Source organism: Nycticebus coucang, chromosome 8, assembly GCF_027406575.1.
Source record: "Nycticebus coucang isolate mNycCou1 chromosome 8, mNycCou1.pri, whole genome shotgun sequence".
Taxonomy (NCBI): domain Eukaryota; kingdom Metazoa; phylum Chordata; class Mammalia; order Primates; family Lorisidae; genus Nycticebus; species Nycticebus coucang.
The window spans coordinates 134,937,248-134,998,195 of NC_069787.1; the positions used below are offsets into that span (position 1 = coordinate 134,937,248).

Sequence of the window (60,948 nt, forward strand, 5' to 3'; positions counted from 1 at the left end):
TTGTCAAAATGTCCATACTACCCAAAGCAATATATAATTTCAACGCACTCCCTATTAAAGTTCCACTGTCATATTTTAAAGATCTTGAAAAAACAATACTTCATTTTATATGGAATCAGAAAAAACCTTGAATAGCCAAGACATTACTCAGAAATAAAAACAAAACAGGACGAATCACACTACCAGACCTCAGACTTTACTACAAATCGATAGTGATCAAAACAGCATGGTATTGGCACAAAAACAGAGAAGTAGATATCTGGAACAGAATAGAGAACCAAGAGATGAATCCAACTACTTACCGCTATTTGATTTTTGACAAGCCAATTAAAAACGTTCAGTGGGGAAAAGATTCCCTATTTAACAAATGGTGCTGGCTGAACTGGCTGGCAACCTGCAGAAGACTGAAATTGAACCCACACCTTTCACCATTAACTAAGATAGACTCTCATTGGATTAAAGATTTAAACTTAAGACATGAAACTATAAAAATACTAGAGGAGAATGCAGGGAAAACCCTTGAAGAAATTGGTCTGGGTGAGTATTTCATGAGGAGAACCCCCCAGGCAATTGAAGCAGCTTCAAAAATACACTACTGGGACTTGATCAAACTAAAAAGCTTCTGCACAGCTAAGAACACTGTAAGTAAAGCAAACAAACAGCCCTCAGAATAGGAGAAGATATTTGCAGGGTATATTTCTGACAAAGGTTTAATAACCAGAATCCACAGAGAACTCAAACTCATCAGCAAGAAAAAAACAAGGGATCCCATCGCAGGCTGGGCAAGGGATTTGAAGAGAAACTTCTCTGAAGAAGACAGGCGTGCGGCCTTCAGACATATGAAAAAATGCTCATCATCTTTAATCATCAGAGAAATGCAAATCAAAACTACTTTGAGATATCATCTAACTCCACTGAGACTAGCTTATATCACAAAATCTCAAGACCAGAGATGTTGGCGTGGATGCGGAGAAAAGGGAACACTTCTGCACTGCTGGTGGGAATGCAAATTAATACATTCCTTTTGGAAAGATATATGGAGAACACTCAGAGATCTAAAAATCGATCTGCCATTCAATCCTGTAATCCCTCTGCTGGGCATATACCCAGAAGACCAAAAATCACAACATAACAAAGATATTTGTACCAGAATGTTTATTGCAGCCCAATTCATAATTGCTAAGTCATGGAAAAAGCCCAAGTGCCCATCGATCCACGAATGGATTAATAAATTGTGGTATATGTACACCATGGAATACTATGCAACCTTAAAGAAAGATGGAGACTTTACCTCTTTCATGTTTACATGGATGGAGCTGGAACATCTTCTTCTTAGTAAAGTATCTCAAGAATGGAAGAAAAGTACCCAATGTACTCAGCTTTACTATGAAACTAATTTGGGGCTCTCACATGAAAGCTATAACCCAGTTACAACCTAACAATAGGGGGAAGTGGGAAGGGGGGGTGGGTAGAGGGAGGGGGATCAGTGGGATCACACCTGTGGTGCATCTCACAGGGGTATTTGTGAAACTTGGTAAATATAGAATGTAAATGTTTTGGCACAGTAACTGAGATAACGCCGGAAAGGCTATGTTAACCATTGTGATAAAAATGTGTAAAAAAAAAAAAAAGAATCCCAGAAGGGGAAGAAAAATGCCCCAGAGAAATGGAAGCCATACTATAATATTATAAATGAAAATTTATAAATGAATATTATAAATGAAAATTTTCCAAATATCATCAAAGATTCTGACACACTGCTTTCAGAGGGATATTGGACCCCAGGTCCCCTCAACTCTAACCAAGCTTCTCCAAGACACATTGTGATGAACCTGTCCAAAGTCAAGACAAAAGAAAAGATTCTGCAAGCTGCCAGGAGTAAGCGCCAGTTGACCTACAGGGGCAAATCCATCAGAGTGACTGCAGACTTCTGTAATGAAATTTTCCAAGCAAAAAGACAATGCTCATCTACCTTTAATCTATTTAAACAGAACAATTTCCAGCCCAGAATTCTGTAGCCTGCTAAGCTAAGCTTTAAAATTGATGGAGAAATCAAACAATTTACAGATATACAAACATTGAGGAAATTCACCACAAGACCAGCTGTACAGGAAATACTTCAACCTGTTCTACACACAGACCACCACAGTAGATCAGCAGTGAAGTAAGAACTCAGAAATTAAGGGACAGAACCTAACCTCCACACTGATGCAAAAGATAAAACTAAGCAATGGACTCTCACAAAATAAGATGAATAGAACACTACCACACTTATTAATTAGCTCAATAAATGTTAATGGCTTGTATTCCCCACTGCAGAGACATAGATTCGCTGACTGGATTAAAAAACACAAGTCATCCATTTGCTGTCTGCAAGAAACACACCTGCCTTCAAAAGACAAATTAAAACTCCAAGTCAAGGGTTGGAAGACAATTTTTCAGGGAAATGGAATTCAGAAGAAAAGAGGAGTTTCAATCTTATTTTCAGATACATGTGGATTTAAAGCAACTAAAGTCAAAAAAGACAAAGATGGTCACTTTATATTGGTCAAGGGAAAAATACAACAAGAAGACGTTTCAATTCTAAATATTTGTGCACCCAATTTAAATGCTCCCTGATTCTTGAAACAGACCTTACTCATTCTGAGCAATATGATATCCAATAATACCATAATAACAGGGGACTTTGACACTCCTCTTACAGAGCTGGACAGATCCTCTAAACAGAAATTAAACAAAATATAAGAGATTTAAATGAGACCCTAGAACAACTGTGCTTGATACACGCATATAGAACACTCCACCCCAAAGATAAAGAATATACATTCTTCTCATCACCCCATGGAACATTCTCCAAAATTGATCATATCCTGGGACACAAAACAAATATCAACAGAATCGAAAGAATTGAAATTTTACCTTGTATCTTCTCAGACCATAAGGCACTAAAGGTGGAGCTCAACTCTAACAAAAACTTTCGACTCCACACAAAGGCATGGAAATTAAACAACCTTCTGTTGAATAACAGATAGGTGCAGGAAGAAATAAAACAGGAAATCATTAACTTCCTTGAGCATAACAACAATGAAGACACAAGCTACCAAAATCTGTAGGATACTGCAAAAGCAGTTTTGAGAGGAAAATTTGTCGCTTTAGATGCCTACATTCGAAAAAAGAAACAGAGCGCATCAACAAACTCACAAGCCATCTAATGGAATTGGAAAAAGAAGAACAATCTAAGCCTAAACCCAGTAGAAGAAAGGCGGCTGAGGCAAGAGAATCACGTAAGCCCAAGAGTTAGAGGTTGCTGTGAGCCGTGTGATACCACGGCATTCTACCCAAGGGCGGTACAGTGAGACTCTGTCTCTACAAAAAAAAAAAAAGAAATATCCAACATCAAATCAGAGATCAATGAAATGGAAAACAAAAGATTCATTCAGAAAATTAATGAAACAAGGAGTTGGTTTTTTGAAAAAATAAATAAAATAGATAAACCATTGGCCAGACTAACGAGAAATAGAAAAGTAAAATCTCTAGTAACCTTAATCAGAAATGATAAAGGGGAAATAACAACTCATCCCACAGAGATACAAGAGATCATCTCTGAATACTACCAGAAACTCTATGCCCAGAAATTTGACAATGTGAAGGAAATGGATCAATATTTGGAATCACACCCTCTCCCTAGACTTAGCCAGGAAGAAATAGAGATCCTGAACAGACCAATTTCAAGCACTGAGATTAAAGAAACAATAAAAAAGCTTCCAACGAAAAAAATGCCCTGGTCCAGATGTCTTCACACCAGAATTCTATCAAACCTTCAAGGAAGAGCTTATTCCTGTACTGCAGAAATTAAAAATCAAGGAAGAAGGAATCTTCCCCAACACATTCTATAAAGCAAACATCACCCTGATACCAAAACCAGGAAAATACCCAACCAAAAAGGAGAATTTCAGACGAATATTACTCATGAATATAGATGCAAAAATTCTCAACAAAATCCTAGCCACTAGATTACAGTGTATCATCAAAAAAGTCATTCATCATGATCAACTAGTTTCATCCCAGGGATGCAAGGCTGGTTTAACATGCACAAGTCCATAAACATTATCCACCATATTAACAGAGGCAAAAATAAAGATCATATGATCCTCTCAATAGATGCAGAAAAAGCATTCAATAAAATCCAGCATCCTTTTCTAATTATAACACTGACAAGTATAGGCATAGGTGGCACATTTCTAAAACTGATTGAAGCTATCTATGACAAACCCACAGCCAATATTTTACTGAATGGAGTAAAACTGAATGCTTTTCCTCATAGATCTGGAACCAGACAAGGTTTTCCTCTGTCACCTTTACTATTCAACAGAGTGCTAGAAGTTCTAGCCAATACAATTAGGCAAGACAAGGAAATAAGGGGAATCCAAATGGGAGCAGAGGAGGTCAAACTCTTCCTTTTTGCTGACGACATGATCTTATACTTAGAAAATTCCAAAGACTAAACCACAAGACTCCTAGAAGTCATCAAAAAATACAGTAATGTTTCAGGATATAAAATCAATGTCCACAAGTCAGTAGCCTTTCTATACACCAATAACAGTCAAGATGAGAAGCTAATTAAGGACACAACTCCCTTCACCATAGTTTCAAAGAAAATGAAATACCTAGGAATATACCTAACGAAGGAGGTAAAGGACCTACCTCTACAAAGAAAATTATGAAATCTTCAGAAAGGAAATATCAGAGGATATTAACAAATGGAAGAACATACCATGCTCATGGATGGGAAGAATCAACATTGTTAAAATGTCTATACTTCCCAAAGCAATCTACCTATACAATGCCATTCCTATTAAAATACCAACATCATACTTTCAAGATTTGGAAAAAATGATTCTGCATTTTGTATGGAACCAGAAAAAAACCCGTATAGCTAAGGCAGTTCTTAGTAATAAAAATAAAGCTAGGGGCATCACCATACCAGATTTTAGGCTGTACTACAAAGCCATAGTGGTCAAGACAGCATGGTACTAGCACAAAAATAGAGACATAGACACTTGGAATCGAATAGAAAACCAAGAAATGAAACTAACATCTTACAAGCACCTAATCTTGGATAAACCAAACAAGAACATACCTTGGTGGAAAGACTCCCTATTCAATAAATGGTGTTGGGAGAACTAGACATCCACATGTAAAAGACTGAAACTGGACCCACACCTTTCCCCACTCACAAAAATTGATTCAAGATGGATAAAGGACTTAAATTTAAGGCATGAAACAATAAAAATCCTCAAAGAAAGATAGGAAAAACACTGGAAGATATTGGCCTGGGGAAAGACTTCATGAAGAAGACTGCTATGGCAATTAAACTGAAAAGCTTCTGTACAGCTAAGGAGACAACAGCCAAAGCAAATAGAGAACTTACACAATGGGAAAGGATATTTGCATATTTTGAATCAGACAAAAGCTTGATAACTAGGATCTATAGAGAACTCAAATTAATCCACATAAAAAAAAAGCCAACAATCCCATATATCAATGGGCAAGAGACATGAATAGAACCTTCTCTAAAGAAGACAGATGAATGGATAATAAACATATGAAAAAATGTTCATCATCCCTATATATTAGAGAAATGCAAATCAAAACCACCCTGAGATACCATCTAACCCCAGCGAGAATGGCCCACATCACAAAATCTCAAAACTGCAGATGCTGGTGTGGATGTGGAGAGAAGGGAACACTTTTACAGTGCTGGTGGGACTGCAAACTAGTACAACCTTCCTAGAAGGAAGTATGGAGAAACCTCAAAGCACTCAAGCTAGACCTCCCATTTGATCCTGCAATCCCATTACTGGGCATCTACCCAGAAGGAAAAAAATCCTTTTATCATAAGGACACTTGTACTAGACTGTTTATTGCAGCTCAATTTACAATCGCCAAAATGTGGAAACAGCCTAAATGCCCACCAACCCAGGAATGGATTAACAAGCTGTGGTATATGTATACCATGGAATACTATTCAGCCATTAAAAAAAATGGAGACTTTACATCCTTCATATTAACCTGGATGGAAGTGGAAGACATTATTCTTAGTAAAGCATCACAAGAATGGAGAAGCATGAATCCTATGTACTCAATTTTGATATGAGGACAATTAACAACAATTAAGGTCACGGTGGGGGTGGGGGAAGGGGAGAGCAGAGAGAGAAAGAAGGAGGGAGAGGTGGGGAAAAGAAGAGCAGAGAGAGGGAAGGAGGGAGGGGGGTGGGGCCTTGGTGTGTGCCACACCTTCTGGGGGCAAGACACGATTGCAAGAGAGACTTTACCAAAAAAAAAAAAAAAAAAAAAAAAAAAAGAGAGACTTTACCTAAAAAATGCAATCAGTGTAACCTGGCTTATTGTACCCTCAATGAATCCCCAACAATAAAAAAATAAATAAATAAATAAAAATTATTTAACCTTTGTTCAGGTATAAAATGTGGACAATGGCTATGTTCAATGCAGCAGGTTAGATATTAGGATACAGTAGATACTCAATTGTTAGGTGAATATGAATCCAAAATTAGTAAAACTTCTGGAAGAGAATGTATGCATCAGTCTGAAAATGCTAGGAAGAATTTATGCCAGCCATTTGTATATTGTATAAATTGAATAAAACAGAAGTATCTCTTAAAACCTTGACACCTAAAGCAGTAAAAAACAAATCATCTTTTTAAATAAATGCTTCCCTACTTCAATATTCAATTTAATTAGATGAGGCTGAACGTTTCTGGGAGGACCTGAAGGTAATGCATAAGCATGTGTCTATAGCTGGCCCCGAGCTGCCGCTGACACTTAATGGAATCCTTTTAATTACTCCAGCAGCCCCCATGTTGGCTGCTGAGCTGGGGTCACTAGAAAACTCAACCCTGTGGGACCTGGGATATAAGAACATCTTCTGCTGATTGAAGCCTGTACCCTGTGGAAATGCTTTAATGTGGTCCTTGAAGCATGTCCTAGGAAATGCTGTCAACACAAGTTCTTCCTTGTCAGGCCTCCTCTTTCTCAGGAATACTCCAGAGCTCCTTCTGCCTGTGGCTGACTGTTTTGTCTCCCATTTGCTCTCAGATCTGGCTTAGCTGTGTTCAATAAAGCCGAGGTGCTGAATTGAAGGACATCATAAACCTTCCTCTCCCAGGAAAGTCCCCATCAGATAAATCACTAACCCAGCCACCGTGTTCTGATACACAGAAGACACAGCCTGCGACTGACCGTTTGCTGGCGCAAAAAGGCTTTCTCAGCATCAGGAGCAGAGGGCTATGCCTGCCAGACAAATGCAAAACCGGGGTTGATCACAACCCCAGGATAAAAAATTTCAAGAGAAGTAAAAGGCAGCAACAAAGGGACACCGTATTCAGAACTCACACTCTAATAGGGATTTTGTTAAAAAATAAAAAACAAAAGCTGCTTGGACTCTATGATTTAATATAAACTGAAAGGTATGACATAATCCTTAAAAATCTGTAGCTGATAAAACCTCCTAATAGATAACAGAGACAAAAATCTAGATGACCTTGGGTTTGGCAATGACATTTTAGGTAGGACACCAAAGGCATGATCCACAAAGGAAAGAATTGATAAGCTGGACTTCATAAGAATTGATAAGCTGGGCTCAGCGCCTATGGCTCAAGTGGCTAAGGCACCAGCCACGTACACCTGAGCTGGCGGGTTCGAATCCAACCCAGGCCTGCCAAACAACAACGATGGCTACAACCAAAAAATAGCCGGGCATTGTGGTGGGCAACTGTAGTCCCAGCTACTCGGGAGGCTGAGGCAAGAGAATCGCTTAAGCCCAGGAGTTTGAGGTTGCTGTGAACTGTGATGCCATGGCACTCTCCCCAGGGTGATATCTTGAGGCTCTGTCTCAAAAAAAAAAAAGAAAAGAAAGAAAGAAAGAATTGATAAGCTAGACTTCATTAAAAGAAGAGTTTTCTGCTCCAGGAAAGACACTGTCAAGAAAATGTGATGGCAAGCCACAGACCAGAGAAAAATATTTGCAAAAGACATCTCTGATGAGGGACTGCTGTCTAAAGCAGACAAAGAACTCTTAAACTCAACAATAAGAAAACACAATTTAAAAATGTGGCAAGGACTTTATAGACATCTCATCAAGCAAGATATAGAGATGTCAAGTAAGCAGAGGAAAGGACGCCCCACATTGCCCGCCGTCCAGGAGACGCAGATCAAAACAAGCAGACACCAGCGCACACCTGTCAGAGTGGCCGAAGTCTAGACGCTGCCAACACCGAGTGCTGGAGAGGACACGGAGCAGCAGGAACAATATTCATTGCCAGTGGAAAGACAAACAGGGCGGCCACTTGGCAAGACAGTTTGGCAGTTCCTTGCAAAACTAAAGATATTATTACTGTAAAATCTAGCTATCCTCCTCTTGATATTTTCCCAAAGAAACTGAAAATACGTGACCACACGAATGGTCACACCTGAACATGGATAGTACAGCAGCTTTACCCATAACTGCAGAACTTGGAAGCAACCAACATGTCCTTCAGTCGAATAGATAAAGGGGCCAGCAAATCCAGACAGTGGAATGTTATTTAGTGCTAAAAAGAAGAACGCTATCGAGCCATGAGAAGAACAGGGAAGACCTACGTGCACGTGAGGGGAGCCAACCTGGAACGGACACACACTGTGCATCCCCAACTACATGACATTCAGAAAAAGTCAGAACGTGAACAACGTAGAAAGAAAACCACTGGTTGCCAGGAGCCTGGAGGGCAGGGAGGGCAGCTGGGCAGAGCACAGGGGATCTTGAAACTTCCTTGCCTGATACACTTGTCCAAACCTGCGATGTCCAGGGCCGCAGGGGAATCCTAACGTAGCCGTGGGGCTGGGTGACGGTGACATGTCAGGGTGAGGTCATCAGGTGTGACACATGTCCCACTTTGGGGGGACAATGCTGAAAATGTGCTCATGTCGGGGCAGGAAACCTGTGAGAAATCTTTGTTTCTTTCTCTCAGTTTTTTTGTATACACAAAACTCTTCTAGAAAGAATAAAGTCTCTTAAAAGTTCTCAAATGCTTGATATAAATGTTATGTATTGTAAATCGATGAATTGAGTGAATGGATATTGACAAAGTTAAGAACTAGCCATATCCAATGGTTTTGAGATGTTCCCCAAGGCGTGTCTTTTATCCACAGAAATTCCCAGGGAATAAGAAATTGCCTTAGCTGTAATCACCTGGCTAATTAAAAACTTTAATGTCGTGGATTTTACTACCTCTGAGAGTGGACCACGTACTGGCACAGAACGGACTGGGGGTGGGCTTTCATCATCCACACTACACATATTTTAAGTAAAAATGAGGCTCACACTTCTTTGAATAAGGAATAGATGTTTTAGAAACATGATCATCAGAGAAAATCTTGGATTTTATTAGAATAGTTCTATTTTACAGTTGATATTAATCTAAGGAATAACTTTTTTACAACCATCATCTAAAATTCTGACCCATTTGAAGTACTGAGTTTCCATTTTAGACATTGATTGCACCCTTTGTATTAAGCAGACACTTCTAGAATTGGGACATTTCCTTCCTAATCCCAGAATGTTAGGAGAAAACGAAGTTCTCAGCTTGGCAATAACAAGTAACCACCATGCTGACCCTTCTCCTGTGCTTCAGCAACCAAGAGCTTTGTGGGACATCAGGATGTCCCACTCCCCAAAATCTCAGAACAGAGACAGAGCAACAGACCTACAAGCCAGGACACCGGACCACTGAACTAGGAAAAGGTGCTGAGACAGGGGTGCTTCTGGGTCAGACAGAAAATGGTAGGCCTGGCCGGGCAGCTCACACCTGAACTCCCAGCACTCTGGGAGGCCAAGGAGGTGGATTCCTTGGGTTCAGGAGTTCAAGACTGGCCTGCACAAGAGCAAAACTCCATCACTATCAAAAATAGAAAAACTAGCTGCACCTGTAGTCCCAGCTACTCAGGAGGCTGAGGAAGGAGAATGGCCTGAGCCCAGAAGTCTGAGGCTACTGTGAGCCAGGGTGATAACCTCTGCACTCTAGCCAGAGTACGACTCTGTTGAAAAAAAGAAAGAATATCAGCTGGGTAGGGCGCCAGCCCCATATACCGAGGGTGGTGGGTTCAAACCCAGCCTCAGCCAAACTGCAACAACAAAAAAAAGAAAAATTAAAATTAAAATTAAAAAAATAAATAAAAAAGAAAGAATAAAGAAACAGAGAAAGAAGATAGGAAGGAAGGGAGAAAGGAAAAAGAAGAGTCATGCCAAAAATCCATAGACTAGAAATAAACATAAAAAACTATAACAAAGATCATTGTAAACACAACAACAAAAAATAATATTTGAAAAAACTGAGACAGACCTTATTTCTGGATAGGAAAAATTAATTCTCAAAATTATTCTGTATGGAATCAACCTCCTGTATAAATTCATTCCAATTTCAAACTGTTAATTGTGTTTACTTCTGAATGGAGCTCGGGAAGATGTGAATTTGTAATATATATGACAGAGGACCCTCCCTAAAAGCAACTGGTCAGAACAAAACAATAACTCAATAGAAAAATATGGACAAAAGATATGACCAAACAGGTCACAAAGAAGGAAATAAAAATTGGTCTTAAATACATGGAAAGCAACTTAGCCTCATTTATAACAGGAAATCTGTAAGATAGTACACGTATAGAAGATACCATTCTTCACTTGTCAGATGGGCAAAAACCAAAGTTTGACAGCAACCTTTTTGGCATGACTCTGGGTAAACAGGAACTCTTATACATTGGTTGAATATTATCATATTGCAGGTATATAATAAATAAGTGACACTCCTATTGAGGACAATCACATAATATCAAAACTACAAATGCACATACATATTCTTTGATCCAGCAATTCCACTTCCCTACGGACATATATACTCACATATGTGCAAAACAATACAAGGTTAATCATTGAAAACTGTTTAAAATAGCAGAAGATTCAAAACAAACTAAATATCCTTTAATTGGGTACTGATTGGATAAAATATTGTACATCAATACAGCGGAATGTTATTCAGTTGACAAGGAAAAGATTCTATGTGTACTGATATGAAAAAAGTTCTATGATACGGGCAGCCCCTGTGGCTCAAAGGAGTAGGGCGCCGGCACCATACGTCGAAGGTGGGGGGTTCAAAACCCAGCCCCAGCCAAAAACTGCAAAAAAAAAAAAAAAAAATTCCACGATACATTATAAAGTAAAGAGAGTATAGTACATAAAAGTGTTTAAATATGCTACTATTTATGTATAAGATTGGGCAGGTATGACTATATATTCAAATACATTCAAATATTTATGACCAGGGTTTCTTGGAAAAGGGGAGTTTTGTAGTAGGAGACAGGAGAGAAGGCCAGAGGTGGGAAAGAAAGAGAAGTTTCACTACATGGCACACCTTTGTACAACTTAGAATTTTTGAACAATATGAATACATTCCCTGCTGAAAAACATGTAAGCCAAACTTCAATTGGAGGTATTTTCTCTGTGCATCATTTGAAAATAAACCTTTTTATGCCAAGAAACGATTTTGTAAATGTACATGTGACGATTCCAGGGCAAAAGCGATTATATTTCAATTAGTAATGTTAATCACTCTCTCAGATTTAACTCTACTATAAAGTTTATCATATTACTGTAATTTAACAAACAAAAAATTTCCACATAACTTGAATATACCAACCTCTCTTGACACTGGGGCAGCTACAAAATAAAAAGGCAATAGATTTTATATTCTATCGTATATGCATGCAGGTTTAGATAGATGTGTACTACATATTTATAAAGGAACTGAAGTTAATTTCTAGACTACATTGTGCTATCTCAATACCTCATTGTTGGCTTAAACATGTCACACAAACAACATATCCCACGACTAATTGATTCTTGCTCATATTTAACAAAGTGGTATGTGTTGACACAGTGCTGTATTTACCCACTAGGAAAAAGAATAGAGCACTGATTTCTGCCCTTGAAGAAATGTAATGAACTCTCCATGGAGAAACGCGACCTGTAGCTGCCACGTTAGCCCTGTGGTGAAGGGCACAGGATTTTGGAGTTAATGTGCATAGGCTGACTCCACTGTGCATGTGACCTTGGCTGAGTTGTTTCACAGGGGACTGTTTGCTACAGAACAATAGATTCCTCAGAGTGCTGTTTAAATAATGCACATAAATAGTTTACACAGACAACGAAAAAGGGCTACTTTCATTTTGAACCCTTTGTTCTTTAAATGTCCCTTTCCACATCCATATAGATATATATGTTTGCAGAGAAAAAAAAAAAAAAAGAACACAAGAGAGATGGAAAAATGGAGAGACCGGTGGCCTCCATGGAACAATTTATGGGAGCTGAAAAGGCCTTCCTGGGATCATCAGGCACATCTCTCCAGAGGGGCCCCTTGTAGTCCAGAGGGTCAACTCACAAATTCAGTAGATTCCTCAGGCGACTGCCCTGTGAACAGGCAGATATCCTAGAAGGAGATTACCCCATTAATTATTAATATCTAGCAAGGCACATTAAACAAATGTAGTCTAATAGCTAGTGGCAGATTTTGTCTTAGCGAACAGTCTGTGGTGAAAAACAGAACCCTGACGTACCATTCTGGTTGTGCAACGAGTCCTTGGGCACAGCTAGAATAAGACAGGAGAGAGTCAAAAAGAGCAAAGCTGCTCTGCACAAGGAAAGAAGGACTTGTGGGTTCTGCAGGCAAGAGCTGGCTGGGAAGAAGAGCAGACGGGACAGAAGGACAGAGACCACAGCTCCTGGAGCAGGGATGGCCAAAGGCTTTTCAGAAAAAAACATCTGAGCTGCAACTATCAGCAGTGTGTGCAGCCTCACGACCCCAACCTCAGGCAAGACCCTAACGGTAGACTGGAGGATTAGGGGCTGTGGAAGGAGAGGGTGGTGTCCAGGAAGAAGACACATCACCAGCAGGAGCAGATGAGGACACGGCGGGGAGCATGAGCCCAGGGCCTCTGCCTGGGGCGAGGCTCTCAGAGCCTCAGAGAGAGCAGGGCGCAGTAGGGTTGTGGAAGGGCAGGGATGCCTTCTTTCCCATCGCATGTAGGAGGAAGGACAGAGTGCACTAAACTAAATCTCCAAGGATGGAGCAACCAGCTGCATGCTATGTGTGCCAGCTCTCTGCCCAGCCACTGGGAAATGGATTACAAAGCAGGACGCTGAGGGCCTCGCACCTGGGGAAGGGTAGCACAAGGGTTAGAGGAAGATGACTGGGCGGGCTGGTGCATCAGACGGAGACGCCTTGCAGGAGACGGTCATCACCAAGAGAGAAGCTGTTACAAGGCGGCGTTTTAAACCATATTCACCCAAATGTAAATGTGGATGTGTGTTATTGGGCAAGGGATCAAGTACCAGGTTACGTGTGATAAGTTACTGAAGAGAAATCACTCAATCATTAATGTGACAAATACAACGAAAAAACACGTGGAATTTTTAAAAAGTGAAAATGGTTCCTTTTCTTCCTGGAAAGCTGTTTAAAAGAGTTCAACATGACATGAACTGATCACATCAACCTTAATTCTTCTCGGTTATTAATTGAACATCTTCTTGGAAACATGCAGATGAAAGTCGCAGTCTGGAGAGCGAGAGGTGAGGGCCTGGAAAGGCAGGGACGTCACAGGCTGTCCCAGTCCGCCTCACCACTACCACACCCTGCGTGTGCAAAGCACCCCCAAACACACAGCAGCAAATCAATACTCAGCTTCACGATAAAACCCAGTGAGCAAGCCGGCCTCAGTGGTTCTCACCTGTCATCCCAGCACTCTGGGAGGCTGAAGATCCCTTGAACTCAGAACTTCAAGACCAGCCTGAGCAAGAGCGAAACTCTGTGTCCACTAAAAATAGAAAAACTAGCTGGGTGTTGTGGTGGGCACCTATCGTCCCAGCTCCTTGGGAGGCTGAGGCAGGAAGATTGCTTGAGCCCAGGAGTTTGAGGTTGCTGTGACCTATGATGATGCCACAGCACTCTACCCAGGGCACAGAGTGAGATTCTGCCTCAAAAAACAAACAAACAACAGCAAAAAAAAAAATACAGTGAACCCCAAAGTCTGTTGTGAAACAAGATAAAGGAGAGTTAGATGCATTATGAAGAAATCGCAGCCACTTCTTGTGTAGAGAAATGCACGGATGTGCACGGAGGGGGCTCCCAAGTACGTGGGTCCATGCTGCAGTCGGTTACAGGCACATGAAGATGATGAAAGAAATGATGAAATGTGGTTCTTTGGCCGAAGAAAAACTTGTTATGAATAGTAAAACTGGCCAGATGTCCAGTGATCCTCAAAACAGGTGCGCCTCCACTGTGAAACCCATCACCTCACAGGAAGCAGAGAGAGACACAGCCCACTGTGTGGAGAACATTCCCCAAGAAATAGCTGGAATAATTCCCTTCATCAGACCATAAACCCATCAAAACTTCATGGAATGCGGTCACTTTATTTATGCAGTACCTGTGTTCAGTAAACCACACGTGCTGTATCCTTCTCAAATAATGAGAGAGGGGGTCAGACAGACCCACCTTCCTGGGCCTTGTTCTCTAATAGAAATTCAAGTATCAGTGTAAATCTCCAGCATCCTGAGAAACGCTGCCCTGGAATAAACAGTTGCCAACACAGACTGGTCTGGAAATAGTTTATATTTCATTCCTCCTTGACTCCTGAAACATTTATTTTTTAAATCCAGCTACTTAAAGTAAATCACATTAGGCGGCGCCTTTAGCTCAGTGGGTAGGGCGCCAGCCATGTACAGCGAGGTTGGCAGGTTTGAACCTGGCCCAGGCCTGCTAAACAACAATGACAACTGCAACAAAAAAATAGCCAGGCATTGTGGCAGGCACCTGTAGTTCCAGCTACTTGGGAGGCTAAGACAAGAGAATCAATTAAGCCCAAGGGTTTGAGGTTGCTGTGAGCTGTGATGCCACAGCACTCTACTGAGGGCAACATAGTGAGACTCTGTCTCAAAAAAAAAAAAAAAGTGGGGGGAAGCAGGGAAGCAGAAAGAGGGATGGAGGGAGGGGGGTGGGGCCTTAGTGTGTGTCACACTTTATGGGGGCAAGACATGATTGCAAGAGGGACTTTACCTAACAATTGTAATCAGTGTAACTGGCTTATTGTACCCTCAATGAATCCCCAACAATAAAAAAAAAAAAAAAAAAGTGAATCATTTTATTCCTAAAAAAAAAAACACACACACACACACACACTGGAAGATTATAATCAGATTTTTAAATTCTGATTCTGAGAAGCTGATTGTAAACTAAAGGAACATTTTTAATGAGAATAGGCCTAATATTAATGTATGCTATAAATACCTTAGAAGTCTTGGTCAGTATAACGTCACGGAAACTAGACCTATTTGATAGCATTAAGTAGTCTGCTTCTTCTTTTTCTTCGTATTTTGTATCTGGCACGATGCTTGCTAGGGCAAAGGCAGGTTCTCATCATGGTTCCTGACAGGTCTGTCTGAAAACAGCTGTTTTTCCATCCATAGTCCTTCAAAGAGTGTATTTTCAATGGAACCATTTTGGCAAAATACAAACTGAAAGTTATCACTAATAAACGATCGGTGTAGTACCAAATGTTATGCATTAAAGACAGGTGCTGATGGAGAACAGCACTCGGTGTGGACATCACTAACAGCTAGAGACTCGGGTACACTGACCTTCTCCCATCAGTGCAAATAGCACTTTCAGAGGCACGATGGCTTAGATGTGAGGAAGGATAAGACTGTGCATATTATCCCCTTCTTAAGAAGCTTGTTTTCTGTTGTATGATGAGAGTGAAGCTGGTTAGCCTGCAAAGCAGCTGTCATTCGGACTTGGTATGCACTGTCTTAGGCTGTAGAGCCCTTACTTGGGACCAGCGCTGGAAATGTGGCACTGCCCTGGTTGAGGAGGGTGGAAAGGCCAATTGCATCTGGAAAGAACCTCTCCCGCATCCCTCTCTTGGCCCTTCCCACTGTTCCCTTGAGAGGAAAGGGTAGATATGGGCCTTGGGTGCAGAATTGGCATTGTTTGATTTCTTTCTTTCTTATTTCTTGCAAATAAAAAAATATATAAAGTTTAAAATTTTCCAGCCAAAACCGTACTTTGAAATAAAAAAAATAATAGCAAAAACCCTCTATAGGTATGTAACAAGATCTTAGCCTAAATTTTAACAGAACAAACTGCAATTTGTCAGCTGGGCCTAGCCTGCTCTCGCCCCAGATCATGCACCTTTAGGTTTTCTGTGTTTCTGCTGGGCGGCCCATTTCCCCCGGACGGCAGGAAGGCACCGTTTTCATCTACTCACATAATCCCTCAACCAAAATTCTAAAAGTGATATTACACTAACATACAAACTGTTTCTGTCTTCTTTTACAAGGTGAAGCAGGCTGGTTTCACCCTGCTCAGCAGTTAACTCATGGGAGCCAACTCTTTGCTCCAGATGAGCAGACATCGCCATCTACTGTTGAGGATAAAAAAAAACCAGTGGTTACGCCAAAAGTTTTAAGCCTTATTGAGGTTTTGACAGATCATAAATTTAAAATCGGGGGGGAAATTCCTATGTGAAAGTAATCAGTTTTTCCTCACCTACCCAGCTGTTTACTATTCATAAAGTGATTTGAGAACTACAGATAATTAAAAAATAATAAGCCAGAAGAATTTCCTCCCTAAAATCAGAAAAACTGTTAAGTGTAATTATTCTTACTTTTGATTAAGAGTTGAAAGCAAATAATGTTTCATTGGTTACCACCTGGCACACCATATTAGCTACTACAATGGAGAAAATGTAAGGAATGTGTCTTTTTTTAATTACCTTCACTTCATTTCAAAATTTAACTTAAGACATAGGTTAATTTATTTTCTTTGTTTACTCATAAAGTCACTAGAAACACATATGAAAAAGTCAATTTTAACTTTAGATTTAGCTATAAATATGCATTAAAAAAATAGGGAAGTTACCACTTAGCCTACTTAAGCTGAAATTTAGAGAAAGCCCCTTTAGGGTAAAAAGCTACCACAAGAGCAATGCGTCTGAGTCAGAGAACCCAGCCACATGAAAACTCCCACTAGTACTGGGAAGCAGCGTCCTGAGCCTCCAGATCAATCAGTGTGAGAAATGACCTGTCTGTATTCTGGTGGCTGGTGTTGAGCAGGAGGAAATGATTTGGTGGCCGAAATTCAGTTGTTTTTGAACATAAAAAAGTATTTTCCCCTTTAAAGAATATTTATTTAATTCTGTCAATAGCCAAGTGCCAGGACACAGCCCGTGTCAGCTATCTGGTTGCTGAGAGAAGTGGGTGTGAAGTGTGGTCTGTGCACAGGTGCACAGCACGAGTGTCTGTGAAGAGATGGGACAGAAACACTTGACCTTTGCAGAGTGCTGGGCCAAGAGAGGCCAGTTACACAGTACACACTGGGGATGTGTGTGAGTAAAGGAGTCAGTGTTTTACAACTTGGTGCCTGTCTGGGCCCAGTGGCTTGCACCTGTAATCCCAGCACTCTGGGAGGCTAAGGTGGGTGGATCACCTGAGCTCAGGAGTTCAAGACCAGCCTGAGCAAGAGCGAGAGACCATCTCTACTAAAAATAGAAAAATTAGCTGGGCATGGTGGTAGGCACCTGTAGTCCCAGCTACTTGGGAAGCTGAGGTGGGAGGACTCTTGATCCCGAGTATTTGAGGCTGCTGGATTCAGGGATGTGATCTATTACGCCACGGTACTCTACCAGAGTGAGACTCGGTCTCAAAAAAATTCTTAAAAAAAGCAACAACTTGGTAACTGATTTTTCTGTATTGACAGTTTTGGTCCCACCCATTATCACATTCCATGGGATTCATTGACGTTTTTCCATCATAACTAACACTGGTATAGCAAATACTGTTCATAAAATGCTTCTATGCACAAAGCAATTTATCTACTCATTTAACAAATTTGTCCTAAACACCAACGATGTGGCTGGCTCTCATAAGCGTTAAGAATAAAAGTTTTTTTTAAAAAATCCCATCCTTCAAAAAGCTTCACAGTCTAGGGAAGGTGAGAGGGAAGCGGACCACACAGCTGGGGCTTTCTGAAATGTTGGAAGCTCCACGATGGAGGAATGAAGGGCGCTGTGAGAAAGGAGGGACAGATCTGCGTCTGTTTGGAGCAGGGATTGAGGAAAGCAGGAAGGACATGGGGAGGACACCCTGAAAGCCGCAGGCCATTGCCAGATGCCACATTCTCTGCAGGCGTGTGGGGGGGTGACTGGTGAAGAGTCATGCAGAGGTGTCCCAGCAAGATGGAAAGTGAAAGTCAGTACATTTGGGGGATGCTCACAGACAGAGGAGGAGCAGAGCATCCACCGTCCCACAGCTTGGGCCCTGCAGATGGCCATGTCCATGCTGACCTTCAGCAGAGAGGGGCTCCGCCCTACAACTTCGCAGCCCCCCAGGCAGAGATGTGGCCTTTGTAGAAAGGACCAGCTCCAGCACCCAGGAGCTGGGGTCAGCCTGCTCTTCTGGAGAGTTTGCTCCAACACAGCTTTCTCTCTCTCTCTCTCTTTCTCTCTCTTTTTTTTTTGAGACAGAGCCTCAAGCTGTCGCCCTGAGTAGAGTGCCGTGGCATCATAGCCCCCAGCAACCTCCAACTCCTGGCTTAAGCAATTCTCTTGCCTCAGCCTCCCAAGTAGCTGGGACTACAGGCACCCACCACAATGCCCAGCTATTTTTTGGTTGTAGTTGTCATTGTTTGGTAAGCCCAGGCTGGATTTGAACCTACCAGCTCTGGTATATATGGCTGGCGCCTTAGCCGCTTGAGCTACAGGCACCAAGGCATCCAACACAGCTTTCTACCAATCTACCCAAAACAGGAAGGAGATGGGCCTCTGGTACGTCCAGATCCTCGGCTTCTAGGAGGAGCCCAGAACAGGAGCTGAAACCTCTGGTTCACTGCAGCAAGATGATTCACAGCCATGGTGGCAGGAAGCCACTGACTGTTCTTGGGCTGAGAAGTAATAGGATCTGATTTATATTTTACAGAGCTCACCAGCAAAACAGATGGGGGATGGGAGTCAGGTGCTATTGCAGATGCTCAGACTGGAGGGTCCGGCCAGAACAGAAAGGGGTGGATCAGACTGAAGGGATGCCATGTGGGGGCAGGAGGGACAGGACCTCCAGACTGCTGGGGTTGGGGTGGGGAGAAAGAAAGGACAGTGTCAAGGTTGCTCGGCCCACCGGCTGATGACAAGATGGACTGGGGAAGACAGAGTAAGGCTGATGATGGGAGACAATAAAGCCAGCTTCATAAACTCTGTATTTCCAAGTACAGATTCACAGGAAGTTGCAAAGACAGTGCCTAAAGTTTGCAGGCACCCTTCACCCAGTATCCCTCTATAGGGCCATCCTACATAATTACAGCACAATATCAAAACCAGGGGATTGACGTGAGTACGGCACATGTGGGGGGCTCCCCATCATTTGATCAGAGGTGTAGGTTGGTGTCACCACCAATGCAATCAAAATGCAAAACTATTTCATCACCACAAACACCTCCCTGGCACTGCCCCTTATGGTTCAGCCCCCTTCCCTCCACACCCCCATTCCCTGGCAACTCTAATCTAGTCTCCATCACCCCCACTGTGTCATGCTGAAGATGGAGTCACACGGTACATGACCTTGTGTGACTGGCTGGTTCCACTCATCATGACGCCTGAGCCTTACCCAGTCTGCTGTGTGTATCACTAGTTTGTTTCTATTCACTGCCAAGTAACATTCCAAGGTATGGATGTACCACAGTTTAACCCCATTCATCTGCTGAAGGACATTTTGGTTTTTTCAAGTTTTTGACTATTAAAGATAAGACTGTTATGAACAACTGTGTGAAGGTTTTTGTATGAAGATAAATTTTCATTTCTCTGGATAAGTGTGTAGGAGAGTGGTTGGTGGGCTGTATGGTAAGTGTATGATTGATTTCTCAAGAAATTGGATAGGGCTAATCTTTCAAGTTTTTTTTTTCTTTTTCTTTTATTAAATCATAGGTGTGTACATTTAATCTTTCAAGTTAAGTATTATTTTATCCTCACTTTGAAAGTAAGAACTGAGACATAGGATGATTAGCAGCCCAGGCTTTGGAAACACATAGACTTGGGGTTACATCTGGCACTCCCGTCATCAACTAGGGGATTTGACAAATTAATTAAACTTGCTATCATTCCATGTCTTTTTATCGCACTTGTAGATTTCTATAACCTTCCTATGTCTTCAGAGCAGCACCAGTATGATAATTTCCTGCTTTACCATACACAGAACAAGTAGGGTTCCTAGGGGTAAATGCAGAAGTGTGCCAGATACTGAGTAAGGAACAGGGCTGAGTAGAGCTGAGAATGTGGAGGAACGGGGGCAGGTTGAGATGAGCACCAGCTACCAGACATGAGACAAGGAGCTGGCTGAGGTTCATAACTAGACAATGGAGGGAGGACCAAGCTAAGCTAGTCTCAAGGGTCACACAGAATAAAATATTAATTTGAAGTTTAAAAAATAAAATTAAATCTGAAATATTAAAAAAAAAAAATAGCATGCTGCGTGACTAATGAGAGACTCGTGTCCTGAGCTACAAGGGCTGAGAGGGATTCACAGGCAAAACGTGTGCATGACCAGCCCAGCAAACACTGTGACTCAGCCTCTGTACGTGGCTGAGGGGTGAGCAAAAAAGGAAAGGTCTACCATGCAGGGCGGGGGTGGCAATGGGATAAGTCCTCTCAGAGAGGCCAGCTCTGGGCGGGAGTCTGGGCAAGCAAGAAAGGGCAAATAAAAGCAGAGTTAGACAATAGATGGCCAAGTTCAAGGAGATCAATACCCAAGTCCAGGCAACCAGAGTCAGCTGTTGGGCAACCCGCAGGATGACGATGGGGAGATGAATTTCTGATTCTAGAACATAGGCTTTCTTTTCATCTATTTTCTGCTGCCTGCTGCTTTGGGTTTGGCCAGGAAGAGATCAAAGATCTGCCATAAAAGGCTATCTTTTATGAGAATAAAGGATTGAGATTACTTCATGCAAGATTAGGACAAACTAATGAACTGGTTAGGATGATTCTGAAAATAGCAGTTAAACACAAGCTAAAGGAGCCTCAAACAGTAAAAAATATTATAATCTAATATAAAAGTTCAAAGGCAGAGGATTCCAGAGCAATCAAAACAGCAGCAACAGAGCAAGTCAAGGACAATACCCACTGCATCTCCTGAAAACATATTAGTAACCCCAAGATAAATCCAAGAAATTGCTTTTGGGGGTGCAGAATCAGCAAGTGTAAAAATTAATCCAGACTAACTAAAGGTTTTGGTTAGTTGAATTCTGACTGAAATTCTTTAGCTCCTTCTTTGTATTTCAAACCCTGTCCGAGATGGTTCCCTAACATCGGGATTAGGCCCTTTTCGTGCCTGTGGGTGCATTTCCTTTATTTTCATTCTCAGGACATGAAGAGGTGACTTCAAACACTTCTTCTAAGGGAGGAAGCTGTACAACTTAAGTTCACAGAGCAGAGCACTTTCACATGGTTTGCCCAATCTAATCTTCACAAATATTTGTGAGGTAGAGAGAGCAGATAGCAAGAACCTCAGTGTAGAGACAAGGAAATGAAGGCTGAAGGTTAAGGGAACTGCCCAAGGTCACTGAGGAACTGCCTGGCAAAGCTGAGATTTAAGCCCAGATATTCTATCTCTCAGTTTGATGTTCTTTCACTTCTGGGGACAGCCCATCAGATCTCTCTGTGCCCACACAGAGGTCACACGTCAGTCACAGACTCCCCATCATGGCACTCATGTTTGTTGAAACATAAAAGCTGGATTTTAAATTAATAAAACACAAGCCACTTGGTGGCTACAACAATCTCAAGTGGGAAGAAATTTACTTGCAAATATAGCATCTGAATGGTGCGTGTCCTGTCCGTAGAAGTGGCGGTGTCACCTGTCGCTGTACCCAGGGAAGGAGAATGAAGTAGGACGGCAGGACCCAGAGGGTTCCGAGGCCTCCTGTGCTGCAGAGAACACGTCCCTCTAGGAAGAACCCGCCCCCACCACTGCACTAGGACAGGGCCACAGCACCACTGGTAAGACAGCAATCACATCGCAGTCACAGCCTCCACATCAACTAAGAGCACAAAACCCCAACTCCAGCTGGCTTAAACAACCCAGGCATTTATCAGGTCACACATTTGAAAGTCCAGAGTAGGGCTTTCACGTAGTCTTTCCAGAGCTCTCCCTCGCTTTCTCTGCATTGCTCTGAGCTTCACCTGTGTGTTGACACTGCTTTCATCCTGCCTCCCACTTAGGTGCAGGTGGCCGAGAGCAGCAGCATGACCACTTACTTCTTGGCTCACACTGAAGCAGAGACACTTACCTTCCCTCTACCATTAAAGTGAAGTTGGCACTTTATTCTGATTGGGCTGCCCCAGTGCCAATCATGCCGGCAAAGAACAGGATTAGAAGCCGCCCAGGACACAGGGAGGGTCAGCCTGTCCTGCATAGATGCCTGGCCATGATTAAATGCTGGAGGGTGTGATGCAGAGGGGCACCATCACGTCCACATACAGCCTCAGCTCTAACACCCTCGACCTGACCACTGTGGCTTAGCATCACACACGCAAAGATTCTGAGAAATAGACTCAGTGTTTTTAGCTGCTCTTTCTCTCTACAACCTTTACCTCACTGTCAAAATTGTTGGCAGTGAAAACAAGGCAGGAAAGGGGACAAGGAAAAATAAGACAGATGTTAACATGCCCTAATCGCAGTAGTAGGACATTGGGAAATACTGCACAAAGGTTCAGGGTCTGCAGCGGGGCCAGATATAGTCCTCTGGACAACCAGGCATATACAGTGACTGAGATAAATTCTATTTTGGACATGGAGAGACCACTTCCTACAGCCAGGCATGGTGTTGGTACAGCCCTGCAGTCCCACTCCTCAGGAGGCTGAGGGGCAGACACGCTTGAGCCCAGGAGTTCCAGCTTGCAGTGACCCACAGTAACACCACCGCACTCCAGCCTGGGCAAAAGCCTGAGACCTCAGCTCTTTAAAAAAAAGGCACTAATTTCATCATGAGGGCACGACCCTAAGGAAAGGAAAAAAAGATATATATATATATTTTGTTTTTGTTTTTGTTTTTTTTTTTGGTGACCCAAGCTGTCACCCTGGGTAGAATGCCGTGGTGTCATAGCTCACAGCAACCTCCAACTCCTGGGCTCAAGCAATCCTTTTGCCTCAGTTTTCCTATATTTAGTAGAGATAGCGTCTCACTTTTTGCTCAGGCTGGTCTCAAACTTGTGAGCTCAAGCATTCCACCTAACTCAGCCTCCCAGAGTGCTGGGATCACAGGTGTGAGACAGGGCACCCAGCCCAATAAATTCTATTTTGAGAAATGCTAGAAGAGAAAGTAAAATAGGCCGGTTACCCAGAGGTATTACACCACTGTGGCCAGTCCTCCTTCAGCCCAGATGCCACAGTGTGTGTTACTCATGCATCTTTAGTACTTAAGTAAAAGAGCAATCTAGTCATAATTGCAGCAAAAAAAAAAGAAAATAAGCCAAATACCCATCACAGGTGAAGTGTTACGTAGACGATGGTACATCCAGCTGATGGGACATCGGGCAACAATATTAAATGATGGCTCTGACGGCTCTGTAATAACATAGAATAATACTTGCAATTTGTTACTAAGTGGAAAAAGCAGAATTTGAAATAAACCATGTACTCATCATATATAATTATGTAAAGTATATATATAAAAAGAGACTGGGAACATACAAATTGATAACAAATTTTATTGAAATGTGACTGTTTTCTACTTCTCACCCTTTTTGTGATACTGTTGCATTAATGTCATAACTGAAAAATTAGAAAGAGTTCTAACATAACGACAGGAACCTGATGGTAAAGCAGCAGTGACCGTCAGTGGCTTATTCCCGCCCCGTACCATTGACTCACTTGGCTGGTGGACACTTCCTGAGCTGCTGCTCTCAGCAGGCCTCAGGGTCCCCAGGCAGATGAGTACCTGGTCCTGGCCCCACGCTTACAGCCCAATGACAAACACAGATAATAAGCAAATAATTCACCACAAGTTAGGAAAACACTTGATGAACATTATGAAGGTAACCAACAGAATGTCAAAAAGCAGAAGGGTCAGAGAGGATGGTGAGGAGGTGATGAGGGCAAGGGGTCAGAGAGGTGGTGAGGATGCTGAGGCTGGAGATGAGAAGGTGCAGGAGCCGCGGGTGTGAGGAAGCGCTGAGTCCGCCCTGGGACTGAGAGGAGGTGGTGAGGATGCTGAGGCTGGAGATGAGAAGGTGCAGGAGCCCCGGTGTGAGGAAGCACTGAGTCCGTCCTGGGACTGAGAGGAGGTGGTGAGGACGCTGAGGCTGGAGATGAGAAGGTGCAGGAGCCGCAGTGTGAGGAAGCGCTGAGTCCGTCCTGGGACTGAGAGGAGGTGGTGAGGACACTGAAGCTGGAGATGAGAAGGTGCAGGAGCCGCGGTGTGAGGAAGCGCTGAGTCCGTCCTGGGATTGAGAGGAGGTGGTGAGGACGCTGAAGCTGGAGATGAGAAGGTGCAGGAGCCGCGGGTGTGCGGAAGCGCTGAGTCCGTCCTGGGACTGAGAGGAGGTGGTGAGGACCCTGAGACTGGAGATGAGAAGGTGCAGGAGCCCCGGTGTGAGGAAGCGCTGAGCCCGTCCTAGGACTGAGAGGAGGTGGTGAGGACGCTGAAGCTGGAGATGAGAAGGTGCAGGAGCCGCGGTGTGAGGAAGCGCTGAGTCCGTCCTGGGACTGAGAGGAGGTGGTGAGGACCCTGAGACTGAAGATGAGAAGGTGCAGGAGCCGCGGGTGTGCGGAAGCGCTGAGTCCGTCCTGGGACTGAGAGGAGGTGGTGAGGACGCTGAGGCTGGAGATGAGAAGGTGCAGGAGCTGCGGTGTGAGGAAGCGCTGAGTCCGTCCTGGGACTGAGAGGAGGTGGTGAGGACCCTGAGGCTGGAGATGAGAAGGTGCAGGAGCCCCGGTGTGAGGAAGCGCTGAGTCCGTCCTAGGACTGAGAGGAGGTGGTGAGGACGCTGAGGCTGGAGATGAGAAGGTGCAGGAGCTGCGGTGTGAGGAAGCGCTGAGTCCGTCCTGGGACTGAGAGGAGGTGGTGAGGACCCTGAGGCTGGAGATGAGAAGGTGCAGGAGCCCCGGTGTGAGGAAGCGCTGAGCCCGTCCTAGGACTGAGAGGAGGTGGTGAGGACGCTGAAGCTGGAGATGAGAAGGTGCAGGAGGAGCGGGCGTGAGGAAGCGCTGAGTCCGTCCTGGGACTGAGAGGAGGTGGTGAGGACGCTGAGGCTGGAGATGAGAAGGTGCAGGAGCCCCGGTGTGAGGAAGCGCTGAGTCCGTCCTAGGACTGAGAGGAGGTGGTGAGGACCCTGAGGCTGGAGATGAGAAGGTGCAGGAGCCCCGGTGTGAGGAAGCGCTGAGTCCGTCCTAGGACTGAGAGGAGGTGGTGAGGACGCTGAGGCTGGAGATGAGAAGGTGCAGGAGCCGCGGGTGTGCGGAAGCGCTGAGTCCGTCCTGGGACTGAGAGGAGGTGGTGAGGACGCTGAGGCTGGAGATGAGAAGGTGCAGGAGCTGCGGTGTGAGGAAGCGCTGAGTCCGTCCTGGGACTGAGAGGAGGTGGTGAGGACCCTGAGGCTGGAGATGAGAAGGTGCAGGAGCCCCGGTGTGAGGAAGCGCTGAGCCCGTCCTAGGACTGAGAGGAGGTGGTGAGGACGCTGAAGCTGGAGATGAGAAGGTGCAGGAGGAGCGGGCGTGAGGAAGCGCTGAGTCCGTCCTGGGACTGAGAGGAGGTGGTGAGGACGCTGAGGCTGGAGATGAGAAGGTGCAGGAGCCCCGGTGTGAGGAAGCGCTGAGTCCGTCCTAGGACTGAGAGGAGGTGGTGAGGACCCTGAGGCTGGAGATGAGAAGGTGCAGGAGCCCCGGTGTGAGGAAGCGCTGAGTCCGTCCTAGGACTGAGAGGAGGTGGTGAGGACGCTGAAGCTGGAGATGAGAAGGTGCAGGAGCCGCGGTGTGAGGAAGCGCTGAGTCCGTCCTAGGACTGAGAGGAGGTGGTGAGGACACTGAGGCTGGAGATGAGAAGGTGCAGGAGCCCCGGTGTGAGGAAGCGCTGAGTCCATCCTAGGACTGAGAGGAGGTGGTGAGGACCCTGAGGCTGGAGATGAGAAGGTGCAGGAGCCCCGGTGTGAGGAAGCGCTGAGTCCGTCCTAGGACTGAGAGGAGGTGGTGAGGACGCTGAAGCTGGAGATGAGAAGGTGCAGGAGCCGCGGTGTGAGGAAGCGCTGAGTCGTCCTAGGACTGAGAGGAGGTGGTGAGGACACTGAGGCTGGAGATGAGAAGGTGCAGGAGCCGCGGTGTGAGGAAGCGCTGAGTCTATCCTAGGACTGAGAGGAGGTGGTGAGGACGCTGAAGCTGGAGATGAGAAGGTGCAGGAGCCCCGGTGTGAGGAAGTGCTGAGTCCGTCCTAGGACTGAGAGGAGGTGGTGAGGACGCTGAAGCTGGAGATGAGAAGGTGCAGGAGCCCCGGTGTGAGGAAGCACTGAGCCCGTCCTAGGACTGAGAGGAGGTGGTGAGGACGCTGAAGCTGGAGATGAGAAGGTGCAGGAGCCCCGGTGTGAGGAAGCGCTGAGTCCGTCCTAGGACTGAGAGGAGGTGGTGAGGACCCTGAGGCTGGAGATGAGAAGGTGCAGGAGCCCCGGTGTGAGGAAGCGCTGAGTCCGTCCTAGGACTGAGAGGAGGTGGTGAGGACGCTGAAGCTGGAGATGAGAAGGTGCAGGAGCCGCGGTGTGAGGAAGCGCTGAGTCCGCCCTGGGACTGAGAGGAGGTGGTGAGGACGCTGAAGCTGGAGATGAGAAGGTGCAGGAGCCCCGGTGTGAGGAAGCGCTGAGTCCGTCCTAGGACTGAGAGGAGGTGGTGAGGACCCTGAGGCTGGAGATGAGAAGGTGCAGGAGCCCCGGTGTGAGGAAGCGCTGAGTCCGTCCTAGGACTGAGAGGAGGTGGTGAGGACGCTGAAGCTGGAGATCAGAAGGTGCAGGAGCCGCGGTGTGAGGAAGCGCTGAGTCCATCCTGGGACTGAGAGGAGGTGGTGAGGACGCTGAGGCCGGAGATGAGAAGGTGCAGGAGCCGCGGGTGTGAGGAAGCGCTGAGTCCGTCCTGGGACTGAGAGGAGGTGGTGAGGACCCTGAAGCTGGAGATGAGAAGGTGCAGGAGCCACGGGTGTGAGGAAGCGCTGAGTCCGCCCTGGGACTGAGAGGAGGTGGTGAGGACGCTGAGGCTGGAGATGAGAAGGTGCAGGAGCCACGGATGTGAGGAAGCGCTGAGTCCGTCCTGGGACTGAGAGGAGGTGGTGAGGACACTGAGGCTGGAGATGAGAAGGTGCAGGAGCCCCGTTGTGAGGAAGCGTTGAGTCCGTCCTGGGACTGAGAGGAGGTGGTGAGGACGCTGAGGCTGGAGATGAGAAGGTGCAGGAGCTGCCGGTGCAGCATACACAGAGAAGCTGAAGGACTAACGCTGTGCAAACGCTGAGAGTCAGAGGAGGTGGCGTGGCAGGGCACAGTGCAAGAGACCAGAAACCTAAAACAGTGCTTTTCACCCTTTTTTACCTCACAGCACACTTGAACCTGTAATTAAACTTCCTCAGCCCACTTAAATTATGTTGATCAAAAAGAGTTTAAAAAATGAAGAATGTATTTACCGTGCTTTAAACGCCTTTTGAAAATAATTAATGATCTTTAAAAATTTTGTGACACACCTAAGAGCCCCCACTGGACATGGGTTGAAAAATCACTGGCTTAACACAAGCCTGGAGTGGTAAGCAGGGACCAGATCTCAGGAGGATAAGAGCCTGGGGTTGTTTCAATTGCAGCATGAAATCACGGAAGGATTATGCAGGGAAGAAACCCTGCTCAGTATGCCTTTGAGTAAGATCAGTGGTTCCACAGTGGAGAAGGGATTGGTGGTGGGTGGAGGCGAGATAAGAAGCCAGTGAACTAGTCAGAAGGTCCTCGCAGAAGCCGGAGAGCTGGACCAGGGCAGTGGCAAGGAAGGCCCAGACCGCAAGGCCTCAGGGAATTTTTCTGAGATAGAACAGAGGATGGGTGTGGTGACAGAATGAGACCCCAGGAAAGGCACAGACTGGATTGAGGGTTTGGGCAGTGGCATTTACAGAGATGGGAAAAGAGAGGAAAAAAACAGACTTGAGGGAAGAAAGTAAGAAATAAAGCCGCCCGGCCCCCGCGAGCCGTCCATGGTGCAGCGCATGTGGGCCGAGGCTGCTGGGCCTGCGGGCGGCGCCGATCCGCTCTTCCCAGGCTCTCGGAGGAGCCGCAGCGTGTGGGACGCCGTGTGGTTGGAGGCACCCGACCGCTGCCCGGTGGTGCTGCACAGCTTCACGCAGCTCGACCCAGACCTGCTGCTCCTGGAGAGCTCCACGCAGGAGATCGGCGAGGAGCTGATCAACAGGGTCGTCTACTCCCTGCGCCGGGTGCAGCTGCACCACGGAGCCAGCAAGGGCCAGCGCTGGCTCGGGTATGAGAACGAGGCGGCCCTCAACCTCTATGAGACCTGCAAGGTGCGGACCGTGAAGGCAGGCACGCTGGAGAAGCTCGTGGAGCACCTCGTGCCCGCCTTCCAGGGCAGTGACCTCTCCTACGTCACCATCTTCCCGTGCACCTACAGAGCTTTCACCACCACCCAGCAGGTGCTGGACCTGCTGTTCAAAAGGTACGGTAGACGTGATGCCCTCACGGCCCCCTCTAGATATGGATGCATCCTCCCTTACTCCCATGAGGACTGCGGACCCCAGGACCAACTTAAAAATGCCATCTCCTCCATCCTGGGCACCTGGCTGGACCAGTACTCTGAGGATTTCTTTCAGCCCCCAGACTTTCCCTGCCTCAAGCAGCTGGTGGCCTATGCACAGCTCAACATGCCTGGCTCAGACCTGGAGCGCCCGTGCCCACCTCCTTCTGGCCCAGCTGGAGCACACAGAGCCCCTTGAGGCAGAGACTGAGGCTCTGTCACCAGCTCCAGCTTCAGTGCCAGCTCTAAAACCAACCCTGGAGGGGGCGCCGGCCCCATATACCGAGGGTGGCGGGTTCAAACCCAGCCCCGGCCAAACTGCAACAAAAAAACAGCCGGGCGCTGTGGCGGGCACCTGTAGTCCCAGCTACTCGGGAGGCTGAGGCAGGAGAATCGCTTAAGCCCAGGAGTTGGAGGTTGCTGTGAGCTGTGTGATGCCACGGCACTCTACGGAGGGCAATAAAGTACAAAAATAAAAAAAAACCAACCCTGGAGCTGGAGCCAGTTCCAGTGCCAGCTCTAGCACCGAGTCCGGAGCCAGAGCCAGCCCCAGAGCTGGAGGAATCTCAGGCACCCCCTCTCCAGCTAGAGCCAGTTTTGGTGTCAGCTCTCATGCCAGCCCCAGAGCTAGAGCCAGCTCTATCACAAACCCTTGAGCCAGATCCAGCGCCAGCACTGTCCTTAGAGCCTGCCTGGCCTCCACCTGTGGTCACAGAGAATGGGCTGAGTGAGGAGAAGCCTCACCTCTTGGTGTTCCCTCCTGACCTGGTGGCCGAGCAGTTTACACTGATGGACGTGGAGCTGTTCAAGAAGGTGGTGCCCTACCACTGCCCGGGCTCCATCTGGTCCCAGAGGGACAAGGGCAAAGAGCACCTGGCACCCACCATCCGTGCCACTGTCACCCAGTTCAACAATGTAGCCAACTGTGTCATTACCACCTGCCTCGGGGACCGGAGCATGAAGGCCTCAGACAGGGCCCAGGTGGTGGAGCACTGGATCGAGGTAGCCAGGGAGTGCCGGGTCCTCAAGAACTTCTCCTCACTCTATGCCATCCTCTCTGCTCTGCAGAGCAACTCCATCCACCAGCTGAAGAAGATGTGGGAGGAGGTTTCCAGGGACAGCTTCCGGATTTTCAGAAACTGTCAGAGATTTTCTCGGATGACAACAACTACTCACTGAGCAGAGAGCTGCTCATCAAGGAGGGGACCTCCAAGTTTGCCACCCTGGAGATGAACCCCAAGAGAGCCCAGAAGCGGCCAAAGGAGACAGGTGTCATCCAGGGCACTGTTCCCTACCTGGGCACGTTCCTCACTGACCTGGTGATGCTGGACACTGCCATGAAGGACTATCTGTATAGGAGACTGATCAACTTTGAGAAGAGGAGGAAAGAGTTCCAAGTGATTGCCAAGATCAAGCTGCTGCAGTCGGCCTGCAACAACTACAGCATCACACCTGATGAGCACTTCCAGACCTGGTTCCGGGCCATGGCGCGGCTCAGCGAGGCTGAGACCTACAACCTGTCGTCTGAGCTGGAGCCCCCTTCTGAGTCCACCAGCAACACCCTTAAGACCAAGAAGAACCATTGTCAAATGGTGGAGCGACCGCCAGGTGCCCAGCACAGAGCTCAGTACCAGCAGCAGCTCCCACTCCAAGTCCTGTGACCAGCTCAGGTGCGGCCCCTACCTCAGCAGTGGAGACCTTGCCGATGCACTCGGCCAGCTCCTCCAGCTCCGACGTGGAGGAGATCAACATGAACTTTGTCCCGGAGTCCCCTGATGGTCAGGAAAAGAAGTTTTGGGAGTCAGCCTCCCAGTCGACCCCGGAGACCTCAGACATCAGCTCCGCCTCCAGCAGCACCTCGTCCTCTTCGGCCTCCACCACCCCCGTGGCCACCACATGCACCCACAAGCGTTCAGTCTCTGGGGTGTGCGGCCATGGCTCCTCACTGCCGCTCTACAACCAGCAGGTGGGCGACTGCTGCATTATCCGTGTCAGCCTGGATGTGGACAATGGCAACATGTACAAGAGCATCCTGGTGACCAGCCAAGATAAGGCTCCAGCCGTGATCCGCAAGGCCATGGACAAACACAACCTGGATGAGGATGAGCCAGAAGACTACAAGCTGGTGCAAATTATTTCAGATGATCGGAAGCTGAAGATCCCTGAAAACGCCAACGTGTTCTATGCCATGAACTCTGCTGCCAACTATAACTTTGTCTTGAAGAAGCGGACCTTCACCAAAGGGGCAAAGGTCAAGCATGGAGCCAGCTCAACCCTCCCTCGCATGAAGCAGAAAGGACTCAAGATTGCCAAGGGCATCTTCTGAGGGCATCTCCCCAGGGTGTGGCTGGCCAGGAGCTAAGAATTTATAGACTAGAGCCGCCCAGGCCAGCTGGGCACCTTCCGCCCACCCGCCAGCCCAGGGCACCCCTGGATTCCACCTTCATCCTGAACCCCACCTGCTGCTGGGATTCACGCCTGCCACTGTCAGGCTGACCTGGCCTCCGTGGACCCCTCGCTGCCTTAGGTGCCTTCTGCTCTCTGGAACCAGAGGACTAGCTGACTGTTGCCAAGGAGTGGTGCCGACGGGCACGGTACCCTGGTACCATGATCCCTGCCCCGGGCACTGCCTCTGTACACTTCCCTGACACCTTACAGGTGCAGGTCACTGCCACCTGTGCCGCAGGCACCCCAGAGCACCCACTCACCCACCAGGTCTGACCACTGCAGTTCTCTCCTCGTGCCCTCGGGCACTGGCCTGTGACCTCTGCCGGGTCCTGGCCGCTCCTCCCACCACTCTAGCCTTTCTCAGGCTGCACCAAAGATTCCATCGTCAGGGCCAGCTGAGAGTGAGGGGGCCGCACCCACACTCAGCCCAGCCCTCCCCCAGGACAGGAGAGAGCAGCCCTCTTCATGGACCACGCTCTTCACCCAGTGAGTGAGGACAGCCCCAGCTGAGTCCCCTCCATGTTGACTCTCATGCCACTGCAAGTGCCATCCCCGCTGCATCCTGGGCTTCACAAGACCACGCGAGACGGGGGTTACTGGGGAAGGAGGGTTTGGGGTAGGAGGGCGATTGAATATTTGTATAAAATTTAAAAAGAAAAAAATGTTTACTGATTGGGGAGGGGCAATATTTATTTGTTGTAAATAGCAGATGCTAGACTTGAATATTATATTAAATTCTGTTTCTACTAAAAAAAAATTAATAAAATGTAAATACCACACAACTGCAACATATAAACCTCCATATATGTATAATCTTTCTTTCCAGGAAGACCTTTAAGAATGGGGAAGATGGGCAGCGCCTGTGGCTCAAAGGACTAGAGCGCCAGCACCATATACTGGAGGTGGCAGGTTCACACTCGGCCCCAGCCAAAAACTGCAAAAAAAAAAAAAAGAATGGGGAAGATGTTTTTCACCTTTGAAGGCTCAACACCTGAATACAGCAGGTTGCAGAGTAGTGACTATCACAGCTTTACAAATATGTCATTCATTACAGTGCAATAGGATTCTAGTTATTGTGAAAATCCTTTTATACAGTTTTCCTTACCAAGGCCGACAAGGAAAAATTGATTGACCATTCTTTAACTTAAAAAGAGAATGAACAAATACAGGGTTCTTTTAAAATTATTTATTTTATGATTGTTTAGTCTTCTGTAGTTAAAGCGAAATAGGAGAATAGGAGTTAAAAGCTTCAGGGAGTGTGTTTAAACTCTGGCCTGCCACCTTCCTCCCTGTGTTTCTGCTCCTCCATTTGCACAACAGAGATAATGGTAGTTGCCTTATCTCGCAAGGATGTCATGAAAATAAGTCAGATAAATTGCTTTGCCTCCTTGGAGAGGGCTCAAGAAAGTAAGCATTGTTAGATCTGGTGATGAACACCCACAACTTCAAAGATATTGTTAAATTGCCCCCCAAGTCTTTGAACATGTTAAGCCTGCGAATAGGCACTGGGTTAGGTGTTTATACACTTTTGGCAAGCTTTCCCCTCTTGTTAAAGCAGTAAATGGTCTTTGAACAAATGTGTTTCTCATTCTTTGATAACTAAGCTTCCTTGTTTGTACACTTGGAAGATGATTATCATCTGGCGGATGAGGTCAAGTTGAACTCCTTGGTGCCACTACAGTTTGGTTGTAGATTTAATTGACTTTTCCTTCCAAGGTTGAAAATAAGTCATTTTGTTCACTTTGGCAAGCTACTCACATTTAAAAAATATTGTGGGGGAACATAACTACTTTTTGCAAATAATACATTTTTCATTTTAGCTACAATATCCTCATTGATCATAGGAAAAATTCAGCAGCTATATTTCATTAGTGCTGCTTTGATAGGATTCCTTAAATTGCTTTTAATAACTATAATTACTCCCTGTAACACTTCTGACATAGACAGCCATGGTACACACACAAATATCAACAAAATAAAAATCTACATCCCTCAAAACAGAACACAGGAGAGTCAGACACCATCCTTAGCAGGGCAACATCCTCACTGCACCTGTGTGTTGTTCATAATTAGTGCTGTTCTTAAAATTCACAAGCCACAAACACCCCCACCTTTCTTCACATAGCCCATACCTAGATACCCAACACAAGTCAAAACAGCCTCCTGCTGGCGTGGCTGCAACACACCCTCAGAGTATCTGCAAATCAGTACTCACGAACCACAAGAATAAAGCAGCCTCCCCACTCATCCTCAATACTCCTTAACAATAGAAGTTAAAAGCTTCCGTGAGTGTGTTTAAACTCTGGCCTGCTCTCAGGCATGCTAACCACACACTCCATTCCGAACACCTCAAGAGAGTCTCAGTACATCCACTTACCACATGTGGAGTCTGCAACTGAAGCTTCCAGCCCTGTTTGTGTTCCCTGAGCTAGCTTAGAAGAGGGTGGAGTGCTGGGCCACCCTTATCTCCATTCTTCCTATTTCCTTCTTATCTCAAGGAAGAAACGAGAATTTAAGGCATCAAGCAGAAGACCCTACACACTCTGAGACCTTTCTAGGAAGGTGTGAGCCAGGGTGAGGGACAGGTATGGGGAACCACCAGAACAAAGGCCCCAGACCCTTCTGTGGGGTCTGACACTGCTACTGGCAGAACATCATCGAAGTTTAATTCTGAAACTTCTGACTTTAGGGATACCCCCCAGAAACCTATAAAAGATACCAACAGTGACACCTCTCAAATATATTTATTTATATATTTATTTGGGATAGGTCTTGAACTGGGAGGGTGACCCAAACTGCCACACTTCTAGGGAAGGCATGCTTGACTCCCACCATCATTGAAACTGAGTAGGCGTAGGGTCACAGATTAGTAGCCTATAGTGGGCCAAATTTTCTCTCAAAGGGTTTTTTTTTTGTTTTTTTTTTTTTTGATGAAGTCTCACTCTGTCGTCCTGGATAAAGTGACGTGCGATCATCATAACTCACAGTAACCTCAAACTCTTGGGCTCAAGTGATCCTCCTGCCTCAGCCTCCTGAGTAGCTGGGATTACAGGCACCCACCACTACGCTCGGCCAATTTTTCTACATTTAGTACAGACATGGTCTCACTATTGCTTAGCCTGGTCTCAAACTCCTGAGCTCAAGGGATCCTCCTGCCTCAGCCTGCTGGGATTACAGGTGTGAGCCACTTACCCTGCCCCTGCCCCTGCCCCTTCATAATATTAACACTTGTGCCCATTACTTTTGGTTTTTACACACTTTTGTTTTCAATTCCTCGGGCCTCAGGGTGAACTTTCTACTTCAGCACAGTAACTGAACCAGGTCACCCAGGTTCAGGAAACTGGGACCCTCAGCTCCCAACAACCTAACCCCAGTGAGAACAGTCCACATCACAGAGTCTCAAAGCTGCAGATGTTGGTGGGGATGTGGAGATAAGGAAACACTTTTACACTGTTTGTGGGACTGCAAACTAATACAGCCTTTTTGGGAAAAAAGTATGGAGAATCCTCAAAGAGCTAAACTTAGACCTACCATTTGATCCCACAATTCCATTACTAGGTATCTACCCAGAAGAAAAATAAATCATTTCATCACAAGAATATCTACACGGGTATGTACACAGTAGCTCAATTCACATTTACAAAAATGTGGAAACAACCCAAGTGCCCATCGACCCATGAACGAAAAATAAACTGTGGTATATGTATGTATACCATGGAGTACTATTCAGCCATAAAAAGATAGACTTCATGTCTTTTGTATTTACCTGGATGGAGTTGAAGAGCATCCTTCTTAGTAAAGTTATCACAAGAATGAAAAAAAAAGCATCCCATATACTCAATACTAATTTGTAACTAGTAGATGAACAACTACAGGCCCACAGGAGAGAAAAACACTTTTAAATTCAAGATGTGAGGGGGGAGAGAAGAGGGAGGGAGGGAGGCCTGAGCAAGCCCCCACCTGACGGGGGCAATGTCGGGGTACACGGCACACCTCCTGGGTGAAGAAACCAACTACAACTCTGACTTTTCCCAACAAACATGTAACCTAATTCTATATTCCCTTAATCTGAAATAAAAAATAATACAAACACACAAAATTATGTATTGATTGGTTGACAAAAATCTGACCAAAGTTTCCCAAGAATCAGTCTTGTATTTCCTCTAGAAGCAATGATTCAGTACTCAATCAGTGTTCACAGAGACTTTATAGAACAGAGCTACTTCGAATAACTAGAACTGGCTATACCTGTAAGACAGGGACCCACACACACAGCACAGTCACATCAAAGCACGTTAGAGGGCATGTGGATATGGGGTGGAAAGCAAAGACAAGTGACCATTAAGTATGTTATTTTAAAGCAGAAAGCAATGCTGTGTTTGGCGCGAGCCATCTTTCCCCAGCACAACCAGCATAGCTTAAGGCTAAACCCAGTGCTGAGAACCCAGGACTGGGAGTTGGGAGGTATGGTTTCTGATCCCATCTCTGCAAAAAAACTTAGCTTAAGGAAAGTCATGTAAACCCCTGTAAGGGGTTTGAGTATTTAAATCTTGTAGTTACAAGAGGTCACTTTTGTCATAATTATTTATCATCTACCAGAAATTTTCACATAAATTATCTCACTGGATGACCCTGATGGCCCCTTCTTACTCCAGAATTATGTAACTCAAAAAATAGAACCATTCTGCCAAAAAGAAAAACTGTATCAAATGTTTATAATATTCAGAAAATTTGTCCTTTGGAATGTTTATATTAGGTACTAATCACAGAGAGGACTTCATAGATAAGAGTTAGACAACTGTGGACTTCTTTCTAAACTGGATTTGTTAAATCATCATTTTCTCTCTTTAAAAATGAGAGAAAAAGCATTCTTAATGTATAGCCATCCTTGCACTACCACAAATTTTGCAAATGTAGAGATGCCACAGTGCCACTAGATGGAGCAGGGACAAAAGGCATGTGTGGGCCTGCAGGTGAATGACCACCCCCCAAAAGGGGACCTTCTGAGTAAATGGTGAGACGGAGCGACCTCCTCAAGAATCTAGAGAAGTCACTGGCAAAATCAGAACTACAATTTCCTTCTCTGTGTTCATTCCACTAAACACCGACTGGGGAAAATTGCTTTTCCTTCTTACTCAGAATATTAACAGCAACCGGACTCGTTTTCTCATATTTCTTAACTCCAACAGTGCTAAGAAATGTATCTGTAGACAAGTCCAAGGAACTTAGTTTGGGTAATAGGCTGAGATGCCACAGACCACACATTCATAAATTCACTGACCCTTTCCATCACCAGGATTTGGGCTCTCTGCCTGTCACCCTAACCGTCTTGCCTTCCTATGCAGGACTCCCCGCAAAATATCCCTTCTAAAGAAGGGAAGTCATAGCCTGGGGATGAATCCACACAAAAGACTGAAATTACGTTTAGGGGATGAGTATTTTCAGGCATGAGAGGACCATGGCCTGTCTTGTCCTTTTAACTTATTTAACTTGTTTCTTCTAATTCAGTGGGCCATCTGCTTAGTTTCTTAAAGGAAATCAGATCCAGTTCTTTTTTTTTTTTTGTAGAGACAGTTTCAGTTTATTGCCCTCGGTAGAGTGCTGTTGCGTCACACAGCTCACAGCAACCTCCAACTCCTGGGCTTAGGTGATTCTCTTGCCTCAGCCTCCCGAGTAGCTGGGACTACAGGCGCCCGCCACAACGCCCGGCTTTTTTTTTGTTGTTGCAGTTTGGCCGGGGCTGGGTTTGAACCCCCCACCCTCGGTATATGGGGCCAGCGCCCTGCTCACTGAGCCACAGGCGCCGCCCAGATCCAGTTCTTTGTGAGGGAGGGACTCAAATTCCTCTGCAAACTTTCCAGTTTATTTTTTTTACCTTATTACTTTGCATCCACAGGTGAGGCAGACAAAAGCAAGGTGAAAAGCAACCAGGGCTCACACCTGTAATCCCAACACTTTGGGAGGTCAACATGGGAGGATCCCTTGAGGACAGGACAACAAAGAGAGACCCGTGTTTTTATTGAAAACATTAAAAACAAACAAACAAAAAAAAGCTGGTCATTGTGGCACACACCTTGTAATCCCGGATACCTGGGAGTCTAAGCAGGAGGATCACCTGAGATCTGCAGTCTGAGGTCGCAGTGAGCCCTGATCAGCCACTGCACTCTAACCCAAGGAACAAAGCAGAACTCAGTCTACAAGAAAAAAAAGAAAAGCCCTTTCAGCCAGAGATGCCATCTTCCAGTAACCAAAATGAACAAAGAGGAGAGGCACCTGATACGAGTCCTTTAAGTCTTTTAGAAAACACGGAGTTGCTCCTCTGACCACATATATGTGAAGCTACAACAAAGGTGGCGTTGTAGTTATCAAGGGATTATCTGCATACGTAAGTTTTTAATGCTCTCACAAAAAATAAGTGCTTTCCCCGGCTTAGCAGCTCACGTCTGTAATCCCAGCACTCTGGGAGGCCCAGCCAAGAGGATCCCTTTGAGCTCAGGAGTTTTGAGACCAGCCTGAGCAAGATCGAGACCCCTCTCTACTAAAAACACAAAAACTAACCGGGAGTGGAGGCGGGCATCTGCAGTCCCAGCTACTCAGGAGGCCGAGGCAGGAGGCTCGCTCCAGGCAGAGTCTGAGGTTGCTGTGAGCGGACACCACGGCACTCTACCGAGGACAAAAGAATGAGACTCAGTCTGCCCCCGCCCCAAAAAGGGCTCTCCCGCACCCGATGGAGGGGACCGGCCAAGACCTACCCTGGGAGAGCCAAATTATAAGACGGTAAAGGACAACTACAAACCGGGGCGGAGGAGACAAAAACCCTACCCGGCAACGCCTAGCCTGGAAGTCGGCTCCAGGCCCGTTCACGTGGCCAACTGTGGGGGAGCCAAGTGCACGCACCCCGACCCGATCGACCCGGTCTGCGGGTCCCCACCATCGCCACAGAGGGGGACTCGCCGCCGCAGTGGACGCAGCCCCGGAGGAAGGCGGCGACCCCCGCGGGACGCGTGTGCGAGCGGGTCCGGACGCGCGTCCCACTGCTCAGGGGCGCGCGCCGCGCGGGACCCGCTCCGTTACTCTCCCTGCAGCCCAGGCCTGGGCCTCGCCCCGACCCCCGAGGGTCCCGCGGCTGACAGAGCCCAACTCTTCGCGGCGGCAATGGGTGCCTCCGGAGAAGCCCCGGGCCGGCCGCGGCCTCCAGGCAGGGCTCGGGGGCCGGGCGGGCGGGCAGGCCGCCGCAGGTCCCGGGAGGGGTGCTCGGCCAGCAGCTGACATTTTTTGTTTGCTCCAGACTGGACGGTGGACGGCAGTAGGCCAAGGCTTTTCCGCGCGCTGAAAGTCAGCGAGAAAAACAGCGCGCGGGGAGCAAAAGCGCGGCGCCTACGCCCCTCTCACTTAGGGTTAGGAAGAAGATGGCCGCCCCTCCCGGCCCTCCCTCCGCAGCCCGCCGCGCGCACGCGCACATGCCTTATAAGGGCGCCGCCCGCCGCGCGAGTTGGTCGAGGCTGCCAGTCACGGCTCTCGCGAGAGTCCGTCTCGACCCACCCCCCCCAAAAAATTATGTTTGGTTTCACCTCCCGCTCAGAGTTTGAACCCCTTCCGTATCGCGCGTCGGGGAACGCTCTGGGACCGGCTTCGCTTCAGGGGGCTTTTGTGTCTCCTACAAGCCAGTCGGGGTTCTTTGTGACACCTGACACCTTAAAAGAAAGAGAATTTGACCCAGAAACACGTAGGGGCCGAGGACACAGAGCGGCAGCGCCGACCACACCGGCATCTCCGGGGACCTCAGTGGCTGCTCTTTCCCACCCTGCGCCCCTCTCCTCTTAAGCCCTCCTTGAATTGGGGATGAGTTTTACTAGTGTAACCACTTCATTCTTAACGTCAAGGACGGGCTCCCTTTTGTTAGAGAGGCTTTTCAATCACAGACTTTCACAGTCGCGTTGTGTAGTGATTAGGTAAATGGTAGCGGATGTTTATAATGGCCAGTAAGAAAAGTAAAATGCTAATGTGGGCTGGTTCACGAAGATTGTAAGGGCAGGGAAAGTACACCTAAACGGAATTTTCACATTTTACTGTCTTTCCCTAGATTACTTGGAAAATCTTTAACTCCTCGTATTCAGAACATTCCAGGCTGCCTGCTGGGTTAACTGCCCCAAGCCTATGGTTAGAGATCGTGCCTTACCTATGAGCAAGCTTCTTAGAGACCACTTTATAACAAATCTGTTAACCTCTTTACATCTCAATTTCTTAATTTGTATATGGGAATAATACTTGTTTTGCCTATTTCTCTGGGACGTTGCAGTTTAAATAATATATGGTTAATCCTATTTTATTTTTAAAAATCCCTTAAGATTCTAAAATGGGGGATTGGGATAATTCTTTCTACGGTGTGAGCATCAACTGTTGAAAACTGCCCTCAGATAATTTCTATACCTTGGCCAATCTAATCCTGTTTACAATCACTAAAATGGAACTGAAATCAGTTCCCTCTGCCAGGAATGTGCTTCTGGTCAATTCTATAATTCTATTATCATACATACCTACGAAGCATACCATCAAAGGCATCAGGGAAGGGTACAGAAAGAAAAAAGCCCCCAATACTTGTCTTCTAAGAATGTATCTATTAAGAAGAACAAGCAAACCAAAAAATAATTCTGAATAAATTAAGTGGTCAGCAAAAGTACGAGTGATAAAATGTGCTAACACACAAAGGAATGAATAATTTTGATGCCTTGGAGGAAGTAGTATCCGAATTGGACCTGTAAATTTTCTAAAACTGCAAAAAAAAAAAATAACATATTTTGAAAATGCCTTTATGTGCATTATCTCATTGAACTTCATAATGACCCTCTGAGACAGACAGTGATGGGCAACCCCATTTTCTGAATGAGGCAATTAATATGTTTAAACAAGGGCGGCGCCTGTGGCTCAAAGGAGTAGAGCGCCAGCCCCATATGCCAGAGGTGATGGGTTCAAACCCAGCCCTAGCTAAAAACTGCAAAAAAAAAAAAAATATGTTTAAACAAGGGGCAGGTGAGGTTGTTCACAACTGTAATTTTTTTTTTTTTTTGAGACAGTCTCACTTTGTCACCCTCGGTAGAGTGCCATAGCATCATAGCTCACAGCAACCTCAAACTTTTGGGCTCAAGCGATTCTCTTGCCTCAGCCTCCCAAGTAGCTGAGACTACAGGCACCTGCCACAATACCTGGCTATTTTTTTTTTGTGTGGTTTTTGGCCAAGGCTGGGTTTGAACCCACCACCTCCAGCATATGGGACTGGCGCCCTATCCCTTTGAGCCATAGGCGCTGCCAACACCTGGCTATTTTTAAAGATGGGGATCTGGCTCTTGCTCAGGCTGGTCTCAGAACTCATGAGCTCAGGCAATCCACCTTCCTTGGCCTCCTAGAGTGCTAGGATTACAGGCATAAGCCACTGCACCCGGCCTCAACTTTCTTTCTTTTAAAGACAGTCTCGGCCTCCCAGAGTGCTGGGATTACCACACCCAGCCTGGACTATTAACTTTCTACCTGATCAACAAATCTCCAAGGTCTTCCCAATTCAATTTATTCTCCAAACTACCACTACATTTATCATAACAATTGCAATACATCTGGGGGTTTTTGTTTATTTTTTTATTTTTGAGACAGAGTCTCGCTATGTCACCCTTGGTAGAGTGCTATGGCATCACAGCTCACAGCAACCTCAAACTCTTGGGCTCAAGTGATTCTCTTGCCTCAGCCTCTCAAGTAGCTGGGAGTATGGCTGGGACTACACAACGCCGGCTATTTTTTGTTGCAGTTGTCCTTGTTGTTTAGCTGGCCCTCAGTGTATGTGGCTGGTGCCATAACCACTGTGCTATGGGCACCGAGTCAATCCTTAATTTTAAATCCTTTTAAATCCTAATTGCTCTCCTTTGCCTGTAGGACATTCAGCACTTAAAGACTTTCAGTCCCTGGCCTTAATTTACCTACTAGTACTTGCTCTTCACTTTGACAAAATTAGTAACTAAGGTGGCACATGCCTGTAATCCTAGCACTCTGGAAGGCTGAGGCAGGAGGATAGCTTGAACCCAAGTGTTTGAGGTTGCTGTGAGCAAGGCTGATGCACTCTAGCCTGGACAACAGAGTATAACTCTGTATCAAAAAAGAAATCATTTTTAAAAAATGCCTTGGGCGGCACCTGTGGCTCAAGGACTAGGGGGCCGGCCCCATATAACAGGGGTGCAGGTTTGAGCCCAGCCCCTGGCCAAAACTGAAAAAAAAAAAAAAATGCCTTGAATATGCTTTGTTTATTCTCATCTGTAGCCCCTGGCTCATTTTATTATGCTTGTTTGGTATCTGCCCTCCCTGCCCCCCACCCCGAATGCCACCCCATCCATGATGACATGCCTTTGTTATGAAGTCCTTCCTCACAACAGCAACCTTCCTTCCCTAAACTTCAGCATGCTTCCATCACTCGTTTGGCACACAGCATGCGTGCCACCATGTGTGAGCTTTCCAAGGGAAATGTAAGCTCTCCAACGTCAACTTGTAGAAGAAAACACTACAGGAAACCCTATTTTAACTTGTTTAAAATGTTTAACTTGGTGCTTTTCAATAATCATCTGTTGTTTGACTGTTGCATCATTATCCCTCCCATTATAAAAAAGCAACAGAGACATGCACATCCCAATAATTGAAGTATTTTCTGTTCTCCCAGAAACATATAATATCCAATGCTTTCTGTCACGTATACTCAAAACATTTTTTTCTAAGCAGTTCATCTGTACTTCAGAAGCATCTTTGGTGTACTATGTTGGGTCCAACTTCTTTAAATTCTGCAGCAGTGATCCACATGTCTTGGAAGGCAGACAGGGATGCAAGAATAGATCCTCCCATCCACGCCGATATCTTCCTTTCTGGGGGAGCTGTAACCTGCACTGGAGTGTTGGCAGGAGCCACCTTTGCTATATCCTTAACTAGCCGCTTGTCGAAACTAGGAAAAGAGGTCGATCCCCCAGCAAGGAGAATATTGGAGAAGAGGGAATTCCTCAGATCTGTATCACATTTCATTATGCTATTGAAGCACATCTTATCTATGCCAGGGGCCTCAAGGCTCACCAGGCGTGGAGAGAAGAGGGCCTCTGGACAAGAAAAGAGCTCCTGGTGGAGCCTGAGGATCTTCCCATCAGGTAGTTTGTAAATTTTCTGTATCAGTTCAGGTTTCTTGGCCATTTCCTCTTCATAGTTCATTGCCACGTAGCAGGAGGTCTCTTTGATGTCCACAACAGTCTTTCTGTCTGCAGCACTGAGCAGCATGATACCGTGGTTCTTCAGTAGCGCCGTGAGGTAGTTGGTGAGGTCAAGGCCTGCCAGATCTAGTTGCTGGACGCCATGCGGCAGACAGTACCCCTCGAAGATGGGCACACACTGGGTAACCCCAGCACCGGAATTCAGCACAAGGCCAGTAGTGAAGCCAGCAGAAAAGAGAGCGAGCACGGCCTGGATGGACATGTAGAAGGCGGGAACACCCAGATGCTCAAAAAACACCTCGGTGATCTGCTGCCGATTGGCCAGTGGGTTCAGCGCCGGCTCAGTGATGAGGACGGGGCCGTCACTGGGCTTGAGCGTCAGGCTGTAGTGGTAGGTGTGCTTCCAAACGACTTCCATGTCCCCCCAGGAGGTAATGACACCGCGCTCCACCGGGTAGCTGTAAGGAAAGCAACAAGACAGACGGCAGCTTTTCCTTTTTCCAGTTCTTACTCCTTTCAAACCGCGCCTAATCCCCCTACTTATTACCACTGTCCCTTAGGGGCATTAACTGTCGCCGCTTCTCAGAGAAGATAATTGTCAACAAAATCAGCACAGCCACCTTCCTCTCAATTTTTGCGCATCCCCTTTTGTTTCCTCCCCTTTGGAAGAGTGTTTATAACTTTAAAACATTTGAGAATCCCTACACGATCGTACAATTTTAATATCAATTAATATAAGACTAACCCAAATGACAAAACGTACCCCGACCTGAGTAATATTCCTGAATGAATTCGTATGAACGATGAATTATGAACGATAACTTTATTGACGCATTTGAATACATTTGTTTAGACCCGGAGCAGCTATGTTCAGTCTCTAGAGGCCCGTAGCCTCCAAGTCCGCATGGCACCCGGCAGTAAAGCCGCCCCGCCGCCCCGCCCCGCCTCCCCGCCTCCCCGCCCCGCCTCCCCGCCCCGCCTCCCCGCCTCCCCGCCCCGCCTCCTCGCCTCTCCGCCCCGCCTCACCGCTCTGCCCCGCCTCGCCTCTCCGCCCCGCCCCGCCTCCCCACCGCCCCGCCCCGCCTCCCCGCGGAGCCCCACCTCCCCGCCCCGCCTCCCCTCGGAGCCCTTCCCGCCCCGCCTCCCCACCCCGCCCCCGCTGCCCGCAGAGCCCTTCCCGCCCTCCCCACCTCCCCGCCCCAGCCGGCAGGGGTGCCGTACCTGATGGACAGCGAGCTTCTCCGGACCTGCGCCTGGTCGCCCACATACACCTCGTGCTCGCCGTTGGCCGCCCAGTCCGGGCCCTTGGCGCGGCCAGTAATGTTCGCGTACACGAAATGGGGCTCCCGGCTCCCGGCCAGGCCCACCTTGATCACGCCTGAGCCGTTGTCGATCACCACAGGGAGCTGGTAGTAGCTCATGCCGCCGCCGTCGCCGCCTGCCGCCTGCCGTCGCCGGGCCACTCGGCTGCGGGCTGTGCTGGGGCCCGGCCTGGAACGCCGCGTCACAGAGGCCCGGCCGGCGGGGAGCCCAGCCCGCGCCCCGCACCTCCCGCCTGCGCCCCGCGGCCGCCGCTCCGGTGGCTGGGCCGCCCCTACCCTGGGTCCCGGAAGACGAATATCGTGAAAACTCGGGTTTCCTACCAAAAGACACAAATCTAACCCTTCGCCAGTGCTCTTCTGGAACATTCTGAAGAGCCACAGGGAGTCTTAATTTCCCGAAGTGGTTGAGGTCAGGTCGGCAGGTGTAGGCCTGGCAGGTCTGGGGCGCGCCCTTGGCTGGGAAAAACGAGATTTATGAGGGAAAGTTGTCGTAGGACAGGAGGCACTGTCCTTCCTTCCGAAACGCTCTACGCCTGAAAGGAGGGGGAAGAAGAGCTAGGATTTAAAATAAGTTTCAAATGCTTTTAATATTGTTTCTGCATCCTGGGCAATGATGGTGTGGTGTGCCTGCCTGTGGTTTCTAAACATTTCGTTGGATTTTCCATGCAAATAAAATGGTAGAAAGTCACTTTTTTTTTTTTTAAGATAGTCTCACTTTGTTGCCGTCAGTAGAGTGCTGTAGCGTCACAGTTTACAGCAGCCTCATACTCATGGGCTCAAGTGATTCTCTTGTCTCAGCCTCACGTCACAATGCCCGGCTATTTTTAGAGACGGGGTCTCGCTCTGGCTCAGGCTGGTCTCTAACCTAAAGAGCTCCGGGAATCCACCCGCCTCTGCCTCCCAGAATGCTGGGATTACAGGCGTGGGCCACAGCGCCCAGCCCCAGAAAGTCACTTAACAAACACCAGCCTCCTTGCAATCTGGAACCTAATTCTCACTCTCTGGTCCGGCGTTCGGATGTGTCTGCCTCTTTGCAGGAAAAGCGAAGATTCTGAGGGCATAGGAAATTAACATTGTGAAACATTTAAGTACATTACATGCCCCCAAAACATTTAAGTACATTACATGCCCATCTGGGTGGCTAATTTTGCACACCCTGTAGACGAGTTTAGAACAAGCACACAGATTAGAACCTCTGGATTTCGGAAGCACGGGTATGATATTCAAAAATAATTCCAGGTCCTTCCACAGGGTTGCCTGTGCGCGACCCGGCCGGGGTCTGCGCGGCGGCGCGGACGCGGTGGCTCGGGGTGCGCGCGTGGACAGTTCCCGCCCCAGCCAAAGGCCCCAGCGCTCCCCCGATTCTGAGCAGCCCACGGCGCGGAAAGATGTTTAATAAAATGTTTTCCTCTGAAAAAATATGTGTGCCCAAAGGCAACTAAACTAGAATGCCTGATTTCTACCGGTATCTAGAGGTTCTGTGAATGCAAACTCAAACTTTTGAAATAGTTTTAGCACTATTCCATTGAGCATATTGTTTTCTTTCTTTTCCTTTTTTTTACAAAAAAAATTAAAAAATATTACGTCAATCCCACTAGGTAGAAAGAATGTTAAGTACATATGAACATGTTACAGAAGCCCCTGCACAAGTGAGGTTTCCGTAGTGTAGTGGTTATCACGTTCGCCTAACACGCGAAAGGTCCCCGGTTCGAAACCGGGCGGAAACATCCCTTTTTCCATCCCATCATTGGGATATTTAGATTTTATATCAAAGACACGATCTTGACAGAAACTTGAAAAACTGACAATTTGGGCTTTTAGATTTGAATGTTACTTTATTCCTTCACCAAAGGTTTTTGCTGAAGGCTTGACGCAGGAAAGACATAACCCGGGTTTTAAAAAATGAACTCGACTCACTGTACTACTGAAAAAAAAGTACAGACTAGACATAAACATTAAACACGGAGTAAGAATGGCTAGCCCGGGCTTTATGTCACTGCTTTTTCGCAGTTTTCCCCTCGAGATTGCTTTTTTCCCCTACACTCCGGGACACCATGTTTTACTCCTACTTTTTATAGTTGGTGTCATGACTGATACCTAAATTCACAAAGATTTCAGAATTAATAAATTACTGGAAAGGGCTCTGACAAAGAAAAAGTGGAATCAGAAAGACAATTATACTCAGAAAGATGAAATCAAGAAAAAATCAGCTCAAAAGTTTTATTCAAAAACACTCTTACAGAACAAAGGAATTTACATGAGAGTAAGGAAAAATATTAGGGAGTGAAGAAATGAATAAATTTAAGCCGACGCTGATCTTTCAAATAAAGTCGCGGGTAGATTTTTTTACAGTACCTATACATTAACTTTTAACACGAAAAATTGCTGAAGTTTTAGTTTTCTGAGATTTATAATGTCCGCGGGTACTAGGAAAGAATCCAGTCTAACATATCACAACATTTTTTTTTTCTCATACTTTTGTATATTACAGAGATAACTGGGACCTTTTTCTTTCACTGTTCAAAAATCTGGAATCGACGTAAATAATCATATTAGTTTTCTAGCCCAGGCTCCGGAAAGCCTTTTCCGGCGTAAAACGCACCTTCCTCCAGTGCCGCGCATGCCCAGTGTGCCCAATAGGCGCTTGGCTTTGCGCGTCTCAGGCTCCCGGCGCCAGGTAGGGTACCCTGGGAGCTGAGCCAGAGTTGGCCGATGCAGACTAGAACAGGAGGGTTCCCTAGAGCTTTCGGGTACGTGAACGGGAAAGGGGCGCTCGGTCTCAGCTCAGACACCCCGAATGACTGCGATCCGAAGCACGCACCGCGGCAGTTTCCACCCAGGGTCCTCGAGGAGGGGGTTAAGGGGAGGAGACGGGCGACTACAAGCCCCAGCATGCACTGGGGAGCGGACGAGGGACTCGGCCTAGAGCCCGGGGAGAGAGCCAGACCAGGCCTCTCGGCCCCGAAGTATTTAGAATGGGGAAGACGGGCCGAGCGCTGCGAACTAGCCCTATTGTGTTGCTTCCTGATGCCTGCTGTCCGGGTCGGGGGTGCAGCCCGCGCTCTGCGGGGCAGCCCGGCCAGCGTCGGGCCTCGGCGGCCCCAGACTCCGCCGCGTCGCGCCCGGATGACGAAGCCGGACTTGACGCCGCGGCGGAAGAAGGGAGAGGCGGAGCGTGGCGCGGTGACGTCTCCCAAGATGGCGGAGAGCGAGTGAGGGAACCGTGCTCCCATGAGCTGCTGTGGGTGAGTCCGGCTTCATCCTAGCCCGCCGCCCCCGCGCTCGCCCGGCCCCGGGCGTCGGAGAGCAGCTTCCTTGGGGTTCGACGCATGTCGGAGCGAAAGTGGAGGCGCGAGCGAGGCGGTCCGGGCGGTGGCTGCTGTGGGAATTGGCGGAATGGGAGCCGGGTGGCGGGCTGGTAGCCGGCGCCGAGGAGGAGCGACTTGGCTTGTCGCGGTCGGAGGCCGCGTCGCGCGGAGGGAGGGAGCGAGCCCGGAGGTGTAGAGAGTAATGGGACCTTGACAGTCCCCGTCCCGGCGCGTCCCCTGCCTCCTGGACACACACCTGGCGGTTTGGGGAAGTAACAGGTTTTGGTGATTCGGGACCAATTTGAAGCAACTCGTACTGTGTCTCCGCCTTTCTGTCCCAAGGGATCATTTCTTCCTGGTTTTGGAAATGTTTTTCTTAACATGCATACGTCTACTGAGCTTAGGAAAGTCTGAGGGGCCAACTGATTAAAAGAAAAAAAAAAAGCGTGAAATTTCGCGGCGCTTTTTTCAGCTGGTGAAGGAAACGTTTACATTCTTCGTCACTTATTGGTGTGTCCAAAGGATTTCGTTAATTGTTTAAGACAAAACAGAAAGTCACTTATCCCTTCAGCATTTTTAGCCGTACATGCTTGATAATGACGGGGGGGGGGGGGGTTAAAATGAGAGCTAACTTTGTTCTTGTTCATTTTATGTCCTCTATCACCCTACCTCACCCCCCATCAAATTGCTTGAGCGAACATTTGTTAAAAATGTACAGTTACTGATTTACCATTTCTTTTTGTCTTTTAGATCAAGTGTAAAATTCCATTCTGGTATCAAAATGCAGTATTCACACCACTGTGAACACCTTTTAGAGAGACTGAACAAACAACGAGAAGCAGGTTTTCTTTGTGACTGCACCATAGTGATTGGGGAATTCCAATTTAAAGCTCATAGGAATGTGCTCGCCTCGTTTAGTGAGTATTTTGGTGCAATCTACAGAAGCACTTCTGAGAACAATGTCTTTCTTGATCAGAGTCAGGTGAAGGCTGATGGATTTCAGAAATTGTTGGAGTTTATTTACACAGGAACTTTAAATCTTGACAGGTAAAGTACACATTTTATTCTCAGTTATAAAAGCTAGTCAGTAGTCTTTAGAGCTGAAGATGATTTGTATTTTTTCCATTCATTCTCCAAACTCAAGTATTTGTGCAGATAATGTTCATTTTAATAAGGAAGTCAGTATTATTGGTTTGGGATGAGCAAACAACATTTTATAAGCACAAAAAGCATAGATGCTAAACAGTAAGATTTCTGACACATTTATCTAAATCTGTTTTAGTTATGTGGTTTTAGTTTTAGTTATGTAAACTTGAAGATCAAACACAACAAATTCTAAGTGAATTCCAGCTTCCTGTTGCTCTTTGGTCTTCATAGTCCTATGATCTCTCTCCCTCATGCTATCCCTTACCTCTTAAGGGTTTTAGAAAGTAGATGGGGAAAGAAGGAAGAACCTCTTTGTTCATATAATAGTGTTCTCATTGCTAACCAAAAGCAGCAGCTTGCAGGACCTCTTTCTAATCTTGATTCTGGAAAATAACTTAGTTGGAGCACAAAATAGCAGTGATTCCTTTTCTTATCTCTGTTAACTGACCAGTCCTAAAGTTTAAGTCAGGTTGGAGACACTAAAATGCTTTTCTCAGCTGCTTACTGCTGTCAACTGCATTGATAAGAAGTAGGTTCTGAAGAAAATGATATGCAGGCACTGTGTGTCCACCTTACTTAATGAGCCATATAATTAGATTAACAGCGTTACATTTAGTGATTTGGGGGACGGAGGTGCTGAGTGGATAAAAGCAAAGAGAAACTAGTTGAATTATCTGTCTTTTTATCTCCGTCTCTTACGAAAGTGTAAATACAAGCAGATTGTCTATAATCTTCTAACATAGAAATATTGTGTGCTTTGGAATTAAATCTTACCAGTTAGTCGTTGTGTCTTCTTGAGCAAGATACTCCCTCTCTTGGCCTCAGTTTCCCACATCTAAAAATGAGATGGTAATAATTACCTTGGTGTTTGATGACTATGAAGAGTAAATAGGGTTTACCTGAAGCTCAGCTGCAGGTGAATGTTAACTTTCTTCCTTCAGCCAGGATGGGGATGTCTCCCACTCAAGTTCAAGTTTCCTTGCCATGAGATAACTAAGTGTACTACCTATCATCTGAGACCACCTGTCTAAAGGTGGTTAAATACCTAAAAAGAATTCTCTTTTTAAATTTTCTCTTCTCTACCCTCCCCTCTCATTCCCCCTCAATTCCACATTTCTTGGAGAAAAATAAGAAAAAATAAAGGGGATTGGAAATTCTGCCACCCGCTGATAATCACTATTATTAACCTATTAACATTTTTATGTGTAATATTCACTTTTCTAGATGATCTCTGTGGAGATGTGCATGTACGTAGTAAGCAGAATCCTTCTCTCCCTTTTCCATTGTAGCTTATCATGGAAGTAAACCTCTTAAAAACTAGAATCAGGGTGCAGTCCTTTTGAAAAGGAAACATTCATGCCGTTATGGATTTTTAAATTTTGGTGTAATGAAATGTTCAAATAAGTCAATTCTGTATAAGTTTGTTAAAGGAATAATGTCATAGGTTAATCTCACATGAAAATTTATTTACATCTGCTTAATAGTTGACTATACAGGCATCTCTGATCTAAGAATTTAAAATACTTAAATAAAAAATAACCATAAGACCAGGGAATTTTGGCTGATCTTCAATTTAATGGTTTCCCTTTCTCAATTAACTATGCCAGAAAAAAAGTCTCAAATTGATTTGAACACGAAACAGAGTGTCTTTCCTGAACCCTTGTGCAAAGAACCAGTGTAAAGAAGAGCCAGGTGTTTTGTTCAGTCTTCCCTGGTACATACATCCTGAGTAGCTGGGGAGCTAATTCTTTGAGCCAGGAATGGAAAAGAGGACTTATACCAGGATAGAAAGGCTTACAACTTAGTGAGTAAGAAAACAGGCAGAATAATAGAATTAAGTAGGCTCCAGGGCCAGACTGCTTGCTCAGTCTTGGTTCTAACACTTTGTGACCTTGAACAAGTTACTTAATTTCTTTGGCTCTCTGATTTTTCATTTGAATGTAAAATGAGGATTATGATAGATTTTATAGGCATACCTTAAGGATTAAGTGAACTAATCTTATAAAACATTTAGGCATACACATGGCAGTATGTAATTAAATAAACTTCATGGCTCTTCAAAAGATGAAAGTTAAGAAACAGTTAGTACTTACAAACAAAAGCAGATCAATTATTGAAGTAAACAAATGCTGATTGGTTCTCTTAACTGACTTAAGATAATAGTGAAATGCACAGCTTGTATGAGTTACTGTTTTAGTGTTGTACAATTCGGGTTTTACTTAATGGCAGTGTACCTTGGTCTTAAAAGGCTACTAGCCCACCTTGGTATCTGTTTGGTGGTTCATTTTATGGAACACTAAACACAATTTTGAAACCAAAAGATCTTTTTAGTTAAGTATGTTTATAAAAGGTAAAATGAAACTGATTTTCATTCTTCTAGTGTCCTTTCTTATACTTTTTAATAAATTATATGACAAAAATCAATAAAAATGCTTAAGAAGAAATAATGTTTTTGGAGAGTGATGATGCTGGGTATATATGTAGAAAACATTTTGTATAAAAGGTAAATGCAGTTGTTTTTGTATTTGGGATATCTGTGCTTTTTCATTACAAATAGAGAAGTAGATCACAAAAATCGTCTTTGTATATTTTTAAAATTATAACCAAGGGCCATTAGAAAAGAATATCTCAGGTAACTTTTTCTTATCTAGGGGAAGGACTCAAACGGGTTAAATACCAAAAGCTTATTTGTAATACAGTTAGGAACTTGGGGTGGATTTTCCCAGGGAATGAAATACTCTCTAAGCTTGTGGCCAGGGTTTTTATATTTGTATAAATCTATAATGAGCTGAAAATGATTAAGTTTGTAATAAAAGACAACTTTTAAAAATCCATTATAATGCTTAAATAAGGGGAAACATACAGGTGGCACTTCAGTCCACACAAGTTTAATGAGAAGATGGTGAGGACGGGATAGAGATTTGTAGGTACTGTAGGATACTTTCAGAGATCTTAGAGGTTCTCCACATTACTTTTTAATTTTATTTCAAATTTTAGTCCTTTTTTAAAAAATAATATTAATAGCATTATATAAACTTTTTTTTTTCTTTTGAGACAGAGCCTCACTTATTAACCCTGGGTAGAGTGCCGTGGCGTCACAGCTCACAGCAACCTCCAAATCCTTGGGCTTAGGCAATTCTCTCAGCCTTCTGAGCAGTTGGGACTACAGGCGCCCACCACAACGCCTGGCTATTTTTTTGTTGCAGTTTGGCCAGGGCTGGGTTTGAACCCGCCACCCTCGGCATATAGGGCCACCCTACCCACTGAGCCACAGGTGCTGCCCCATTATATAAACATTTTTTCTGGCTTATAATAAAGAGGGAAAAGGTAACATTTTCCTAGAGAACTAAACAATATTTGGGGAAAATGGCAAATAACACTTAGGAACATTATGGGAGGGTGTGTGTATGTTTAATGAAATAAATAAAAGGATCATATTTTTAATATTAATACCAACTAAACTCTAATTATGCAGCCAAGAAAATTGAAGCCCATCAATCCAGCTAGTAATGCCAGAGCCAGTGCTAGATTGAAGCAAACCCTTCGCCACATTGTAAACTGTGAGCAGGGACTATTGTTATTTCTTCCTGTCTCTTTAGTACTGTCAAGGCGGACACTCAATAAACCTTGACTAGAAGGTTGAACAAGGTGGCTATGTCGTTTTAATATAACTCCAACATGACCAATATTAGATTTTGGTCCAGATAATATGGGTTGAATATTGCCAAAAAAGGTGGGAGGGTTGCTACAGAGAGCTTCATACAGGATAAAACCTTGTTTCTCCAAGTGTGGTCTGTAGACCAGCAACATTGACATCATCAGGGAGTGAACATACTAGAAATGCAGAATCTGAGGCCCCGTCACAGGCCTCCTGAATCTGAGCTCCCTGCATGGTTCATATGCACAGCAAAGTTTGAAACAAAGTCCCTCCCAGAAGATCAGGGGGAAGATGGGTGGGGGGAACAAGTCATTACTCTTCCTAGTGCCAATTGGAAAAGTTGGTTGCTATCTGAAGAGGCCTTGGGGTGAATGGGAGGAGACAGTGAGTTGCCCCAGTTGTTTTGTGTTCCAGGGTTTTTTAAAAACAGAGACTTTAGCACTTCATTTTTCTGTAATGGTCAACTGATGGCTGTGAATAGCTATTATTTTTCATCTTTTCAAGTTCTGTAAAATTGGAGATTTTTACCTGAATTTTATTCTGAATGAATTAGTTGTGTAAATAGGTTTTTCTCTTAGGCCTTTTTCAACATTCTGCTTCATTAGATCTTTAAAAGACACTGCAGTCTATTGCAGCTGTGTTTCAAAAACAGTTTTTCTTTGATCGGAATGTTGTCATTTAGCTTTGTTCCCTTACAGTTGGAATGTTAAAGAAATTCATCAGGCTGCTGACTATCTCAAAGTGGAAGAGGTGGTTACAAAATGTAAAATAAAGATGGAAGATTTTGCTTTTATTGCTAATCCTTCTTCTACAGAGATATCTAGTATTACTGGAAACATTGAATTGAATCAACAGACTTGTCTTCTTACTCTGCGAGATTATAACACTCGGGAGAAATCAGAAGTCTCTGCAGACTTAGTTCAGGCAAATCCTAAACAAGGAGCTTTGACAAAGAAGTCATCTCAAAGTAAAAAGAAGAAGAAGCCTTTCAACTCCCAGACAGCAGGACAGAATAAAACAGTGCAATACCCCAGTGACATTTTAGAAAATGCATCTGTTGAATTATTCTTAGATGCAAGTAAGTTGTCCACACCTGTAGTAGAGCAAATTGCACAGAGAAATGGTAATTCAGAACTTGAGTTGACATCAGTTATGGAAAACACTTTTCCAGCACAAGATATTGTGCAAACTGTTACAGTGAAACGGAAACGAGGAAAATCACAGCCCAGCTGTGCTCTGAAAGAACACTCTATGTCCAATATAGCCAGTGTCAAGAGTCCATATGAGCTGGAGAACTCAGGGGAAGAGCTGGATCAGAGGGACTCCAAGGCCAAGCCCGTGTGCAACACGTGTGGGAAAGTGTTTTCAGAAGCCAGCAGCTTGAGAAGGCACATGAGAATACACAAAGGAGTCAAACCTTACGTCTGCCACTTGTGTGGAAAGGCATTCACTCAGTGTAACCAGCTGAAAACACACGTAAGAACTCACACAGGTAAGACTGGTTTCTGAGGAGATATAATTATTTTTATGCTGTGACTAGAATTGTTGTATACAGAGCATATTACCATACACTACTTGTAACAAAAATTTGGTATGTTCTATTCATAAAAATACTTACAATGTTATACTACTGAAAATTCTTGTTTTTAGATGTAAGGTATTGCTCTGTACAGTGGTGCGGTCATAGCTCACTGTAACCTTGAATTCCTGGGCTCATGCGATCCTTCCACCTCAGACTCCTGAGTAACTGGGACCGCAGGCTTGTGCCACCATGCTGGGCTTTTTACAAAATTTTGTAGGGACAGGGGTCTTGCTGTGTTGTCTTAAACTCCTGGCCTCAAGTGATCCTCCTGCCTTGTCCTCTCAAAGTGCTAGGAATACAGGCATAAGCCACCATTCCTGGATAGACTGTTGGAAATTTATTTGTAAGTGTAACGTAGTATTTAATGGCTATTTTAATATAACTGATATTTTACGTCCTAATGCATCAAGCATAAATTTGGTTCTAGCTTGCCAAGTACTTAACAGAGACAAAGATACTAAAACTGATAAAGAGAAAATGTAATTACTCCTCAGGCTAATGTTCAGATTTTGCCAGCACTTCTCATTATATCCCTCCTGGACTTAGCTGACTCGTGAACATTTGCTTATAGTCACATAAACGTCTCCTCAGTAATTCTACTGGTGTTTTCAGTAGTCTGGAAAGAGATTCCATTTGCTTTTATTTCTGGCAGTTAACATTTTCTGAATACCAAAACTAGTACTGTTGATGAACTCCTTTTTTTTTTTGTTCCGAGACAGAGTCTCAAGCTGTGGCCTTGCATAGAGTGCCATGGTTTCATCATGGTCCACAGCAACCTCCAATTCTCAAGCAATCCTCTTGCCTCAGTTTTTCTTTTGTTACTAAAGAAGGGGTCTCGCTCTGCTCAGGGTGGTTTCTTGTACTGGGAGCTCAAGCATTCCACCCACCTTGGCCTCCCAGAGAGCGAGGTTTACAGGCACGAGAACTCTTTTGAATTCTTTTTGAAGAATTTCAACTCTTTTTGAACTCTTTTGATTTTGATTATCACTTAAGCAACTAAAACAGAGTGTTTTCTTCTAAACATAACTTTTGTTTACTTGTGCCTTTAGGTGAGAAGCCATACAAATGTGAATTGTGTGATAAAGGATTTGCTCAGAAATGCCAGCTGGTCTTCCATAGTCGCATGCATCATGGTGAGGAAAAACCCTACAAATGTGATGTGTGCAATTTACAGTTTGCAACTTCCAGCAATCTCAAGATCCATGCAAGGTAAAAAAAAAAACAAACAAAAGCAGGTGTTGTTTGATCTTTTGGATTGTTAATAACCATAGTCTTATGAATAGATTACTCTGTAGAATTCAGGACAGTGGAGTTGTGAGAGTCCTCCATACAGTGTTCTTAGTACACCATGGTGGTTGGAGGGGAATAAGCAGTGGGGAAAACATCTAGGAAATAAGATCAGAATGATCCAAAATGCATTTTAAGCGGATGGCTCTGGCTGCTGTAATGGAAAAGGACTGTAGCATGTGTAAGGAGAAGCAGGGTGAACCCAGGCAAAGATGACGTTGGCTCAGGCCAGGGTAGCAGCCGTGAGGTCAATAGTAAGAGTCTGGATACACAGTATTTTTAAGGTGGATCTAACAGTTTACAGACAAATTATATGTGAGATCTGAAAGAAAGAAGAGTCAAAGGCAATTCCGAAGTTTGGGCCTGAACACTAAACAGGTAGTGTTGCCATGGACTGAGGTGCAGGAGGCTGTGGGAGAGCAGCTTCTGGGGTGGTGCAGGATCCAGGGAACAGTTCCGAGCATGTTAAACTGAGGAGAGATGTGCACTGGGTGCTGAGTCATCTGAGCATGGCGTTCTGGGAGCTGGTTTCAGCTGGAGATGCAAATCAGGCATTTGGCATTGTCAGTTCATGGTTAGAAAGAGATGACACTGGATGAGGTCGCCAAGAGAGTGAACATGGATAGAAAAGAGATCAAAAGACGGAGTCTTGAGACGCTCTAACTTTGCAAGTTGTGTGAGGTGGGCGTGATGGCTAGTAAGGAGCAAGTGGATAGAAGGAAACTAGGAAAGTAGGCTGCCTTGGAACCGAAGGGAAGGAAATTGTTCCAGAGGAGAGGGATGAACTATGTAAAATTCTCTGATAAAGAGATGGAGACTGAGGATTGATGTGGATTTAGCAGAATAGGAGGTCTGCAGCAGCACTCTTGACAAAAGCATTGTTAGCAGAGGCTGAAAAATGGAAAAATAGGCGGGGTCTGAAGATTTTGATACAGGGAAGCAGAGAAATGGAGGGACATTTCGGATCAAGGGTCTTTGTTTTTTAAGGTGGAGACTTACCAATATTTTTGCATGCTGCTGTGATCCCATAGGGTGAGAAAAAATGGATGCTGTAGGATGGGGGAGATTGTAGGAGTGCTGTCACTAAGTGGGATCTCCAGTGTACAGATGGGGTTTGGGTTCAGGTGAACTGCCACTCTCCTGTCATGGCTGACCAGGGGGATGGCGATGGTATAGGTATGAATGCTGTAGGCAGAGTTCTGGGAGGCGGACATTTTCTTCTGGTTACTTAAATTCTTCTCAGTGAAATGGGAAGCAGGGCTATCAGCCAAGAATGAGGATGGGTGAGGAAGTGCTGGTGGTTTGAGGAAAGAGTTTTGATGAGTGAAGATTGAATAGACCAGGGGCAGTGATTGCCCACATTATCCAGGACCCACGAGAAACCATATAAACATGATGGCAAAACTTTTTGAACTAATCTCAGAACTAATGTTTTGGTAATAACTAACACATTCATTTTGACAGTATTTACACTAAGCACCAATAGTAATTTTAAATGTTACCTTCTTAGTCTATTAAGAAGTAAAATGCTGTATGAAAAATGCTTGCTATATAGACTGGCCTCTTGATTGTTTTACTTAATATTTATCTGCCAACAGGAAGCACAGCGGAGAGAAGCCATATGTCTGTGATAGGTGTGGACAGAGATTTGCCCAGGCCAGCACCCTGACCTATCATGTGCGGCGGCACACCGGGGAAAAGCCATATGTGTGTGACACATGTGGGAAGGCATTTGCTGTCTCTAGTTCTCTTATCACTCATTCTCGAAAACATACAGGTAAGAGTTTGACAGGGAGAGACTGCTTAAAAGAAGGAAAGTTACAAATAAAAGGGGGATTGAAGTTTTACAGAAGGCAGATTATGAGCTTTGTACTTAGATATTTGTTTCTTCTTGATGCTTTATGATTTTCACATGTGTATTAGGTATAAAAGCTTATTTCTAAAATAATACAAAGTAGGTGAAATATTTTTAGCATGCAACTCACACGTTAAAAATTAGTGAGATAATTTTAATAATACATAAACTTGAGGCATGTTTTATGACTTTAGAAAATTTTTAGCCTCTTGAAGGTTTATGTCTTTTGCATAAAATTGTGGAGTGAGGGTAAGGGGTGGAGGTTAGTTTGGGTAGAACATTGATTTTATAACTTCTTTCCTACACAAACATTCTGAGATTTGCAATTGAAACAGATAATTCAAAGGCAAAGTATCAGTTTTGAAGCAAACTGTAGTGGTTTTGTAGGGTGCGTTTTTTTCAAAAGAAACTTCCCTAACTGCTCTTATTCTCCTTTAATAATACAGTAAATAGCAAGAACAGAAATACAGATAAATGGGTTTACATGTTCTTAACCATATGGAAATTGGCTTCTTGCCTAGCTCGTCTCTACTAGAGGGACATTGGCAGGAATAAAGTGTTAATTGTGAAAAGTATCAGGTTACATGAGCAGTGTAAAATCATTACTAATTAAGTTGGATCACTGAAAGTACCTCTATAGTAGAGGTTTTAATTTAAATAATATTTTGAAACAGCTTACTTTAGATTATTTGTATTTGATAAATATTATATTGGTATAGTACACCACTTCGCTATCTTTTATTTTCCATCTAGGTGAAAAACCATACATATGTGGTATTTGTGGGAAAAGTTTTATTTCCTCAGGAGAGCTCAACAAACACTTTCGATCCCATACAGGTCTGTGTTTAGGGAGAACGCATTATTTTTTGTTCTCTCTTAATTTCTTTTTATGTAAACCTTGACTTTTAAACCATTATGGACTATATGGTATCTAATCATACTCTACCTATAGCAATATTGTAATGTATAAATATCAACTTCTTACTTGCTTATCTTATTTTTTTAGTTGTTTGGAGTGTGAATTAAATTTGGTAAAGAATTGTATAGATTGTTCAAGAAATATGCCAGATAATCAGTAGCTCTTAAATGATTTGGATTAAATTACACAGCTGTACCAAGAAATGAAAAGGAGTAGGTAATACCAAGAGAACATCAGATTTTCTTATTAAACAGTGTTTAGCGTGCATGTTTTTAGAGTGAATTTTAATACTGACGTGTTTATTTTAAAAAGTAGTAACATGAAGAAAATAATGTAAAAAATGTTAAACACAAAAACATGCCACTTTGAATGTGTACTCTTTTGATTTTTTTTCTTTTTAAAAATCCCTTCTCATAGTTCTTCCCTAGAATAGTCTGAGCACTGAGAGAAATTTAGTGATTTATTGGCAGTGTCTGTGTTCCACTGCTCCTTAGTTTATGGTATAAAGCACTGAACAGTTCTTATTTCAAGAGAATTATATTGTAGTATGTAGTTAGTATTTTTAAGGATTTTCTAATTTATAAGATACCAAGAGCAGAAATTACAATTACACTTTCTCCCCCTAGCTCTTAGCCAGAGCAGGGCATATAATTGACATTCACTATATGTCTGATAGAAATGAAAGAGTTTTTTTCTAGTTTGCAAATAAATTTCCATTAGTCAAAATACTGAGTGTTCTCTGAATCAGGGATGTGCTTTGTGTAACATGAAGGAGGCCTGTGTGCAGCATCTCTGTTGTTTTTTTAACTGAGTTACTAAGTGGTAATTTAAACCAGATTTAAATAGTGTAATAATATTTGCATTGTATTCATAAACACTGATATTTTTGTCTTACTAATAGTTTTTCTATATTGAAGTTTTTATAAGTTTTAAAAGTTTTATAAACTTTTTAATTATTTTTCAGGAGAAAGACCATTTATCTGTGAATTGTGTGGAAATTCTTATACAGATATTAAAAATTTAAAGAAGCACAAAACAAAAGTCCATTCTGGTAAATGCTTTTCTTTTTAATTTGGTGTTCTCACATTGGTACTATTCCTTAAAATGTTAAGATAAACATTTAAATGATTTAAATTAAATGCTTATTTCAAAAACTAGATACATAAATATGAGGCAAGTAGCTTTATAATTTGTAGAAAAGTTCACTCAGGATTTCTTTTCACGTTGAGCTTCTAATAAAAAACATTTGAAATATTTCCTTCTTTAAAAACTTGACTTATGAACAATTTCAAGAATAAGGGAACTCAAGCAATGTGGCACAGGTACCCATACCAGGGTCTAGTTACATAAAGAAAAGGGTCGTCATGAACACTAGTTCAGACGAGTGTGAGAGGAGATAGGGGCAGGGTTAGCCCCACATTGTCATGACTATAAAAATGGAAAGCCAGACTACAAAATTTTAGGTCCATTTTTCCTTGGAAAAAATACACAGTACTAACCATTTTAGAAACAACACTAGGCTTCTTGGTGTATACAGATGGTGGGAGTCTCTTACTATAAACACAAACATCATAGAGATTGAGTTAGAAACTGAAAACTTCAGTGAGTCGTTAATACGGCACCTGTTAAGTTCCTGTGAAGTATATTAACTGCCGGGAGTGTGAAACTGAACTTGGCTGGTGTTGGTTCTCAGCAAGTGCATGGCCTCCTATGGTACACCAGGAATTCAAATAAATAATTGCAAGGGACGTTGTGGTATTTAGTGCTGACACAAAGTGCTAGAATGAAGATTGTAAATCCTTCTGAGTATTAGGAAAGACTTGATTTTAGGCAACTTGAAGGATGGAGAATAGTTCAGAAGGTGGAGGTGGGGAGCCGAGGGCTTGTTCCAGGCTGAGAGCACTGCAGAGTCCCAAGTCCAGCCCCGGGCAGGAGATCATAGCTGTGTCCTTGGCTGGCTGCACTGAGGAGCAGTCTGGGGAGAAGGCAGAGAATTACCGCTTTATGAGGGCAGGTATGCAGTTTTGTCTACTTAACGCAGATGGTGAAACCCAAGTCTTCAACAGAGGCATGTTAAAGCTAGTGGAAATCTTTAGTCAGTGTGATAATTTCTTCCTTGTACAGAGCAGAATTTCTCACCTCTAAAAATACATGAAAGTGCCATACTTGTGAATTTGAGCCCACAGGATAGTATGAACTACTAATTAAAACAGTCAATGAACATTAAAAATCTACTAAGTTTAGTGGTTTCTTAAGTTATGTCACTACTAAGTACTTTGAAGGAGTTAGAAAAGTATAACATGGCATTTACCTTTGAGGGATTTACACAGTAGTTAAAGATTCACGGCATACCTGAGTAGAGTGGCAAACAGCCAGAGACAGGAAGATTGGCAAATGTGTGATCAAATATGTAAGAAGTAGCTCACCCTGTTCCATTCTTACAGTGATTAAGTCAGTTTTTATATTGGACTTAATACTTGAACATAACCTTGAGGCCCAGATTGAATTTGTACAGATAAGGAAGAGGGCCTGTGAGGCTGTAAAGAAACTCCTTCAGTAAAGGTGTGAAAGTTGGAGTGCAAATTCTGGAAATGATAAGTAGATTGGAGTTCTGTCTCATTTTTAAGAGTTAGTATGATTTTTTCCCCTTCTATTTTAGGTGCAGATAAAACTCTAGATTCCAGTATAGAAGATCATACTGTGAGTGAACAAGATTCCATACAAAAAAGCCCTTTATCAGAAGCTATGGATGTGAAGCCTTCTGATGTGACTTTGCCTCTAGCTCTTCCACTTGGGGCTGAGGACCACCACATGCTTCTGCCTGTCACAGATAACCAGTCTCCTACGTCAGAGACGTTGTTGAGGTCAACTGTGAATGGCTATGCAGAACCACAGCTGATATTTTTACAACAGTTATACTAAGTTTGTGAGGAACATGGGATCACTAAGACATCTCTGGGAGTAACACAGACATCTCTGGCAAGGTGCATATATCCATAGTAAATTCCCATTCATTGGAGTTGTGACTATTTTTCATTCACTGAAGTAAAGCACCTGATACATCATAAATGCAATACTTGTTTGATTTTTGGCTGTTATATCTAGACTAGACTACACACAGATTTTTAAGAAATGGATTATACTACAGTAGCACTATTTTGGGTCGGTAAGTTTTCTTTTAAAGCTGCCTTAATTCCACTTGTACTTTTTTTTTTAAGGGGGTCTTGTTGCCTAGGCTGGAGTGCAGAGGCACAATCATAGCTCCAGGGATCTTTCCACCTCAGCCTCCTGA

The 60,948-nt window shown here is 44.9% G+C and overlaps 3 protein-coding genes and 1 non-coding gene across 6 annotated transcripts; 3 read left to right on the forward strand and 1 right to left on the reverse strand.

The window, feature by feature from the left end:
- The first annotated feature begins 27,466 nt into the window (after window positions 1–27,466).
- LOC128592290 (ral guanine nucleotide dissociation stimulator-like) lies at window positions 27,467–31,997 on the forward strand. Its single transcript, XM_053600192.1, is given in 8 exon segments — window positions 27,467–28,825; window positions 28,862–29,054; window positions 29,056–29,247; window positions 29,311–29,325; window positions 29,405–30,029; window positions 30,032–30,482; window positions 30,484–30,609; window positions 30,611–31,997. Coding segments are annotated over 8 exon segments (2,697 nt in total). The 5' UTR covers window positions 27,467–28,349; the 3' UTR covers window positions 31,230–31,997.
- Window positions 31,998–41,925: 9,928 nt separating this feature from the next.
- ACTRT3 (actin related protein T3) lies at window positions 41,926–44,643 on the reverse strand. Its single transcript, XM_053600184.1, has 2 exons — window positions 43,801–44,643; window positions 41,926–43,037 (listed from the first exon to the last, which is right to left on the reverse strand). Exons 1-2 carry the CDS (start codon window positions 44,265–44,267, stop codon window positions 42,119–42,121), a joined length of 1,386 nt encoding a protein of 461 aa, XP_053456159.1. The 5' UTR covers window positions 44,268–44,643; the 3' UTR covers window positions 41,926–42,118.
- A 912-nt stretch (window positions 44,644–45,555) lies between these two features.
- TRNAV-AAC (transfer RNA valine (anticodon AAC)) lies at window positions 45,556–45,628 on the forward strand. Its single transcript has one exon. It is a non-coding gene; the product is annotated as a tRNA-Val (tRNA).
- A 1,381-nt stretch (window positions 45,629–47,009) lies between these two features.
- On the forward strand, window positions 47,010–60,722 carry MYNN (myoneurin). Of its 3 annotated transcripts, none has more exons than XM_053600175.1 (8): window positions 47,010–47,146; window positions 47,960–48,256; window positions 52,712–53,505; window positions 54,645–54,804; window positions 56,481–56,659; window positions 57,491–57,574; window positions 58,621–58,707; window positions 60,316–60,722. In XM_053600175.1, exons 1-8 carry the CDS (start codon window positions 47,133–47,135, stop codon window positions 60,576–60,578), a joined length of 1,878 nt encoding a protein of 625 aa, XP_053456150.1. In that variant the 5' UTR covers window positions 47,010–47,132; the 3' UTR covers window positions 60,579–60,722. The 3 variants fall into 3 exon arrangements, with proteins under 3 accessions (XP_053456150.1, XP_053456152.1, XP_053456151.1); XM_053600177.1 differs by having other exon boundaries at window positions 47,960–48,126; window positions 52,828–53,505; XM_053600176.1 differs by lacking the exon at window positions 57,491–57,574.
- The last annotated feature ends 226 nt before the right edge of the window (window positions 60,723–60,948 follow it).

What these genes read in the sequence shown, in the direction of transcription:
- ACTRT3 (XM_053600184.1), bottom strand. Translation starts at nt 44,267, where the DNA reads ATGTTCCAGAAGAGCACTGGCGAAGGGTTAGATTTGTGTCTTTTGGTA. An exon ending in AGAAGCTCGCTGTCCATCAG is followed by an intron (nt 43,038 to 43,800) that starts GTACGGCACCCC and finishes CTTTCCTTACAG; the next exon opens with CTACCCGGTGGAGCGCGGTG.
- MYNN (XM_053600175.1), top strand. An exon ending in AATCTCAAGATCCATGCAAG is followed by an intron (nt 54,805 to 56,480) that starts GTAAAAAAAAAA and finishes ATCTGCCAACAG; the next exon opens with GAAGCACAGCGGAGAGAAGC. An exon ending in CAAAACAAAAGTCCATTCTG is followed by an intron (nt 58,708 to 60,315) that starts GTAAATGCTTTT and finishes CTTCTATTTTAG; the next exon opens with GTGCAGATAAAACTCTAGAT.